This window comes from Vulpes lagopus, chromosome 3 (assembly GCF_018345385.1).
Source record: "Vulpes lagopus strain Blue_001 chromosome 3, ASM1834538v1, whole genome shotgun sequence".
In the NCBI taxonomy this organism is placed as follows: domain Eukaryota; kingdom Metazoa; phylum Chordata; class Mammalia; order Carnivora; family Canidae; genus Vulpes; species Vulpes lagopus.
This window is the reverse complement of record NC_054826.1, coordinates 139,589,220-139,661,308: the sequence shown is the minus strand read 5'-3', so window position 1 is coordinate 139,661,308 and position 72,089 is coordinate 139,589,220. Positions and strand designations below refer to the sequence as shown.

Sequence of the window (72,089 nt, the reverse complement as noted above, 5' to 3'; positions counted from 1 at the left end):
AATTGCAGAATATCAAAAGTAAAGAAAAAAAAAGTATAGAAAGTTCCTATATACTTCCTGCTTTTCCCCCACCACCACCCCAGCTTCCTCCCCTATCAACATCTGGCACCAGAGTGGAACATTTGTTACAATTGATGAATATACATTGACACATAATCAATATGTGTCCAATAATCAATATGTGTCCACAATAATCCTCTGAAAAATCAGAGGAAAAATACCTTACCTATCAAAGAACAAAAATAAAAATTACACCTGACACCTCTTCAGAAACCATGCAGGCAAAAAAAGAGTGGTGTGTAAGTTTTCAAGTGTTGGGGGCGGGAATGCCACCAATCTAAAATTCTGTATCCTGTAAAATTATCTTTCAAGAATTAAGGAGAAACAAAAATTTTGTAAGACAGAAAAAAATGAAGGAGTTGGAAATGTGACTTTCAAGTTGTGTTGGTGCCATAAGAATCACTGAGTCAGGGGGTACTGTGCTCAATTGATCCTGTTTTCTGTTATCTGAGGCTCTTTAAGATCTGAGTCTAGAGCCCACCTGTGAGCGGTTAATTCTGAATGGGCAGATCTGTTTGGCATAATGGATGTGTTGTGACTGTGTTCATGCCAGACATAATTTCTAATTTTTAAAGAAGCCCCTCTAGATTTTGCAAGTTCTGAAAACAAAACCAGACAACTGAGGCTCCTTTTCCAGAAGAAAAAGAATGTTAAACTAATAAAATGATATTCATGCTGAATAATGATAAAAGCAGAGATTCTTTTTCATTCCACGTACTGCTTCATTTCTTGACTTCTCCAGCAACTGCTTTGCTATGACAGTATGAGAAGCCCTATCTTTTATGTTTGTGAGATCATCTGATCTGAAAGCACATTTCAGGAATGGACTGGTTCCTCAGAAAACCAAATTTCGTTCAAACCAGAACTTTTGTCCAAAAAATCTGAAAGCAGATGATACTCAATCTAATTTCTGTAAATTTTAAGATAAATTTTAAAAGTCTAGCCAGATTTTGTAGGCAGTGAAACTATTCTACATGATACTAAAAATGGCAGATACATGGGATTATAAATTTGTCTGAAGGCATAGAATATACAACAGTAAGAGTGAACCCTAATGTAAGTTGTGGACTTTGGGGGTAATTATGTGTCAATGTATATTCATCAATTGTAACAAATGTTCCACTCTGGTGCCAGATGTTGATAGGGGAGGAAGCTGGGGTGGTGGTGGGGGAAAAGCAGGAAGTATATAGGAACTTTCTATACTTTCTGCTCGATTTTGCTGTGAACCTACATCTGCTCCAAAAATAAAATTTATTTTTCCAGGTGCCTGGGTGGCTCAGTCAGTGTAGCATCAGACTCTTGATTTTGGCTCAGGTCATGACCTTAGTGTTGTGGGTTCAGCCCCTCATCAGGCTTCACGCTCAGCAGAGAGTCTGCTTGAGATTCTTTCCCTCTGCTCCACCCCCCACCCCCTGCTTTCTTTCTGTCTCAAAATAAATAATCTTAAAAACTGAAGCTTATCTTTTTAAAAGCCTGGTCATGGCTGCTTCTTTGTTTATTTTCCAGCAAAGAAATTATTTTCATTAATTGAACAAATATTTAGAGTACCAAGTATAAGTAGGACTTTAAGATCCATGAAGGTAGGAGCCAATTCTGCCAACATTATTTCTCTGTGTTAAGAACAGTGTCAGATACAGTGAGAGTATGAATGTATTTAATTGAAAGATGAATAAATAAATGAATGCATGCATGTGTGAATGAATACAGTCAGTGTGATAAGCATTTAGGATACAATGGTGAATGAGATCAACAAGGTCTCTGTCCATATTCTCTGTAGAACAGATGGGGGCAAGAACATTTTGTATTGTGACCAATAACTTGAATGGGATTAGATAGTGTGCGTGTGTTTGTGTGTGTCTGTGTGCACACGCAGACATTTGGTTGCATTTTGGTTGCATTTGGTTGACAGATAATCATACCTGAGGCGAGTTCCTAATTTTCTAAGAGACATCACAAATACAAGGATGAGATATCATGAATTAAGGAGGCCTGGTTATAGTTCAAAATATCTAGAAGAGATTGCCGAGATGAAGTGTAGAGCTCTTATCTCTGTGTGCTGGGACTACTTATATTGCTGTTCTGAAACGAGTAATCTCTAATGGTGCCAAAGGGAAAACTGTATCTGAATTAGTGCTAGTGACCATAAAACTGTCAGACTCTGTCGTATCCACGTGACAGATTCCCAGGAGGCGGGTTTCAGAGATACTGAATTCCATTCAAGCAGGGTACAGGTACGTGTATAGTTCCATTTTTAACAACTGTATTTGCTTATGCTTCAGCTTAAGATTTCATTTAAATGTAATTCTAATTCTTTTTAAGTTTGAAAACACTAGGTTAGTTGTTTTTGTTAGGATTGTTGGGATTCCAGCTCTAATAGATTTTCTAGCTATAGTAGATATTAGAAAAAACCCTATTTTTTTTAATTTGTTGTTTCATACAAGCAAAATATTCTAGAATGTACTGACCTAACTTGTACTTTACTAACAAGTTCGAGCTCCAAACATTACCTCAATATTCTCCACGATTTTTTTCTGACAGTGATATTATTAGCTTTATTTTTCAGCTGGGGAAACTAAGACGAAGATTGACTCAGCTGGAAACAGACCAAGTGTCATACCCAGAAAGAGACCCAATTTGTACTAATGTTAGAACTGACAGACTCTTTGAAGGCACGAAATATGTCATTTTCTTTGGAGAATCTCCACATTTCCTAGCACTGTGTTCTGAATTTAATTGACGTGAGCCAAACACCAGATAACACCATATTCTTGGAATGGAGTAAATAACATTGACCTGAACACTCATGATAAATGATGACAAATGAATTGCTTAGCTGAATTTCTGTAAATGCCATATATACCAGCCAAACAATAACTATAACTTTAAAAATAATTTAAACTGTGCATGCTATTCTAATTTAACACAAAGCTCAAGAAAATTTATCAAGCTAGTGGTACAAATATAAAACGTAAAATTCTGGAAAAAATATAATTTAGATATGAAACCACAAAGACATGTTTATGAGGATTCCAAGTTCACTGTCCAATCAATGTTTGATCATTCAGTTATTTAATCATTTGATCATTTAAAAATGTTTAAAAAGTGTTTATCAAGTGTTTTTGTCACTAATTATGCAGTCACTCACTAATGCACAAACATTTTAGAGTTTGTCATGTGTTAGGTTTATGCTTCTCTCCAAGACTTTATGTTTGAGTCTAGTCCCAATAAAACAATTTGTTGAAATAGTAGGAAAGAGTCTGAGATTCTATAAAATGCTTTTCTTCACTCACTTGACACCCAACTCTGAACTGTGTGGTTTATTCCTTCATTTAATGGCACTTGACTAGGCACTGATAATATAGGCTATGAATGAATAGTTGAGAGAGAGAGAGAGAGAGAGTCAGTCTCTGTTAGAGTCTCTGTCTCCCTCATGAATTTCACATTCCCATGAGGAGAAAGTTAAAGAAATCAATAAATCAATAAAATTGTCTAATATCAGACTATAATAAGGATTATTATAAAGTAGCATAGAGATAAAGGAATGGTAAATGTAGTCATTCAGAAAGATTGGTGAGACAAGTCCTTTCTGTGGCGATGGTGTTGGAAGAGGAATCTAAATTAAGTGAGTGGATGAGTTATGTGAGTATCTGAAAAAGGAATCCTCAAGTCAGAGAGAACAGCAAATGCAAATACCCTGAGCTAGAGTTTGGTGAGGAAAGGAACAGCAAAAAATCCCATGTGGCAAGATGGGAAGTAGTAGGAAATGAAGTCAGAGAGGTAGTCATGGGTAAAATAATGTAAAGCTTATTAAACCATGTGAAGATTCTGGATTTTTTCCCCTAAGTTATTCTGAGATGCCACTGAAGAAATGCTTGGAAGGTAGCCTGTATATGTGGGAGTCAGGAGTAGGAGAGGAATTGAGGACAGTTATATGGCTGTTAAATCACCCGGGGAGAAATGATGGCAATAATGTCAGAATAGAAATGGGAGACTTGGTTGGATTTAGAATATATTTTTGTCATCATGGGAAACTATGCCAAAATGGTTATGGTATCCATGTTTCCAAAGCTGAATTTTCTCCTTTAAGTTCAGACTTTTATAGTGACTCCTCTTGCCAAAAGGTACAAAACTTATCAGCCCTATTGCTTCAGGATAGCAGAAGCCACGGTGTATAACATATAGAGAGAGCTAATAGTGAGGAGTAAATTTCAACAGAGACAGTTCTTGATGTTTACCAAGTAGCAAAGCATCTACAGAGCAAAGTCAAAGGAGGCAAAACTCACCTCGTTTCACCACCAATACTTTTCATAAATCTGTTATAAAGTGATCTTAGCTGTAAATATGAGAAGCCAATTCTAATTCATTTAAGCAGAAAAAGTATTCATTGAAAGTATATTGGATTTTTTGTAGAATTTCTGGTAATAGGCTGGGGAAATAGGCTTGAAGAATGTGTAGAAACAAAGGAAACTAAGCAGCAGCAGAAACTCCTGCCAGGATCACATCACAGAGCACTGTTGCCGCCACCACCGACCACGAGGTGCTGGAGCATGCATTACAGATGCCACTGTACCCAAGCCCAGCACTGGACGCTGTCACTAGAACTACTGCCATAGCCACTCTTGGAAATATACAACTGCTTCTATCGTTATCATCATCACAAACCTCATATCATCTGCCTCTATTGATCACTAACTCCTGTTTGAATGTCTATAGTTTGATTTGTTGAACCTAGATGAACTGCACACAGCCATGCCCCAAGAATTTGGGATAATGAGCATCTAGCCATTTAGTCTTCTAAAATGGGAAGCAGGCTCCACCTACCACCCAGACCAGACTCATTTACACAGCAGAGAGAATTCACAGAGCATAGAAAAGGAGGTCAGACACTAGGAAAACAAAAATTTGAGGGGAAAAAATTATTGTAGAAAAAGCAAATAAGTTAGCTAAGACGAAAAATTGCAAAAAGTAATAAGATATTCTTTGTAAGAACATTTTATTCCACTGCAAACCTACATAGGGAAATAATGTCAGGGGCTAAATGTCTTTTTTACAAGGAAAAAGAGAACCTAAAAGGAAAGAAATTTATACTGAAGATAATTCCCTTAACTAAGGATTTTCAATTCCCAAAAAGGAAGAATCAGAAAATTGTATCCAAATCTCTTCATTTTTTAAAATCTGGTCCAGGATCGGCAAATGCACAGTATGTGAACCTTCCCTTCACCTGCTGGGCCAGTACAGACGTTGCTAATCAAGAATCTTGCTCTTTGGAGTATGATGCTAAATGAAATAAGTCAGTCAGAGAAAGACAAATACCACATGATTTCACTCCTGTGTGGAGTTTAAGAAACAAAACAAATGAGCAAAAGGAACTAAAGAGAGAGAGAGAGAGAAATCAAGAAACAGACTCTTAACTATAGAGAACAAACATGGTTACCAGAGGGGAGGTGGGTGAGGGGATGGGTGAAATAGGTGATGAGGATGAAGGAGTGCACTTATGTGATGAGCACTGGGTGACATATGGAAATGTTGGATCAGTCTCTTGTACACCCGAAACTAATATAACGCTGTATGTTAACTATCTGGATTAAAATAAAAATTTTAAAGAAATCTTGCTTGGAGTGCCTGGGTGGCTCAGTGGGTTAAGCATCCAATTCTTGATTTTGGCTTAGGTCATGATCTCAGGATCCTGAGATAGAGCCTCACATTAGGCTCCCTGCTTAGTGGGGAGTCTGCTTCTCCCTCTCTCTCTGCCTCTCCCCCTGCAGTCTCTCTCTCTCATTCTCTCTTTAAATAAATAAATAAATAAATAAATAAATAAATAAATAAATAAATATCTTTAAAAAATCTTGCTCTTTCATGTTAAACCCAATCTTGACTTTAATTTCTTGTTACCACAATGCTCCAGACAGCCACTACCAAGAGATTGATAGTGAGTTGGTTGAAATTCACTTTCCTTTTTTTTTATAAATTTATTTTTTATTGGTGTTCAATTTGCCAACATATAGAATAACACCCAGTGCTCATCCCGTCAAGTGCCCACCTCAGTGCCTGTCACCCAGTCACCGCCACCCCCCCTTCCACCACCCCTAGTTCGTTTCCCAGACTAGGACTCTTTCACGTTCTGTCTCCCTTTCTGATATTTCCCACTCATTTTTTTTCTTCTTTCCCCTTTATTCCCTTTCACTATTTTTTATATTCCCCAAATGAATGAGACCATATAATGTTTGTCCTTCTCCAAATGACTTATTTCACTCAGCATAATACCTCCTCTTTCCTTTTTATGTAAAAGTACTTGATTGGTAAAATGCATATTTTTCTCCAAGGGAGTAGGTTTGATGTCATATACATTTGAGTGATCCCTACAAATCAATACAGTCAAGAATCATTGCTTTCAGTAGAGTACAGAGAAACTAAATAGCACACTTCAGACAATTTTGTTTAATAGATTTATTTCTCTCCTTGTTAAAGAAGTTGTGATATCTTTTACACTAGCAAATGCCTCATTGTATTTTATTAATTATTAAAAATCATAATATCTACTCAAATACAAAACAAGGAGGTCTTAAATTTCTTAAAGTTTGTGGGGAAGAAGCTAGCTCTGTGTTCTATGCCAGGTCCTGCATTTATTTGTATCTTTATAGACAGATATACTCTATACACACTCACTTGTATTATGTGTATGTGTGTTTGTATTTTTAAGAAGTTCTACATTTTACATTTTTATTTATCAACTATCATCCTTTCTTTTGCTCTATCCTTTAGATAGCTGCTTTATTGCAAGAGATAGGTGCTGAGGCTTGAGGGGAAATTTTTTTCTCTGCAGATAACTTTTTATAAGCACTATACCTCAGGATAACATGGGATGAATCTCTGAGTAATAGCCCCAAAAGCCAAATACATTGACAGGTTGATAGAGCAAAACATCTGTATTATCCACAAAAGGCAGAGTCTGAACATGTTGATAAAATATTACAGTAGATGTAACAATCACTATGAAAAGTTGCAGAGGAATCCAAAGGGGGACCCTTTATAATCGTTCACTAAAATTGTCATGGTACCAATATGAAAGCAAGTTCTTTGTTAACAAGTACACGTTTCTGAGGCAGTTTATTGACTTGAAAAACAATTCTCTTAATTCATAAATTGAGTAATAAAACTGTCAGCATTTTTTCAAAGTCATTGATTGAAAATACAAGAACTCTAAAATAAAGCATTCTGCCAATATGAACAAAATACAGAACAATTCTGACACCCCCAAGATCTCCAGCTTGCTGGCGCTTTGTAGTAGTCAGACCCTCCCACTCCTGAAATTCTGGTAATCACTGATCTGTTTTCTGACCCAATAGTTTGCCTTTACTCGGAATGCCATATAAATGGAATCCTAATGTATGTAATCATATTTATGCCTTTTTTGAGGCATCATACTGTATGTAATCTGCTGAGACTGGCTTCCTCACTTAGCATAATGTCTTTGAGATTTATCTGTGTTATTGTATATATCAATAGTTTCTATGGCTGGGCAGTATGCTATTGTATAGATACATGAAAGTTATTCGATTAATGATCTGAAACAAACTATCTTCCATATTCAGGGCTGTGTTTATTGTACCAAACTGAGTACCATGTATTTCCTACAAAAGTTTTTAAATGGAAAATGAAAAGGAGATGGACAACACTTTATTTCTCCATTCACCACATTCATAAAATTAAAATTTTAATTTGAGTTTTAAAAAAGAAAAAGGAAGTTTTGCCTCTAATATCTAATATATAAATATATAACCTTATCAATAAATGGCATATTAATAAAATGTATTTTGCCTTTATCCAATCAGTTGGTTATTTTGATCAATTTTTTAAGTTGAAGTATGATTAACATACAGTATTACATCAACTTCAGGTGGACACTATAATAATTCAACAATATGTTACTCAGTGCTCAAGATAAGTGTACTCTTGATCCCCTTTATTTATTTCACCCTTTTCATATTCCCTCAAAAACCATACGTGTGTGCTCTGTGTTTAAGAGTCTCTTTCTTTCTTTCTTTCTTTCTTTCTTTCTTTCTTTCTTTCTTTCTTTCTTCCTTGGTTTGTTTTGCTTCTTAAATTCCACTCATTATGAGTGAAATCATATTCATCTTTCTCTGACCAACATATTTCATTTAGTACTATACCCTCTAGGTTCATATTGTTGCAAATGACAAGATTTCATTCTTTTCTATGGCTAAGTAATATTCTATACTAACATATATAAAATATACAAATATTCCATATATATATATATAAATAAATATATATATATATATAAATCCATTTACCTCTCCAGGGACACTTGGATTGTCCATAATTTGTCTACAGTAAGTAATCTTCAATAAACTTAGAGGTACATATATCTTTTTGAATTAGAGTTTTCATTTTCTTAAGTAAATATCCAGTAGTGGAATTACTGGATCATACGGTAATTGTATTTTTAATATTTTAAGTAAACTCCATACTGTTTTCCACACTGGCTGCATTAGTTTGCATTCCCACCAACAGTGCACTAGGGTTCTTTTGTCTCCACATCTTCCAACTACTTGTTCTCATTTGCCTTTTTGATTTTTGCCATTCTGATAGATGTGAAGTGATATCTCATTGTGCTTTTGACTTGCACTTCCATAACCATTTTTAATTGCGATGAAGTTCAGTTTACTTTCTAGAAACTTTGTGCTTTTTGTGTCTTGTAAGAATCTTTTGCCAAACCCGAGATTGCTGAGATTTTCCATTTTCCTATAGAAGTCTAGTTTTAGTTTATACATGAGCTCGAGCCTTGCATCAGGTTCCTTGGTCAGCAGGGAACCTGCTTCTCCCTCTCCTGCTCCCCCTGCTTGTGTGCTCTCTTTCTCTCATTCTCTGTCAAATAAGTAAATAAATAAAATCTTAACAAAAATTCAAAATTCTCCAAAGCTGAAGTAAGCTCTTTGTTTTTCTGCTTAAAAATGAACCTTGTGAGAAAACAAGCATTCCTGAGAATATCTACCTACAAGCTACTAATACAAAGCTTGACAGGTTGCCTTTCCTTGGTGAAACAGATTTCATAAGATAGACTGTTATGCTTTTCATCAGTATGAAGAAAAGTGTTTGTTTAGAAGCTATTTTTTAATAGTTGTTTTTCATTGGACAATTCTTATGGAGACTTGAAAGGCCAAATACCTTAAACATTTCTGCTCTAAATAGTCCTGTGGAAAGTTGGCAATGGCAGTCATCACATTGTCTTGCAACACATATAAGAATCACAGCAGGCCGTTGCTGAGTCCAGGCCGTTGTGATCGGATGGAAGGCCTGGGTCTGAAAGTTCTCTCAGCACAAGGCTCTATGGGAATGAAAAAGCAATCAACCTGCTGGGGAAGATGCCTTTGTGGCGTCTGACTGCTACCTGAAGGGAGTGAATGTAAATTGCCAGGCTACCAACATAATTGAGATTGTCTGATGGAAAGAATATTGTATACAGCAATAGCACTGCTTTGTTCCTTTAGGAGTAGCTTTTGAAAAAATGTGCGTCTCAAAAGATAAAAAGAAACATGAGAGGGAGAGGTGAAGAGTCAGCAGGATCCACAAAAAATTTTTAGAGCTGAGTTTAAATGTGTCAGATGGAGTGTGAATTAGACAAATGTCCTATTGTTCTATAGTAAATTCTAATACAAAAACCTTATCTACTTTTCATGGTGAATTTTTGAGACAGTATACATTCTCTTTACCTGGTAAATTGTGTAACAATAAGAGAAATTCAAATGCATGAAAGTAGTCTGCTGGCAATGCTGTGGCATTTCCTCATTTATTTTACTTGTTTACACATTACTCCGTGCTGACAATTTTGAAGAATTAAGATATGTAAGGTTTTGCCGGTAGACATATGGAGACAATTTTAGTTAGAGTTTGGTTTTAAATAAAAGGTTGGGACTTAATATAAGTCATGAAATGAAATATTGACCTATGGCAGCATTTGCCATTTGGGACATATACTTTTCCTTCCAATCAATGATACTCTTTTACTTGCTGTGGAAAGGTCTTACGTCTCTCTGTATCCCTAGACCTAGTGCAGTGCCATGCATTAGTAGGTGTTCTGATCATGTTCATCATTGCTGGGGGGATGATTGTGGGGGTGATCATATACTAATTTATAGTCTTCCATGACATTTAGTTGCTTATTCCACCAGTATTAATTATGTGTGGGCTAATGAAACTTGGCCAAAAGACTTGTTGAGGAAAAAATATTGGTCCTGATACTGCTGGAGAGAGCAAGGAGGGCTTTATTTAAGGTGGGGGAGTATTGCAAGTGGGCAAGTGGAAACCGATGGCCAAGGAGCAAGGTGGAGGGTCAGTGGATGGAAAATTAGCCCTGAAACATCAGGGCTAATGGAGAGATTCCAGCTACATCTACCTAACAAGATGCTTGCTGAAAGGCCCGGATGATCAGACCCCACTTGAAGGATGTAGAAGGACGAGGAACCTATTTGGATATCAAACGTGATCAAATACAGAGGATGGGGACTCTTGTTAAACTCACTTAGTGTAGCTCTTGCTAAAACTGAACAATATAGAGATGAACACCAAAGTCCAGAAGTCAAACCATTAGGTTGTAAAAGAGCTCAAGGAAGGGCACCTGGGTGGCTCAGTGGTTGAATGTCCTTTGGCTCAGGTTGTGATCCCGGGGTCCTGGGATCAAGTTCTGCATCCAGCTCCCCACAGGGAGCCTGCTTCTCCCTATGCCTCTCTCTCTGTGTCTTTCATGAATAAATAAATAAAATCTTTAAAAAAAAAAAAAAAAGGAGCTCAAGGGATCCTCAGTAGAGTTTGGTCAATAAAAGAATAATCTGTACATTATTTACTCATTTTAGCCATGTTGAAAATTAGAGGGAAAAAAGATGGATTTTTAAAAATTATCAAATATAAAACTTATATAATAAGACAAACATTTCTCAATTGGGGAATTATCCTGCTTGATGAGACTATGCTATAATATTTAGATAACTGCAACATGTTGAATTTTAAATTCCAGGAAAAAAAAATAGAAATTGCATAGGCATTTCATTTGTAAGGACATACAAAGTGTGAGGTAATTAATTAAAAAGTTGTTTTGGAAATATGATGCTTTTCTGCAAGGAGCCAGAGCTTGGTTATAAAAATGAAGAAAATAGAGATAACACTAAATAGAGACGGAGTAAAATCTTTAAATTTTAAGAAGGAAACACTCAGGGCTTGTACCAAAAATATTTCTTAGCACAGAACATATTTACAGTTCCCTGGACTTGACCTTTAAAATTATCTTTAACTTTGCCATTCCCTCTCTACTGTACTTAATCATGTAGTGGGTATTGATGTTTTCCTTGGAAATATCTTAGATTCATCATTTCCTCTTCATACTCAGTGCCATTCAGGAGTTTAGAGTTTTGTCATCACAAAAGCCTAACTAATAAAATGTCCTCTAGTGTGGTGTCCTGTCTCAAACTTTCACTTAAAACAAAACACAAACACAAGCACAAACACACACACAAAAAGCCATTTGAAATACTACCCCTAGTTTAATTTTTAAAAAATGACTTCAACATTAAAAAAATGACTGACCATAAGGTTTCTTTCATCAAAGAAAAATCTCTATAATGGTTCCTGTTGTTGTTCAGACTGGAAATGAAGATTCACAAGGGCTGAAGCTGCATAACCTATCATATTTTAAGATCCACTTCTCCTCAACAGTAATTTTTAATAAGCCACTGGGATTGTGGTTTTTTAAGCCAGAATGATCTTTCTTCCTTTCTTTCCAAAATGGATACTATGTACCTTTAAGGAAAATCTTTTCATAAAAGCTTCACAGCCCATTTTCACACAACAATCTTTTCTTCCCTAGTTTCCACATTTATATGATCATATTTAAAGCATCATAATATAAATGACTTGTCCATTAAACAGTGCTTAGTGCAAGAAAGACAGTGACTTCTACATGTGTCAGGCTTCTCAAAATTCATTGTGCAAGGTTGGGTTGGGTTTGAGGAATACTTGTAAACAGACCAAGAGAAAGCAGAGGAGGGATTTACTTTTCTGGCTCGTCCTCAATGAAATACAGTTAGCTATAGCTATTTTTCACAGTTTTACTTATAATTATTTAAGTATTCATGACCATAATCAGTAATACTTGAATGAGAACATTTGAATAAATAGTCAAATAGTTTTACAATTATAAAAAGAACGCCTTTATAAGTTTTGAGATGAAACAAACAGATTTTTTCCTGTTTTATAAGGAAAATAAAAAGCAAGATATTTTATTGTAAATATTTCACACAGAAGGCAAAAAGTTCATTCTGTTTATTGATATTTTTATCTTTTAGACAATTTCTCTTTCTAAATGCCCCAAAACAGATTATCTGCTAAATCAAGAAAGCAGAAGGAAGGGAGATCTAAGGACTCCACATCATTTTTAGCTCTTGAGCTATTCTTTCATTTCTTATTTTAAAAAGTATTTGTTATAGGTACAGGCATAACTCATTTTATTGCATTGCACTTTGTTGTACTTTGTAGGGTTTTTTGTTTTGTTTTGTTTTTTTACACAGTTTTGTCGATGCTACATTAAGTCTACCCTCATCATTTTTCCAATAGCATTTGCTCACTTTGTATCTCCGTGTATGCTTCTTCATGTCTCTTTGAATTACATTTTGGTAATTATCACAATATTTCTAACATTTTTAGTACTACTACTTTGTTTTACTGATCTATGATCAGCAATCTTTGATGTTACTATTGTAATTATTTGGGGGTACCATCGACCACACCCCAATAAGACGCCATACGTAACAGATAAATGTGCACTGACCAGCCATTCACCTGTATTTCACATTTCCTGGGGCCTCTGTACTCCTGGAGAAAAAACAATATTGAAATTAGGCCAGTTAATAACCCTATAATGGTCTCTAAGTGTTCAAGTGAGAGGGAGAGTCACACGTCTCTCTTAAGGTAGGTACTTCTCTCTCTATCAAAAGATAAAAATGATTTAGTAAGAAAGGTAAGTCAAAGGCCAAGATAGGATGAAAGCTAGGCCTTTTGAGCCAGACAGTTCACCAAGTCATGAATGCAAAGGAAAAGTTCTTGGAGGAAATTAAAAGTGCCAATCCAGTGATCATATGCATGATAAAAAAGCAAAATAACCCTACTGCTGATATGGAGAAAGTTTCAGTGGCCTGCATAAGCAGAAACCTAATCTCAAGGAAAACCCTAGCTCTCCTCTTTCTCAGAAGGCCAAGAGACGTACGGAAACTACAGAAGAAAAGTTTGAAGTTAGCAGAGGTTTGTTCGAGAGGCTTAGGGAAAGAAGCCATTTTCATGCCATAAAAGTGCAAGGTGAAGCAGCAAGTACTGATATAGAAGCTGCAGGAAAAAAAAAAAAAAGAAAAGCTGCAGAAAACTAGCTAATTAATGAAGGTACTTCTAGTAAACAACAGATTTGAATGTAGATGAAACAGGCTTATATGGGAAGAAGTTGCCATCTAGGACTTTCACAGCTAGAAAAGGAGAAGTCAATGCTTGGCTCAAAGCTTCAAAGGACAGCTGATTCTCTTGTTAGGGGTTAATGCAGCTGGTGATTTGCAGTTGAAGCCAGTGCTCATTTACGATTCTGAAAATGCTGGGGTCCATAAGAATTATGCTAAATCTGCTCTGCCTGTGTTCTCTAAATGGAACAGCAAAGCCTGGATGACAGCACATCTGTTTGTAACACAGTTTACTAAATATTTTAAGCCCACAGTTGAGACCTTCTGCTGAGAAAAAAAAAAAATTCCTTTCAGAATTACTGCTCCTTGACAATGCTACCTAGTCACCCAAAAGCTCTGATGGAGATCGACAACAAGATTCATGTTATTTTCATGTCTCCTAGCACAACAGCAGCATCCATTCTGTAGCCCATGGACCAAGACTTAATTTCAACTTTCAAATCTTCTTATTTAACAGATATATTTCATAAGGCTATAGTTGCCATAGATAGTGGTTCCTCTGGTGGATCTGGGCAAAGTAAACTGAACACTTTCTGAAACAGTCACCATTCTAGATGCCATTAAGAATACTCATGATTCATGGGAAGAGCTCAAAATATCAACATGAACAGGAGTTTGGAAGAAGCTAATTCCCATCCTCATGGATGAGCTGGAGGGGTTCAGGACTTCAGTGAAGACAGTAATTGCAGATGTGGTGGAAACAGTGAGAGAACTAGAAGTAGGAGTCAAGCCTGAAGATAGGACTGAATGGCTGCAATCTCACAATCAAACTTTCACGGAAGAGGAGTTGCTTCTTATGGATGAGCAAAAAAAGTTTCTTGAGCTGGAAACTGCTCCTGGTGAAGATGCTGTGAAGACTGTTGAAATGACAATAAAGGATTGAGAATATCATCACATAAACTTAGTTGATAAAACAGCAGCAGACTTTGAAAGAATTGACTCCAATTTTGAAAGATGTTCTGCTGTGGGTAAAATGCTATCAAAACATCACATGCAAGCAGCCCGGGTGGCTCAGGGGTTTGGCACCTGCCTTCAGCCCAGGGCATGATCCTGGAGACCCAGGATCGAGTCCCACATCGGGTTCCCTGCATGGAGCCTGCTTCTCCCTCTGCCTGTGTCTCTGCCTCTCTGTGTGTGTGTGTGTGTGTGTGTGTGTCTCATGAATAAATAAATAAAACTTTTTTAAAAAATCACATGCTACAGAGAAATTGTTCATTAAAGGAAGATTCAATCAATGTGGAACTTCATTGTTGTCTTAATTTAAAAAATTGCCACAGCCACCCCAGCCTTCAGCAGCCACCACCCTGGTCAGTCAGCAGCCATCAGCATCGAGGTAAGACCCGCCCCCCCCCCACCACCAACAAAAAGATTACTACTCACTGACAACGCAGACGATGGTTAACATTTTTTTAGCAAGAAAATATTTTTTAATTAAGCTATGTACATTGTTTATTAAAACATGATGCTATCACACACCTAATAACCTACAATATATTGTAAACAATTTATATTTTATGCATTGGGAAGCCAAAACACTCGTTTGACTTATTTTATTGTGATATTTGCTTTATTGTGGTGGTCTGGAGCCAAACCAGCAATATCTCCAAGGTGTGCCTGTGCTCTGATTAATGTAAGAAGGTTCTACAATGTAGTAATGAAATAGAATAGGAGAGATGTGACCTCTAGTCTTTACTTGTTGGTTATGTATCGCACTGGGTGTTCGTGACTATAAGTTTAGTTCAACCACAGAGCCATTTATAATCAATAATCTTCAAATATTATTTATTTACTTGTGCCCTAACACAATTATCAGTAAGTCTGACTACTAAATGCAAAATTTCCAAAATATTTTGTGTCTTTTTAAATATGTGATGGATATTCAAATATCACTACTAGGGAAAATATTAAAGAAAGGCTAAAAATGCACTCAAATAAAAAACACTAAGAGAATGCAGCGGCATTTTAGGAAGCAGAAGAAAACTTCAAAGAAACCATTCTTTAAAAAGAAAACATAGAAAAAGAGACAAAAAAGTATGAGTAAGCGAGTTTAGATTTTATAAATTAAGAATTTTACAGCTTTTTTTTTTATTTTTTTTTTTTTATGATAGTCACAGAGAGAGAGAGAGAGAGAGAGAGGCAGAGACACAGGACACAGAAGCAGGCTCCACGCACCGGGAGCCCGACGTGGGATTCGATCCCGGGTCTCCAGGATCGCGCCCTGGGCCAAAGGCAGGCGCCAAACCGCTGCGCCACCCAGGGATCCCTTTTACAGCTTTTTTTTTCTTTACAAATTCAGTGAGAATGTTGGAAGATAAAATTGAAGGAATCTTCCAGAAAATAAGATAAAAGAGTAAACAGAAGGACAAAAGAGAAATTAAACATATATAATAGATGTTTAATATATTTATATTAATGAATACATTTATTTTAAATTTTATATTCTTTAATGGAAGTGTAACTCCTTTTTTTTCTCCTTTTATGTACTTGTGTGGGTGATGTCTTCTCCATCTCATTATATGATATGCAGGAAGCTCAATATCTGAATTATAGGAAGTCCAGATAAAGAAAATAAGAAATAGTGCAGAGGACCATAAGGGAAGAGAGGGAAAACTGAATGGAAAAAATCAGAAAGGGAGAGAAGCTATGAGAGACTCTGGGAAACAAATTGAGGGTTGCTGGAGGGGAGGTGGAGGTGATGGACATCAAGGAGGGCATGTGATGTGATGAGAACTAGGTATTTTGCAACTGATGAATTATTGAAAACTACATCTGAAACTAATGACGTTCTATATGTTAGCTAATTGAATTTAAATAAATAAAAAAGAGAAGTGCCTGAGTGGCTCAGTAGTTGAGCGTCTGCCTTTAGCTTGGGTCATGATCCTGGGTCCTGGGAAGCCTGCTTCTCCCTCTGCCTATGTCTCTGCCTCTCTAAGTGCTTCTCTGTGTGTCTTATGAATAAATAAAATCTTTAAAAAGAAAATATAAAGAAAATGGAAAAATTGATGATGAGGAATACAATAATTTCAAGTAATTGGAAAAAAAGTAGACCTGAAAGATATGTCTCTAAAGTAAAAGAACTCTGCCCAAGAACTCTGCCCAAGTGCCCAGAATAGTAAATAAAGTATATAAAAACTAAGATACATGACTGCATGATTTTGTGGTACCAGTTATAATAAGTTCCTTAAGGCTTTTTGAAATTAAGAATTTCATCTGAATTAAAGAGAAATCTGCAAGCTATGAGAGAATGAAGTAATGTTTTATAAATTATGAGTGGAATCATTTTAAACTTGGCATTCTTTTTCCATCCAATCTATTGATCAGAGGTCCATGTACAGCAAAGACTTTAAGATGTGTTTTCCATGCATCATGAGGTGGACAGGATAATAAATTCCATAAAGATGTCCGTGTCCTATTCCATGGAGCCTGGGAATACGTTACCTTATGTGGCAAAAGGAAAATAAAGTTGTAGGTGAAATATGTTTACTAATTAGGTCATCTTAAAATAGGGAGATTATCCAGATGAGTCTGATATAGTCACAATGGTTCTTAAGTAGGCAGAGGAGAAGGTCAGATCAATGCAGTGTGAGGACTCAACGCACCACTGCTGGCTTTGACGATGGTGCGAGTCACAAGCCTAGAAATGCAGGCAGCCTCTAGAAACTGGAACAAAGTTTCACCCTTAGACTCTTAGGAAGGAATGCAGCCCCTGCCCCTACCTTGATTTTAGCCTGTGACCTGACTCAGACCTCTAATCTACATAACTGCAAGATGATAAGTGCATGGTATTTTCAGCCATGAAAGTGGTAGTGAGTTGGTACATTAGCAATAGAAAGTAAACACGTAATACTCTTTGGAGAACATACTGCATAACATATTTTCCACTAAAACAGAAGAATAAACCAAGAACAGGAGACTTGGGATACAGCAAATGGGCACTGCTACAATGCCGGAGAGAGGAAGGAAAGATAATACCCAAGATTGTGGCAAAGGAAATCTTAAGACACCTGCTGTGGACCAGGCCCAAAGAATGAATAGAGCACTTTGAAATAAGAGAAAGACACCTGGGGGGATTCAGAGGGAAAAAAAAGTAATAGATTATATGATACCCTTGGTCATGTCGTAAATTATAGTAAGACTTTTTTCTAAGGAAATTGTTTTTATTTCTTGTATCAAAATATTCATTGATTTTAGGGGTACCTGGATGGCTCAGTCTGTTAAGTGTTGGACTCTTAGTTTCAGCTTAGGTCATGGTCTCAGGGTCTTGAGATTGAGCCCCACTTCGGGCTCTGTACTTAGTTTAGAGTCTGCTAGAAAGATTCTGTCCCTCTCTCTTTACTCATGTGTGCCCCCCGCTAAAATGAATAAATAAATCTTTTAAAAAATTCATTAATTTTGACATTTGTTATGTGTTCTTTTTTAAAATTTTAATTCCAGTGTAGTTAACTTACAGTGTTATATTACTTTGAGGTGTACAATATAGTGATTCAACAGATCTATACATTATTCAGTGCTCATCATGAGTGTATTCTTAATCCCCATCACCTATTTCACCCATCCTCCACCCACCTCCCCGCTAGTAACCGTCAGTATCTTCTCTATAGTTAAGAGTAGGTTTCTTGGTTTGTCCCTTTTTCCTTTGTTCATTTGTTTTGTTCCTTAGTTTCCACATATGAATGAAATCATAGGGTATTTGTCTTTCTCTGACTGATTTATGTCATTAGCGTTATACTCTTGAGATCCATCCATGTTGTTGCAAATTCCAAGATCTCATTTTTTATGACTGAATAATAGTCCATTCTTTGTGTATACCCCAGTTTCTGTATCCATTCTTCTGTCAATGGACATTTGGGTTGCTTCAGAAAAAATGCAAATCAAAACCACAATGAAATATCACCTCATCCCTGTCAGAATGGCTAAAATAAAATAATAATAATAATAATAGTAATAATAATAACAGAAAAAAACAATGTTGGCAAGGATATGGAGAAAAAGTAATCCTCATGCACTGTTGGTGAGAATGCAAACTAGTGCAGCCACTGTGGAAACAGTATGGAGGGTCCTCAAAAAATTAAAAATAGAATTATCATATTCCAGTAATTCCACTACTTGGTATTTACCTGGCATAAGACATTTTTAACAGAACTATTACATTGTGTGCCAAGATTTAAATAAAACTACACAAATAAGATAATGAAGTCATTATTAACTTCAAAAAAAAAGCAAAAAGTTGTGAAAGAAAGGAAATGAACGAATAGTACATTACTTGAATAGAATCTACATAACCACAATAATAATGGAAATATTGTGAATAGATTTTGCTAACAACTGTGACACATCTACTGTGGGAGAATTTAAGGTGAAAGAAAAGAGTAGACAATGTAAAAACTAAAGTCTTCAGTCCCTTAAGAGGCAGTCAATGGATGATATCTAAAATTTATGAATCAAGACACAGCAGTATACAAATTATTTGGAGAAACAGGTAAAAAATTACTTCACAGCAGGGGGACAATTAGTAGACAGACATTTTTTGTTATAACCTTTTAACACCTTTTAACCTTTTAAATTATGTGCTTGTATTTATAGACAAAAAATGAATTAAAAAGAGGAAGTTTTAAAAAAAGAGAAAGTTTATGGTAGGTAATATGCTAAAATATTAAGATATTGTCTGTGAAAGACAATAATCATAAGCTAAATTACGTGGTTGCCTGCTTTCAGCCGACCCCATCCTCATTCCCTACTTTCATCGTCCCCATAGCACTTACCTACAATTGATACTCTAAATATTCTTCTCATTTCTGTGCTAGTTGTTGTCCCAGCTTATTAGAATGTAACACCCAGGAGGAAGGAAATTTTATCTATTTTCATCACCTCTGTATCCCCAGAACCTAAAACCATGTCTGCCACATAGAAGAAATGGAACAATGAAATTTCAGAACTTTGAAAAAGTACCTGTATTTGAAATATAATGTGCATTTATTACTTTAAATTCAGAAAAAAAAAGATGAAAGTCATTTCCATTTTAAAGAGAAGTAAAAACTGCTGTCTAGGAAGAAAATCAGTGAGTGAAGTAAAGTCACGCAGGGAGAGGTGGTTTTGTCTTGCTGCTTTGAGAGATCAAAGGAGCTGAAGCAAAGTATGGGGGGGCATAAAAACTGTATTAAAGCTTCTGAAAGCACAGGCATTGAGCTATCAAAGGGTCAAGGAACCAAGATCAGAGAATCATTTTCAATTCTAACCTATCTAATTTAGTATAGGGTGAAGGGAGCTGATGAAATTATGGGAAAGGAGGCACCTGCCTGGCTTTTTCTGCCTGAACTATGCAAACTTAATTAGTGGATGCAATGCAAATTTTTTTCTAGTTTGTAGTTGACTCCACTGAAGCACCAGTTAATGTCACCCCAAGTATATTGATAGACTAACAATCTCTGTTCATATATCAACATCAGTTAAAATACTATTTTCTGTTCATTTAAAACATCTAGTCACTTGCCATTCATGCCTCAACTCTTTGCTATCTGCTTCACTGTCTGCTTTCCTAGATTTATTCCACAGATTTACAATGGCAAATATTCCTGACTCACCCTAAAGCATTTTTTTCAGTCGTTAGAATCGTTGTAAATAATATCCATTTCTTGGGATCCCTGGGTGGCGCAGCGGTTTGGCGCCTGCCTTTGGCCCAGGGCGTGATCCTTGAGACCCGGGATCGAATCCCACGTCGGGCTCCCGGTGCATGGAGCTTGCTTCTCCCTTTGCCTATGTCTCTGCCTCTCTCTCTCTCTCTCTCTCTCTCTCTATCTATCTATCTATCTGTGACTATCATAGATAAATAAAGATTTTTAAAAAAAGAAAGAAAGAAAAAAAAAAGAATATCCATTTCTCCCCAAACGACAAAATTTTTGCAGTTTAAAGAATGATGTGATTGGGCTTCAGAGCCTGTCATTTACCCTGGCAGGCTCCAGTTCTCTTGCATTGTATAATCTTGAGAACTTTAGTGAAAAACTCAATCTGTGCTTCCCATCACCAGCCCTATTTAGTTACCTTGGTTGGAGCTTCTACTTGTTTTACTTGTAGTCTGATTGAGTTTTAAAATTGGTCCTACTGCCATCGTGATATTTCTTTTCCAGATCATGAAAGAAAAATCACTGGAAATAACAGGTTGTATATCTCTCACTCAACTATAAAGGAAGCATTGTCTCTAGTTCATCATTTGTTGGCTTATTTATCTTTATATAAACTTCTTTCTTGCTTAAAGTTCTTTGCCATAAATACTAACCATAGTTCATTTCAGCATACTTATATATATATATATATATATATATATATATATATATATATATATATTTCAAAACCTGTCTCTTAAAGGAGCTTAACCTGTTGTAGTTCTAAAGCTTTATTTATTTTTTGTTCTAAAGCCTTAAAGCATATTTTTAAATGATGGAAACATCTAAAGATTGATAACCCATTTGCCAGGTTATTCCATCATTCTCTCTCCCCTAATATCCGGATAACCTTGCCTCCCACTACATGGAATTGCACAGAATCATTTATAGAAGAACACTAGGAAACTTTTTACTGCAGTCATTAAAAAAGGAGGCTGACTCCAAGAAAGCAATTGCAATGTCTAGGCACTAAGCCATAATCTTGTTAAAGCCATCACTGAAGAAGCTATTACCAAATTAGTATTTCAGGCTTAATTAACATATTAATTTTATTCATTATAATGTGGAAATTATATACATGATAAAGATGAGGTCACTGTGAAATATATTTGTGATATTTATAATAGTGTATATACACTTAATAAAAAAAATTAAATATAGAGCAGTAGTTTGGGCTGGCCACACAGGTTCCTACTGGGAGTCCCTTTTCCACTGTTGATGCACTATGGGTAAGTTGTTTACGTATACACAATTCAGAATGGCCAATATGAGTAATGGTTTATCCATTCTCTTTTGTGGGAGCACATGATTATCTTGTACGACATGAAAATCTTGGCAATGTACCTTAACTTCCCAATAGCTCAACTTCCTCACAATCCTTGATAGACTTAAGGAGTCTGAATGAAGAGCATGTGAGAGCTCAGAGGTCTTGTCAAGGTAGACAGGGGAAACAGGTGATAGAAGAAGGTGAGGGAACCAAAATAAGTGAGCAGTGCTGATTCCAGAAGAGGGGCAAAAGATCATGAACTTCTTGACATTAACCTTAGGGCTTGTTGGCTAATATAAGGACAGACTAAAACTATATTAACCAATCGAGTAAAGTCAACACCATGGAGTTTTGGAACAGGGTGAGAGGTCCTAGAATAAGAAAAACCTGTGGGGAGTGGGGTGGAAGTTGGAAAATGAGGGCAGAGAGAAGATGCATCAGTGAGGTAATGAAACTCTAACTTTGTAACTCTAATGATCTAGAAAGGCATTTGCTCATGACACAAATATGACACCCATGTTGGTAATCTCCATGACCATGAAACATTTCAGATGAAAAGAAGCCAATGGTATTACAGATTTCTATAGTTAGTTTCAACCTGTATATAGGAGGATACATGGGGTAAGTTTTGAAGAGAGCATATATTTTTTAAAATAATATATATTCATTGAGGTGAATTTCTAGAATTTTCTTACCTCTACAAAGAAGAAGCAGGGAAAAATTGTGTAGCTCCTAAACTCTTGGCTTTGATGATTTGGAAACATGTTTTCCTGTTGGGATATGGGGAAATGATACAATAATTTTGAAATCAGTTTGTACATAGTATATGTTCTGTGGAAACTATAAATTCTCATTATAAAACTAATTTTGTCTTTACCAGGAACTGACATTTTTTGCATCATGAGTTATTCTTTAAAATGTTAGAAACATCAATATCTTTTACTTGTATTGCACCTGGCATCTACAAGGATTCTTCTTTTTAAATTCTACCTCTGGCTTGGGATATTATCAAACATTTCCACTTCCACAATTAGATATTCAACACAATTAGATATTCAACATCTGACTCTATCCATTAGAGATAGGCATTATGACCATGAAAATAGTGCCTTAAAGTTCAAGGGCACCATAGCCACACACCTTTGCTGCAGCTCCGTGCCTGTCCCTCCACAATCCTGCCACAATATTAAACATTTCTGTAGATGACCTTTTGTCAATAACCTAATAAAATGCTCCTAACCCCAGGAAAATGGTGAAGGAGGAAGACGTCCTGAACTCTGATCTGCAGAAGGGGCTCAAATTCTGAAAATATTCCACATTATCCCCACCACCTAGCTTGGAAAATTTATAAAATAACATGTTTGCAATGTGAAAACTACCTTATTACGTATACATGAGTCAAATAGTGTGAATGTTTATGGAAAATTATTAATATATTGTGATTGTGATCCTTATGAAAAAAATAATAGCTGAACCTCCTTTAGATGGTTAAGAAGGCAAAAGCTTACAGAGTTTATGGAATCTTACAGATCTTATAGAATAAAAATGAAATGTTTATTTGGAATTACTGGGAGAGAATAATAAATATGCATAATCAACTCATGGGACAGGAGAAATATCTAAATTACTAAATTACTACATTCCTCTGTAGATAAAGCTGAAGTGGTGGAGAAGTGTGATTTTTTTCCTGGGTTGCAGCATCATGAGCAAACCCCAAAGTTGATATGTCCCATATTCTAAGTTAAATCAATATAAGCAGTGGGGCCTATGTCCCTACTGAGGGGACCAAAGCCAGCCCAATTACCTCTACTCTCTCCCCATAGTTCAGTAGTTTTCGGGAGGTATTTGGAAATTGTATACAGGAATTGAGTTGTCAGAATGGGTTGGACCCTAAATTGGCATTTGGGAATCAGGACCAGAGATACTACTACAGGTTTGCAGTGCATAGGACAGCTCTTCACACAATGAAGAATTTTTCCTACATCCAGCTCCACTTTTTAATGTCCCATTGGCTTACACCCACTTTAAATATGTCCATTGCAGTTTAGTTGAAACAATAAAAAAGTATAAGTTATGTGAAAATTCTTGTGACTTCAGAAAAGGTTATTATAGACAAGGAAGCTTACATAGAATAAAGACATTGTTTCTCCATTATAAAATTTTTTCTTACACAGAGCATTTAATTTAAGAAGTTTTCATTGTATGGGTTAAGTTGGTAGAGATTTAAGACATGCAGTGATCTCACTGACCTTCGCATGATGATTCAAAAAAACCATGGGATGAAAATTATATATTCAAATTATTTATTTATTTTGGGGGGTGCACATGATTTTCAATTTTATTCTAACATGTTTGGTCTTGCAAAGAAACGGTAAGACTTAGGATAGGGGTAGCAGTGAAGTAGTTCACTCTTCCACTCTTTGATGAGGAAGAAATGAGAGAAAAAGGTGGCAGGGCTTAAGATGTTCTTGCCAGGACCACGCTTGAGAAAGCCACTTGATCAGGCTCGGAAATCCAAGCAGCAAGAGGGAGGAACCTAGTGGGGGCTGATGGCATGTGGTGGAAGGAGGAGGTTCTGAGCTTCTTGCTAAGAACCTGCACAGGAGCCCTGGGAGAAAATCACAGCAGACTGTGAATCAGTTCTGCTGCAAAAGACCAATCCTAACTGATAATGACACCCCCCAAGAAAATGAAATGAGATCTGCCAAACTTAAGAGGAGAATGAAAGGAAGAGAGAAGCCACTGGCTGACTGTTAGGACTATGGCTTCCATGGTGAGTCGTTTGGCCTTACTCACCAGCACACTAAAGGCATGACCAGCCAGAGGGGGTTACCCAGGGCAGCCATTCCCATACTAATCTCCCTCCCTGCTCCAAATAAAACATAAGGTAACCCTTTATGAAGTTTAAAATAGACAGCAAATGAGTGATGTAAAAGGAAATGTGATCTTTATTAAACTAGAAGGAAAATAATCACTAATACTACAATGGCATATTGCAAACATCATTAAAAACATTTTCCAATCTTGGGGTGAGTTGCCAGAGACTTTCTTTCAAAATGAAGATATTATTCTTCAGTTCTTGGTGCTCTCCCTTGGACACCAGGAGTGAAGATAAAGAGGGGCATTGGACAAATTTATGTCACATGTGAATTTGTCATATTCATCATAAAACTAATAAATTTCTGCTGTTTTTTTAAAAATTTCATTGAAATTATCCATTATTTGGGATTTAAAAAAATCAGAAGCTGAGTAGAACTATAATATGTCAGTTACAGGTGAGCTAACCATAAAAGAATGGCCTATGTTGTATCATGTATATCATGCTTTAGAATAAAAATATCTTGATGTTTTAAATAAGCCAAGGCAATTTTCTGCTGGCGTGTTCCATTCTGTAAACTATTTTGCAGAAGTGTTTAATGCTTATTTAACCTCCTTCATGGATTCCATCATATACGGACAAGGCTAAGGCCTAAAAATTCCCATGCTGGAACTTCAATGACTATCAGAAAGCCATAGACTCTTCGTTTGAGTGCTTCTTGGCACTATATATATAGTGTGGTAGTTGTAAAACTTGTCCACAAATTCTTTGATGCTCCTCCTCTCAAGAGGTAGAAACTAATTTCTCTTCTTGGACTTAGTAGCTCACTCTGCCTAGTGAGTAGAATATAATGGAAGGGATGGTTTGTGACTTCAGAGAGTAGGTGATAAAAAACACTGTGACCTCCTGTTACTCATAGATGCTGGGTCTGGAGCAAGTTGGCTGCCATGCTGTGACGAGAAGCCCATGTAGCAAAAACTTTGGCCACTTGCCAAAAGCCAATTAAGAACTGAGGCCTTCTGCCAATAACCAAGTGAGTAAGGTTTCTTGGAAATGGATCTTCCATCCACAACCAACCTTTGTATAACAGTAGCTCCCACTAAGTCCCATCAACTACAAAATGAGACATCCTAAGCCAGAACCACCCAGCTAAACCACTCCCAGATTTCTGGCCCCCCAAAATCTGTGAGATGATAATTCTGTATTATCTTAAGCAAACAAATCTTGGGGTAATTTTTTACACAGTAAAAGATAAGTACTACAAGCATTAACAGATTTATTTGCATATTAGATAATGGTCATTATAAAGAGTTTTGGTTGTTGTTGTTTGGTTAGTTGGCTTTGCTTTTTTTGTTTTTTGTTTGCCTTTTTTGTTTTTGTAAAGAAGAATTATCTGTCCTAAGGAAGGGAATACTTAACTGTAAATGTCAACTCATTATTAACTTCTTCATGGAACAGAAAAATAAGAAGTCAATATTTGAGGTGATTCTTTTGTTTCAGGAATTTGGTTAGCTAACTAATTCCATGCACGTGATTTAGTCTGATGATTCTGTTTGTGACCTGACTTTGTCAATCACCGTGTAATCTTATACAAGTCAATGAGCCCTCATGATCTCAATTTTCTCATCTATTTCATGGGTATAATAACAATGCTTACCACAAAGTTTGCTTTGAGGATTAAATGAAATATTGTACAAAGAGAAGAGTGCTATTTACTCCAAATAGACTGTGGGTATGGGACTCCAGTCCTCAGAACCCAACCAAATGGACCAGTTGTACCCTTCCATCTATTGAAACAATTTTTGGGATCTTTGTGATAAGAAAAAGAGGAAATTATATTTTCTAGGTGTTAGGAGCTGAGGACTGTCTCCCAAAATCCGTATGTTGAAGTCTTACCATCCTGTAACTCAGAATGTGACTGTACTTGGAGATAGGTAAATAAATTAAAATGAGATCATTAGGGTAGCCCCTAATCCAATGATTTATGTTCTTGTTAGAAAAGATTAGGAAAATCATAATTTTCTCAGTTACACAGAGAAAAGATAATGTGTGAAGATACAGAGGGAAGATGGACATCAAGCTGAGAAGAGAGGCCTTGAAAGAAACCAACCTTTCCAATACCTTGATCTCAGACTTTTAGCCTCTGGAACTGTGAGAAAATAAATTCTTGTTCTTTAAGCTACCCTGCCCTAGCAAGCTAATTCACTAGATAATAGCCACCAAGGTGTTAGAATGAGATCTCATATGCTATTTCAGATTCAATCATCATTTAGCTATACAGATTTAGGACTGGCTGGTATCTGTGTAGCAGTTTTGTAGTAAGAAAAGATTGTTAGATTTTTTGAGGGGGTTCTTAAGGACTATTACCAGTTGTATAATCTTGGGAAAATATCTATATTGCTCTAAAATAGTTTGAAGAGTTGAAAGAATTATTCATATGTAAGTTATTTTGAAAGTTTTTTTTCCCCACTTGGGACATTTTAAAATTTTTCACAAAGAAAGTAATATACACAGAAAAAAATCTACTTAATTTGAATATGGCTTAACTGTGGCAAATTTAAATTCTAGAGTGATTTTCTTTGTGGATGCAAATGGAATGCTAATTAGTGTTAATATTAGTCTCACAGAAACATAATTAGGAAGGTAAATCTGTTACATTTTCTCTCAAACCAAATAATGCATCCCATTAGAGATGATTTAAGGGCAATCAGAAATTCGGGTTTCACTTTGCTGCATCCACTCATCATTAGTGCAAAAAATTGAGAAAGGACTAGACATTATTGCTACTTTTGTAATATCGTGTTCTTAAAGTATGTGAATATTAGTGGAAAAATTCACATATTTTCAAAGCAAAATTAATATAATTGTGTGTGCCAATGTATTTTATTATTGCCGGAGATAGCTACAATGTTATTCTACATTTTATTACCATTTATATATTGTTTTAATACCTTATTTCATATTAATTGATTTATATTATTTTCCCATTGTGCCTCAAGCAGTGCATAAATACAAACTTGCCCTCCATAAGATAATAACTGCATTGACTATTGATTGCAGCTTCTATTGAAAAATTTCACAAAAAGATATTAAAATCTTCCATAACACAATAACCTTGTGTGCCCTAGGGTGCTGTCCTAAAGGATTGTGTTCAATTTCAGGGAATATTTGGGTAAATTGTCTTTTCACAAGCTCACAGTAACTTAACTGGTAGTTTATATGCTGCATTTTCTTAAAGAGAAAGAGAGAGAGAGAGAGAACATAAATATAAAAAGTCTCTTTTTGTCAAGCTCTAATCCTGATTTTTAAATAATGAGATTTATGAGATTTTAAAATAATGAGTGACTGTGCTAGCTTCCTGGCACGGGAGGGAGCAGCATGTGAAATGTGCTTTTGAATATGTCTTAAATATGTGTTTAAATGGACCATCCCAGGAAAAGACAATTTCCTTGTTACTCCATCAATTTTAAAAACAAAAGTGCATTATTTAGCATAATTTTCAGAAGCTGTAATAGTCCAGGTAAATATTGTCTGGGGCTGAGAAGACAGCTGCATGGTGTGGATGATCCAGGCACCTGCTACCAAGTGGCTCCTCCATCCAGACGTGTCCCTAGTCTCTGCCATCCTGAATGGCCCATTTTCACCATGTCTGCTTTCTAAGAAACAGGAAGGAGGAAAGGACTGGAACAGAAATGTGAAGATCGCTATTATATTGGCCTGAACATAATTAAAAAGCCATAGTTAGCTTCATGAGTGGCTGGAATATGTGCCCTATGAAACTTCCATTTATATATGGATGCAGTTGAGGGATCAGTAATCTCCACTACCTGAATGAATAAATGGATATTTCTTTTTTCCTTCGCAGACCTAATTCAGAAACTATGACCCTGGGAATTCACAAAATACCATGTCAGAAACTCAACCCAGGTCTTTAGGCTTTGTGTAAAATTCAATATCCCAGCCTAAAAAGCAGAATAGTAAGGCTGATATCCAACAGTATCTTTGGGTGCTTTTCAGTGAATCAGAGAATCTCACTGCACATTTTTTTAAAGATTTTATTTTTTTTAAGTAATCTCAATGCTCAACATGGAGCTGGAACTCACAACCCCAAGATCAAGAGCCACATGCTCTGGCAACTGAGCCAGCCATGTGTCCCTCACTGCACATGTTAGAGCTGTGATTATATTAGTGCTGTCAGCTTTTTTTCTCAATAAGAACAAAAATCGTGAGATAAACTTGGGCTACATAACTTTTTAAAGATTAAAAAAGTGTAGTTTGTTACTGATAATTTCAGCTTTCCTTTGGTCTAAGTTGGACTAGTCTTAGTTTTCACTATATTAAGGAGTTTGGTCATCTTGGTAGTCCACATTTATAGAGCATAGTTTTGCCATTATTAATACAGTTCTAATTTCTATTTTATCAATTGAAAAAAAGCTGCTTTATTTTTTTTCTGAATATAAAAGTATTTCATTCTCTTTGTAAAGTCAAAACAGAAAGTACAAATAATTCATGACCTTACCATCTGAAAATAACTCCTCTCAGTATTTTGTCGTATATTCTTCTAGATTTCTTTACTGCATATAGACTATGAATCAATATGTTTATTACACATTACTGTAAGTATACATTTTTGGCAACTATGGTACTATACTATTGTGAAGGGAAACTTAAAAATTCCTTGGGATTCTCAGAACTTGGAGATGCTCTAGCTTTCTTGGTCTTCTTATGTACTCCATTGTGGTCTCTCCTCTAACCATACCATGGTGGTATGTCATGTTGGTTTGAATTGCTTAAAACTTTTATGACTTTGCTAATATATTTATGATGAGTTCCATGCATAAAGTTTGTGAAAAGATTTGCTTTCCACCAATATTTTGATTTATACTTAACTGGTAAAGGATCATGTGAAGCAGTAAACTGTCTTTCTCCCTTTTGTCCTGAGTGTGTGCTGGGGTGTTCACCTCTGGCTGAGATGCCATTCATATATTGTCTATGTAGCTACACACTCTCTCTGGCAAGTAGATGAGGGGATTTTGTTTGCTCCTTTTAACAGGAAAGTCAATTCTTCATTAGGAACTTAGCTGAAAAAAAAAAAAATCTCCTTACAGCTAATACTTAACTAAGTAAGGTGTTGGTCAGAGAAATTTTATGTCTACTTTTACTTTATGCCTACTTAAATTTCATTTTCCTAATATTCTAAAAGTTTTTCAATGAAGCATGTCTCCTGTCTTTTCTCATCAGTGCTGCTGTTGAAAAACAAGTGTAACTCCATTTCTCACTTCTCTGTAGGTAGTTGATTTTATTCCCTTCTCTTTTAGTAAGTTCTCAGAATCTGTTCTTTATTCTGATTTGACAAAAATTAGGACTATGTGCCTAACTGCGGTTTTCTTTTCTTTTCTTTTCTTTTTTTTTTTTTACTTATATTGCTTGGCATTTTTAATCTTAAGATTTGTATTTTTCCTTATCTCGTAAATATTCTCATATTATTTCTTTAATTAATGTCTCCTTTGTCCCTCAAAATGCTTTTTAATATATAGTTGGCCTCCTTATCTGATTTTCTGTGTCTCGTCGCTCTCCTTTGTATTTTTTATACTTCATGCTCTACATTCTTGGAGATTTTCTTCTATCTCATTCAGCATCTTTGTATTGTAGAAATATCATATTGTAACAAGGAGATGTATAAGTTATTATACCCTTTTTGTCCACATAGACACTGAAAATTAGATATTGTAACTTTCATGAGTAACGTCAATTTTTCATCACTAAATTTTAAGTGACTGCTTGCCACAAGTACATAATCTCACAATTAGAATTGGCCAAGATCCAATATCAGAGTAGTAAGATAATTTAAAATTTCATGAATGATTGCTAAGCACATGTAAGTAGGCTAATTTAAAATGTTAGTAAACTTAAGATGAAATATGGACAATTTAAATTCACAATTGAGGTCATAAATAGCAGAATGGAAGCTATAGAAAGGCAGCTCAGTGATTGAGAGAAAAATTTGATGCTCTTCTAGAATACAGAAATTTAAAAGATTAGAGATACAATAAATATATGGAATAGAAAATGGGGATCTTCAATACATATCATTGTAGATTTTTTTTCAAAGGAGAAACAGATTGAAGTCAAAGCCCCAGATGTTGTTTTCAGATATAAATCTTCCCAAGTAGCTGGCCCTACCACTACTTCTTGGAAGAAGGTCCAGCCAGCCATCACTCTCTATGCTTCCTTCCCTAGTCAACTTACAGGATGTTTTCCCAAAGTCACAAATGACCAAATGAGGTGGGCTCTGGGGCCACTGTGGTTACCTAGTAAAGGCAACCCTGGGGAAAGCCTTAGCTCACCCCAGACATCAGGGTCAACATTTTTTTTCTTTTCTGTCTGATGGGTATGTTCCAGATTGCTTTTTCCTTGCTGTTGGGGTGATAAGATGCAAGATTTGAGGAGGGCAGAGGAGGTCATTGAGTAGTTGGGGCTCTACACTATCATGTAGCTTCTTGAAGAGCCAGAACCACACAGGAATTAGGAGCCTAAATTTAAAAGAGAAGTAAAGTATTTTAAAGTATTTTTTTGCAAATTTTGTTCCCCATGAATACTCTCTCTCTCCTTGTGAAGCTCATAAGGGTATATTCATTGTTTGTTTTAGGATCATGGTTCCTTTAAGAACTTTTTCTCTCTTAATTGCTATCTATCATTTCCTTCTTCTGTGCTGGTTAAATATAGAGTGAATAAAGCAGGCCATATTGACATGAACAGGGCTTGATATTCGATTGGTAAATGTTCATGCAAGAGATCAAGATTATCTGGAAGTAGCGCAAACTTTTCAGAGACTTTTCATTAAAACGGTAGATCAAATTTTATAGGTATGGAGTGTGGGGCTTTTGAATTTGTGATTACTTCACTTGGTTTTTCCTTCGACTTTGTTTAAGAAGAAACCACATGCCTTAGGTGCAAGTTTTGTTCTTCTTTATCTGCTCATTTGGAAATTCATAAATGCTACCCCTCCTTCCCTCTGGATCCCTAACATGCACAGCCACCGGCAGGCAGTATTTAATACCCACCAAAGACCCTAAATTGGGAAATAAGCCAGAATGTCATCTCAGAGGTCCTTCATCCAAGCCTCACAGATCATAAGACACTGGGCCCTTTGCTCTTACAAATTCCATAGGTCGGGGCTCACCAAATATTTAAACCAGAGTCAATTTGAGAGCATAAGGAAGGTATGCATCAGAGAGATGATGAATACTCCTGAGAGTATGACTATGACACCCTGTTGGGCCCCAAAGAAGGCTTAGAAATTGATGAACTTATGTGGAAGGAAACAGAATCAAGATAAAGAGGAAGAAATCTAAGGCAGCCAGTCTAGTGCCATCTTCTTCTGCTTGGCATTAACTCCATTCCCCTGATGGCCAAAATGTGGAAGGGAAGTCTTATTATCAATCTCATTTTATAAGGAAAGGGAATGAATTGTAGAGTAACTTGCCTAATGTCACACAGGTTAATATTGGAGTTGGTATTATTAATAACAAGGCCCACGCATTCTTTACTATAACATCACATCTCCCGATTAAAATGCAGTGTGAGAGATGCCTGAGTGTTTCTGTCAGTTGAGCGTCTGAATCTGGTGCTCAGGTCATGATCTTAGGGTGTTGAGGTCAGGCCACATGGGGCTCTGGGATCATCAGGGAGTCTGGGGATTCTTTCCCTTGGCACTTCCCCCCTCTTCCTCGCAAATGATCAAATAAATCTTCAAAAACCTTAAAAAATAGCGTGACTGGGTGATGGGCACTGAGGAGGGCACTTGACAGGATGAGCACTGGGTGTTATGCTATATGTTGGCAAATCAAACTCCAATAAAAAAATATACAAAAATAATTAATTAATTAATTAATTAAATGCAATGTGATAAGTGTTGGGATTCAGGTAAGCTTAGGGGAGTAGGGTTTCAAATCAACTGAGGAGGGTAAGTTATGAAATAGCTCCCAAAGTCAGTAACACATAAATAAACACTGAAGGTGTATTTGTGCTTCCTAGAATAGGGATTGCCTCAGATACACTAGCTAGAAGCAATATGTGTGATTAAAAGAGTCTTTGTGGTGCGATATTCAGCAAAGAAAATCATACAACCAAGAGACTCTTAACTCCCAGTTTAAGAGAGTTACACGGAGAAACAGACTTCTGATGGAATGTTTCCTTCCATGGAGACACAGGAAATGAAGGAGGAGGGAAAGGATATAAAGTGGCTGCAGTGCAGGATGACACAGCATAACTCTCAGGCGTGAAAAAAAAGTGCCTTTCGGATAAATAAAGTATCTGGCCTGTATATACACTTTAAGGTTTGTTCAATTTTTTTTTAATCAAATGCTCCCAGATTGAGCAGGAAATTGTGGAGGGGATGATGAGAGCCCAGCTGCTGCCTCTGGAGATTGTCACCTACAGCTGGGAAGCTCCTGTGAAAGCTGATGGAGGAGGATCACAAATGGATAAATTCTGTCCTGTTCCCACTCCCACAGGATTTCAATTCATTGAGCTTTTCGTTTGTTACTGACCCAAATAAAATGTGCGAGACTCTCTTCTTCTTTTTTCCTTTAATTTTTTTGTTTCCCAGTCCTTCTTCGGTCTCTGTGAATCCTGGATTCACAATGAAGGTGGATGATATGAAAGTCACACACCCCAAAATGGAATTATTTCAATCCACAACAACCTAATACCTTCCCATTGGGGTCACCATCTGGCTCTCCTGGTGAGAGAAAAGCAGTTTGAACAAAAAGATTCTTTTTGGTCCAAGCAGACATACACCATCCAGAGAGAGCAGGCCGGATTAGATGTAACTGGCAATGCAGCCTCTCTGCACTATCTTGCCCCCACTTCTCAGGAAGCTAATTCATCCATTCAGGTGTGGGTCCTTGATGTGAATCCTAACACTCGTTTATAGCTCTTTTCTAATCCACAAAAAGAAGGTGTTTATAAATTCATTTCCTTCCTTGAGACATAAACACTGTCAGCGATTGTCTGCTCTTCTGGATTGTGGACAGTTTTCCTCTTCTTTTAATTTTTACCCGTTGTGTTTATTTTGCTCCTCAGTTTAGTTTTCTTTTTAGCATATTTTTGTTATGTTTCCACAACTCCCACTTCATCGCCCATTTCCTTTTGAGTGAACATCTAAGTGAAAAGAACCATCTTTGTGTCTGTACAGTATGGTAGACACATTTTGAGGATTTAAAAAAAGAGAGAGAGAGAGAGGAGCACAAGAGCTCTGCTTTGGAAATGTCTTTAGGAATAATCCCTACCTGGGCACCTGGGTGGCTCAGTGGTTGAGATTCTGCCTTTGGCTCAGGTTGTGATCCCAGGACTCTGAGATGAAGTCCCACATTGGGCTTCTCACAGGGAGCCTGCTTCTCCCTCTGCCTATGTTTCTGCTCTCTGTGTCTCTCATGAATAAATAAATAAAATCTTAAAAAAAAAAAAGAAGAAGAAGAATCCCTACCAAAATAAATGGTAAATATGGGTTGAAAGAAATTAATGAAGCAGACAAACACTCAGTTGTTATTCCTTTCCATCAATCTGTCCTTTTTGTCTTCAAAATTTAACCCCTTCCAAATACCATTCATGCAAAACCTGCACAGCTGTTCCTTTCTTTCTTTACTTGGCATCCCTCAGTATCCCAACTTGATGGAGAAAGGACATTAGTATTTGCCAAGCACCTATCAAAGTCAGACACCACACTAAGTAATTTTTTACATGTTGTGTGTCAATCTTCACAAGATTTTCCTTTCCAAAGATGACCATATAGTGACTGAGAATAGTTAAGGTAAAATTTCTTCACTCAAAATGTAGAAAAACCATGAGCTTATTGTTCCAAACAGAACAACTAAAAGGATGAGTTACAAAACTTACATAATTTTATTATACCTATAAGGGAGACAAGGTGCACAAAACTTTTATGGAACTCATGGAATTTCATGAGCTCCTCCTAAGAAAGAATAAATTGCCTGTTATGTTCATGTCTGGAAACACAGTGGGAGGAGATGTGAGTCCAACAAAGACGTGAGATTTGTGGGATATAGAGAAATTAGCCAAACTTTTTGTTTGTCTGTTTTTAAAGATTTTATTTATTTGTTCATAGAGACACAGAAAGAGAGAGACGCAAAGTCATAGGCAGAACGAGAAGCAGGCTCCATGCCGAGAGCCTGACGCAGGACTCGATCCAGGGTTTCCAGGATCACGCCCTGGGCTGCAGGCGGCGCTAAACCGCTGCGCCACCGGGGCTGCCCTAGCCAAACTTTTGAAGGCCATATATAGGTTGGCATGGCAGATTAGAATATTCAGGAGCTCCAGGTGCAGAGTGAGTCTGTACCCATCTGTCAATTCTTCCCCGTGGGATTTTCACCAGTCCACAGGGCAAAGACTGGGAAAATAACAGAAGGGTCTAAAGAAATCCCAAAATTTCATTGAGACTTCGCGGAGAGCACAGCAGAGCTCAATAAAGGCTTAGAAGCAGAAAAAGGACAGAGAGATCTCTGGAATGACAAAAGGGGAGCTAGAGTGCAGAGAAAGCTTTTTGGTGACCTAAAAACAGTACTATCAAGCCCTGAGACATCTCACGATTTTTGTTGGTGCTTAAATCCCAAGTCCTGCTTGAGGGAGAAATTCTAATTGGATCTTCAAAGTATTTGGAACGAGTGGTGTCCTGAAATTTACCCAAACTGTAACCTCTCCCAGAACTCACTTTAATCAAGGATTATAGGAAGGAGCATATCCTTCAATGGGAATAAATATCACTTTTTAGTCTCTACTATTCTTTTTGTGTGTGTGTGTGCCAATATCTAGAGTATAAATTACAAGGCATGCAAAGAAAACACAGAAATGTGACCTATTCTCAAAAGAAAAAATGGTCAATAGAAGTGGATTCAAAGATATCCCAGAGATTAGAAGCAACAGACAGGAACTTTAAAATAACTACTATAAATATGTTAATGTGTTTAGCCAAAAAGGTGAACACTAAGCATGAATAGAGAATTTTAGCAAAAAAGTTAACAGGGCAAAATGATTAGATGAAAGTTCTAGAACTGAAAAGTGGAATATTAAAAATGAAAATCATTTCATGCACTTAACAGCAGAAATGACAATTCAAAAGAAAAGACCAGTGAACTACAAGATCATAATTGTTAACACCCATCAGAAAGTTAAGGTACAAAAAAATTAAGTGAACTAAATTTCAGCCCTCCATATATTCTTCCTGGGAGAGAAGGAATGTTCTACTATTCTCAGGCCTCGGTAGGCCAATAGTAAAACAGTATGGTTAAGTAAGTGTTTCCCAGAGGTTAGAATTATTAAATAGAAACTCTGGGATTTTTATTTAGGTCATCCTGACACCAAAGCCTGAGCCTTTTCAAGTTTGTATCTCAAATTATACTTGCATTTCTTATTATAGTGCCTTTATTCAGTTGCTGCCTACCAGATGTCTCCTAATCCAGATCACAAAACGCCTGTGTGTCCTCTAAATCAGTTCCATTTTCTGTAATCCCAAATTGATGTATCTGCATGCAAAGATTGCTATAACTGTCAAAACTAAATGAGGTCTACATTGAAGTCCAATTTAGATGGAGAGGTTAATAGATTGATATATACATAGATACAGACATAGACGTTATTTAGAGCCTTTACACGATACTCGAGCTGGATTTTCAACTAGGGTTTTTGATCCGAAGCCCTTTTATTTTCCCTCCTGGACTCCAACATTTACTATTCTCGGGGACCTCTTTGATGTGATACAACAGGAGTCTCAAAATCAAATGTCTTCTGTGGCCAGGGAGATGAACTAACTGTACTAAGCAAAATCATCTGGATAATTAGGTGGCAGAGAGAATGAAAAATGCAAAAATGCAAAGAGCTATAAAATGAAACCATGCCAAAATGTATTCAAATTCAAATATATTTTTAACAGTCTCCTGATGAAGATTTCAGCCAGATCTGTTCCTTACACTAACAGTTTGTTTTACAGAACAGAGCACGGTGGTTAGACTCTACTGTGACAGTCAAAACAGATTTCAAGCTCTAGCTCTGCCACTTGCTGACTTTGGTAACACAGGCTTTGTCAGGGACCAACATTAGCCTTAGATCCCTTGTGGATCAGAGGCTGATGTAATAGTACTTACATCACAAGTCATAATAAAGATCAAATAATGAGGTAACATGTGGAAATTGACTTGAACACTGCTGATGCAGAGTGAATTCTCAATAAATATTAGCTATTTTTAGTATCAATGAAATCTTAGCCAAGTTTTCCAAACAGGCCTTACAATTTAGTTTTCAAACTTATTCTTAATAGGATCCGGAGAGGTTTACTTCAAATTAAATGCTTGCTGGGATATTACAATTAGGATCTATGCTTGCAGTTAATCATACAAAGATAATATATATAATCATATATTGGGTACAATATATAATGTATTAATAGTAACTTCCTGATGACTCATGGTTAGTCCATTATTTAATAATGGCATCTGTATCTTTTCTGTCTTCTTCACAGAAAACCTGTAATTTCTATATTCTCAGAATTATTTTCTCTTCAAAGCATGCTGCTCTGGAAACATTTCCCTGGAATGTCATTTTAAAAATTCTTGATGACTCTGCAGACCCCTCTTTATTAAAAACAACTATAAATATTCAAGTGTAAATATAAATAAACATTTAAATGCAATGATGGCAAAGTTTCTTCTGGAAGTGACCATTGAAATGAAAATGATGCAGGATTATGGTTCATTTTATATGTTATTTTATCTATTTGCCATGTTAATAAATTTCTGTTGACAGGGTAAACCTGTGGGCTGCTGTGTCTATTGCTAATAGCCTATTTATATGCACCATATAAATGTTTTATGGGTAGATTTCCCATCATATTTTGACTTAGAGCAAAATAAAGATACTACGTTGCTGAAGGACATCTCCTCCTGTGGCCATAGTCACTTGATGACTTTTAAAAGAAGGAATTTATATCCTCAAAACATCATAAAATGGTATTTCTTTTCCTGAAAGATCTGTTGATCACTTGTATAGCAATTTCTCTATGCAAACCTTTCATATGAATATTTTATATAGTCTCATCATAATAGTAATATAATATTATTAATTTATAATAATATTAACTTATTCAATAAATATTTATTAACCAGCTACTCTGTGCCAGACCCTCAGGATATAGTGGTAAACAAGACTGTCATCGTCTCTGACTGAAGTTTGCTATTTAACGGGAAAGACGTTCATTAAAAAAAAAGAAAAAAAGAATTATGCAAAAAAGATTTAATTACTTTCAGTTATGATAAATATTACAAATTAAAAGCAGTTTTCATTCTTGCATTTATTCATTTACCAAACACATATTGAAAATCATGTTATATTATCAGGAAATACGCAGAGTGAAAAAAAAAAGATAAATATCACAGTCCCACTATCAAGAAGCCTAACTTGATATGACTAGAAGAGATGAATCTATACACAGCAAAAGATGTTAAGGAACAGAATAGAGATATATAGGTAGTAACACAAAGACATAGAGGAAAGACCAAGACTAACTGGCTAGTGTAAGTATAGGCTTTTCATAGGACATTGTTTTAGGTGGATTTGGAAGCATGAACAAAATTTGGCAACAGATAAGGTGTCTAGGTAAGCACTGATGTAGGACACCTCGGTGCTAAATTGGTTAAGCATTAGACTCTTGACTTAGGTTAATGTCATGATCTCAGAGCCCTGGGATCCAGCCCCACATCAGGCTCCAGGCTGGGAAGAAAGTCGGCTGGAAGATTCTCTCCCTCTCCCTCTGCCCCCCACGCCACCCACCGCAACACATGCGTGCACTCCCTCTCTTTTTCTCTCTGTCTTTAATGCAAATAAATAAATCTTTTTTTTAAAAGCACTGATGAAAAAAGAATAATATATTTGCAAAAAAGCTTATTGCTCCCATCGCTTAATATATCCAAGAACTGCTGTATGAAATGCAGAGATGAAAAAGAAGTGTTCTTTGCTCTTTTGGATCTCCAAACCTAGAAAAAAATGCAAGTAAGTGGTATAGGACATTTGTGTATTGTATTAGAATTCTATGCCAAATCTACAATGTGATCCCAAACAAGATACCACAAAATGATTTATTTTTTAAATCTGGGGAAATTAATATATTAAAAACCATTCAAACAATGTGAGGAAAAGAGTAAGAGGTGAGAATGACCTAGTTAAATAATTAAAAATACAATACTTAACACTTCTGTAATTTACCTAACTTGGAATTGGTGAATGAATAGACAATTAGAGGCCCATGAATAAATGTAAAGTCAGCAATGCAAGAAACAGTGCTTCCAGTCAGTGGGAGGAAGTGTTTTGTTTTGTCTTTTCACAAAAGATGCTAGGAAGAAAATAAATAACTTTGGACCTTCCACTGAGAGATCCATACAACTTCTTCCCTTCCTTTTGAATTTTCCTAAGTATTCCGTGCTCACAATACCTCCTCTCTGTCACCCATGGATTGGGCAGCAGGACCAGGGTTTAGCTGTGCTCACCTCGCTCTCTCCTTTTCCCCTGGGATTGGCTTGTCTGCAGAGAGCATGTCTCTGGTCTACTCTCAACATGCAGGGAACTTGTACTAAATACTACGTCCCTCTAGGAGGCATCCACTGTCTGGTGATGCTTTCTGGAATGGGGTGGGGAGACCTTCCAATTTGAAGCCGTGCGGGGTGGAGGTGGTGAGTGGTAGAAAACCAACGTTAGTCTCATAAATAAGCAGTGTTTACTACATGAGCCAAAATCTTTGATGGATCAACAAGGTCTGGCATTTAGCTTTAAAAAAAAAAAATGCAGGGCACCTAAGTGGCTCAGTTCGTGGAGTGTCTGGCTTCAGCTCAGGTCCTGACGCCAGGGTTCTGGGATCAAGTACCACGTTGGGCTCCTTGCTCGGTGGGGAGCCTGCTTCTCTCTCTCCCTCTTCCTGCCACTCCCCCTGCTTGTGCATTCTCTCTCTCTCTCTTTCTCTGTAGAATAAGTAAATAAAATCTTTTTTTAAAAATACGGTCTTCTAGTCTAGTTAGAGTGGGTGTCTTCAGGCTTTGCTGTTGCTTGACTAAGTGTATACCATGTGGGTTTTTGACCCTAGTAGGTGGTGCTGGTGTACCTCACACTATATTTGTACAGGTGTACCCATGGCTATTAATGGCTGCAGCCTGAGCCAATAGCTTTAAGCCACGGACATGAAGCAGCTGAGCCTTGTAGGCTTCCGATCTTGATGCCTCTGGAGGCTACACCAAGTTTGCCTAGAGATAAGTGGCTTTAACCAAACAGTAGGCAGGCCTCACAGGCCCCCGGCTGTTGCAGCTTGATTCTGAGCTACCTGGAGACAGCTTGTCTGGCATTGCAGGGCAGGCTGACGTGGGACTCAATCATTTTCATGCACTGATAGGCAACACAATATTTGCTACTTTTAATTGCAAGCTGGTGGATGCCCCTATAAACCCGTGCATTTCTGGCTATAATTGCTAGTGTTGGACCCAGAGAGGCAGTGTTAGAAAACTGCTCAGTTCCCATTCCACATCTGTGGCCCTAAGTAGGGACAACAAATCTTGGGTTTGTGGAGCTGGTGTAGAGGCTCCAGAGTCATGTCTTGCTTTGTGGCCTCTAGTTGGTCTGGGTTCTTTAATTCTGTAAGCTCTCACGGTGGCTTTAGGTTTCTCAAATCCAATTTGTAGACAATCTAGCGGAGCCTGGGGCAGAGGTATTGGCCCTTCTCAGCCCTCAGGGGTACAAGCTTCAGAAGCTTTCACAGAAGCTACAATTTCAGAATCTGTGGAGGCGATTTCTCCATTTGAACAAATGCAGGAATGAAGAGAAAGCTTTCCTAAGGGAAAATTTTATCATTAAAATTTATTTTTTTTTTTTTACCCATTCATGAGAGACAGAGAGAGGCAGAGACATAGGTAGGGAGAGAAGCAGGCTCCCTATGGAGAGCCCGATGTGGGACTTGATCCCAGGACCCCCAGGGACCACGACCCAGGCTGTAGGAAGACTCTCAACCACTGAGCCACCTAGGTGCCCCATAATTTTATCAGTTTAAGCAAGTCCATGGCAAAAAGCAGGGGCAACAGCCACAGGGATATAGGACAGCAAATGCTCATGAGAGACAACCTAGCATCACCATCCAGGCATCTTGATGGTACCAAAAACTCAGTGTTCAAAGGCAAAATGGAAATTAAAGGATTTTCCACAAAGGAGACTCTTTTTTTTAAAAGATGGGAGAATTGCCCAAATGAATCTCTTTCTAGATGTTTCCCAAACAAATTTTAGATCACAGGTCATAGACTTGGGCTAAAATAAAGATTTTTCTTCATTCACCGCCCTTTGCCCAGATACCACTGAGCCTGTGCTAGTGTTGTGACCACCCTGGGACAAGCAAGGACACGGGGTCACAGCACTGCCTAGGAGAGCTCCTTCAGCGACTCTTAGAGTCACCACTCACTTTTAAATCTTGAGTGGAGGAGCACAAAACTCATGCATCCTTTTAAATCTTTGGGCTTCTTTAGGCTAATGTTAGTGACTATAGAGTTACTTCTGAGGCCCTGAAATAATCACCCATTCCATTAAGGGACAGTGCAGGATTCAGCTGCTGGGGAAACCCCACTCCATCCAAGGGGGAAAACTTCCCCAGCTGAGCCTGAGCAAAATAGGACATTTTAGAGAATGGATTTGAGACTTTTATTTCTTTGAATATTTTATTCATTTGACAAGAGATTTTTATATCAGACTTGGATTTATTTTAGACTTTAACTTTATACATAAAAAGATTCCAACTTTAGAGGTAATTTCTCCCCAGGAATTTGGTAATATGGCAAGGTTTATAGTAGAAATTTTGCAATATCTCTGGGATGTTTCTGTTTGTTATTGGAATATTATTTTAAAGGTCTTATTTATTTATTTATGAGAGACAGAGAGAGAGAGGCAGAAACATAGGCAGAGTGAGAAGCAGGCTCCTTATGAGGAGCCCGATGGGGAACTCGATCCCAGGGCCCTGGGATCATGCCCTGCGTCGAAGGCAGACGCTCAACCACTGGGCCACCCAGGGCCCTATTATTGGAATATCTTAATGTCAATACCACGTTGGATCACTGGGATAGTTATAATCTGAAATACGACTGGCAGACAAGCTTTGGCTTTGAGCACACCGTTACCTTGAGTTTGGTGGAATTAATGTACAGTAATGACTCATCTTAGAATCTTCCCAGGCAAAATCTCTACTGTCCATTGGAAAGATCCAGGGAAGGGCAGTGGTTACAAGCAGGAAAATGGCTATATGAAGATGGAAGGATGGAGAAGTATCTTTTTCCTCTACCCTTCTAAGGACTTGGCTAGGCCCCTGTACTAAAGGACAGATTAACAAGAGAAAAACATACATATTTATTTATATAAGTTTTATGCAACAGGAGACACTTCCTAAGGAAATGAAGCCCTGAGTAAACCTGACCCTTTTTACTCTGGTTTGATGAAGAGTGGAGAGTCACGAAAAAATGTGACAGGATGAAACGTGGTCTGAGCCAAAGTATAGTAAACTGGGGAAACAGCAAGCCCCGTCCCTTCCTCTTCATGGCCCTCCACCGTCAGATTTTGTCCAAGTACAAGGAGGGCATCTCTCACATTAGGGGCTCATGACTTGCTTTAGGAGAAGGTCAGAAAAATCCTTCCTGCACCTGCCATTTCCAAAATTCCTTCAGTTCGAAGTATTCAATATGCTAATGTGCCATATTTTGGAGTAGTGTGTCCTGAACCCCGCTAAAAGCAAGACAGACTGATAAATCACTGACTTCCATCTCCAAGGTACATAGCCACACCCTGCCCTGCCATAGACTTAATAGTTAGTCCAATGCATTAAGGACACAAAAGGAGTGTGCATGTATGTGTGCGTGTGTGTGTGTGTGTGTGTGTGTGTGCTGTGTACCTTTCATCTCTAATTTTCTAGTTTCCAGGAAGAAGGATGGTCCCTAAACACTAATAGCCACTTGCCTCACCCCTTTCATTCCTCCCCAGAGAGGGTAACCTGATTTTTTACCCAGTGTTTTTTCTCAATTCAGTGGCTTTAAATTACTTCAAATTCTAAACTGGGAACATTTGGGTCCCATTTACCTCTTGCTCCCCAACAGGAAAAGTGATCTGGACACTAATGTTCTGCTCTGGAGACTCAAAATTTCCCTCTGGTGGACAGAAACTAGATTTGGGAGAAGGAGTCAGCAGGCCCACTTGGGTCTCATCTTCTCCAAAAGTTTTCTCAGTAAGTGGTAGTATCACTAGGTATAATAATCAGCTGTTGCCATGGTAATACAGCCCAGCAAATACCCTACAAATCTGTAACATGTAATCACAGCCACTTAGTCTCATGCTTACAAGTAGCAAATAGGCCGGGAAGGTGCTGGACTTGCATGTGTCACATTCTGGGCCTGTAAAGGAAGTGCAGCAAATACCTGGGCATATATTTCTCATATTAAAGATCAGAAACTCCCAGGAAAGCCAGCGGAAGAACTGTTGTCTCTTAAGGACTAGGTTTGGGACTGGAACATTCTCACTCCCACTTGGATGGAACAAGTACCATGGCCAGAGCAACATTTGAGGGTTAAGGAAATGTTCTCCCCATAGAGGTCTTGGGCATACCAGGGGGTGAATATTTATTGAACAGTAATATATACCACATGGAAATATTGAGATAAATTATTGCTTCCGATGCAGTTAATGTGAAGAATAATTCATCAGAAGGCTTGCCTTTTATCTTTCCTATTCTGTCCACAATAGAAAGATAAATGGATCCCTTTTTTTAAGTGCCTTAGTTTAAGAAGGCTTAATTTAACTGAAATATGCTAGAAAGAACTAAAAAAAATTGTGTACAAATTGTACAATCAAATTCAGAAGACAATGTATAAAGTTTTCATCCTTCTTTCTGATAATTGTGTACTTCCTTTCTTAAGGTCATTTGTTGCTTTTTTAAAGGTAATAACAAATAGACAAAATATTTGTATTAAGTACTTTGGTGGTTTCAAAAGGCTTTCTCACCTATAATCCATTTGATTCTTACATTAATTCTGTGAGCTATATGTATATATTTATATATATTAAATATATATACTGATATGGTGTTAAATTTATATATGTTTAAAAATAAAAATAAAGGACCAAGAGCCAATGAACACTTAAATGATTGATTAAAGTCATACAATTAGGCTTAAACTTGTATTTTTTTGCCTTAATCCTATGTTCTTTTTCTAACCAGAAATCTTTAGGACAAGTTATATGCACAATATATGCATGGGCTATACACATGAAGACAATTTACCATAATATTGGCCTTTGTTACTCATAAACCCTTCCAAAGAACAGAAAGTTTATTCAGTATTTCCAGTTGTGTTTTTCATCCATTTTTGGGTGCTTCGTTTATTGGAAAATGGATTCTTTTTCTGTAGGAAATACAGAAACAGAAGTTTACATACCTAGACCAACTCTTCTACTGATCTGTATCTCTATCTTGATTCCTATTCTTGTTCCCCTACCCTCTGTCCCCACTCCCACATGTATGCCTATATTCTATGATAGTGTTTATTGGAAAAATTATGGAGTGCTGGAGTAGTAACTGTCTATTCAAAAAAAATGACTCAACAACCAGTAGAACTTGAAATGGAATATTTGTAGCTCCAATTTTCATTAAAAGGGAGATTGTAGAGAAATGAGAGCAGTTTGGCAACAAAGTCAGAAAACTCAGGCGGTAACTGAGTCATTTTAGTGAGATTTGGGAAATGGCAAGTTTTTGGAAGTGTGGTTTCCTGTAACATAGAAGTCTCAGTGGCAAATATTGTATGATGAGGTGGCAAGATGAATGCCGATGAGTGCTGAGTAGCTATGGAAAATAACTTCTAAAATCATCACCAGCCTCTTTTAAAATGAAGGGCAAATAAGGTGACAATTTTGTAACAACAGAACTACTTGCGGTTTTTTAAACTGTGTCCAAAATAATATTCTTCACTATGGCTTTCCCTGAACCTAGAACGTTAGAAGATCATAGGTTTAGGCATATGTGGTGTCTAAGCCAGCCCTGGATCAAAGCTTTTGTACTAAATCGGATCTATGTTAAGGAAAGAAAAAGAAACAACTGAAGAATCCTTTCCTTGTTCACCTTTGCAAAACATTTAACAGTAAAATAAGTATTTAGAGACAAGGAAACAGAGCAACCTTTATAAAAGTTGTCATATTTTGAAAATTGAATAACTACACAAAACAACCTCAACACAACAGCTTATGGCTTCCATATACTTATGATTGTGTTGTCACCAACCCATTAAAACCAAATAGTGCAAATACTAATATGCTATTTAAAAATTATCTTGCTATGTTTTTCTCAAGCTGATAATGTATTCATAAAGTTTATAATGAATGGTTCTTTAACTCAGCTTTTTTCCCCCTAGCTTTCCAAGGTCATGGCTCTTCTAAGCAAGATGCTTCTCGGTACAGATGCATGCATAAAAGGAATCTGGCCCAGGAGAAATTATGTTTCTTTATTTGCTTCTATCCAACAAAGAAAACTCTACTTGTGAAACAAACAAGCAAAATTTAAAATACCTCCTTGTGGTTTCTAACATTACAGCCATTTTCAAGCACTAACAACTATGCAAAAGTTAGGGTTTTTTTTTTGTTTTTGGTTAAAAAGATTTCTACTTATTTATTCATGAGAGGCACAGACAGGGAGAGGCAGAGACACAGGCAGCAGAGAGAGAAGCAGGCTCCATGCTGGGAGCCCAATATGGGACTCGATCCTGTGACTCTGGGCATCACGCCCTGAGCCAAAGTCAGGCGCTCAACCACTGAGCCATCCAGGCGTCCCTAAAAAGTTAGTTTTAATGGGAATTGTATTCTATGGGCCAATTCTCACTTCTCCTTTTCCTAGACCTAAGAAGTAGGGGAAAATGCTCAAAGCTAAACTGGGTTTCTTGGGGTACAATGGAGAAAAAAGAAAATATAACGATAATGTTTCATATTACAGATGGCAAATTATTGCAGTAAACTTCCAACTGATCCCCCTGCTTCTTCTACCCATACTATCTGTTTTCCATAGAATAGCCCACATAGTTTTTTTAAAATATGTTTTTTTGTGTCACTTCTTTGCTCAAAATCTTTCAATGGTTTCCAATAACTCTCATGTTAAGATCTAAGGTCCTGAGGACACCTGTGTGGCTCACACCTGGGTGGCTCAGCCATTGAGCATCTGCCTTTGGCTTAAGGCATGATCCTGGAGTCCAGGGATCAAGTCCCATTTTGGGCTCCCTGCATGGAGTCTGCTTCTCCCTCTGCCTGTGTCTCTGCCTCTCTCTCTCTCTCTCTCTCTCTCTCTTTCTCTCTCTCTCTCTGTCTCTCATGAATAAATAAATAAAATCTTTTAAAAAAATCTAAGGTCCTCGCCACAACCCATAAGACCCTCCCGCATCTGTCCCCCATCCCCAGATCAACTTCCTCTCTGATAACCATTTTCAACCTTTGGTGATTCTGCATCAACCACTCTGGCTTCCTTACTGTTCTTAGGTTATGCCAAAAGTGCTCCCACTTCAGGGATTTTCTATCTGCCACTCCCTTTGCTGGAAACATTCTTTCTCTAGAAAACTGCATGGCTTGGTGCATGATTTCTCTGAAGTCTTTGCTTCAATGCCATCCTTTCAGAGACCATCTCAGATCATAGCCTCTTCCACTGTTCTGCCCAAGTAAACCACCTTCACTCTCCTTTATTTGATAACTCTTACCACCAATTAGCACGGTATACATTTACTTGTTTATTTTTTTCATTGCCTCCATTATCTTCTGGGTATAAGCTTTATAATGGAAGCCCTATAAACCAAGTGTTATTATAAGATCTCTTTTGCAAATTAGCAAAGTAAGGATTATAAGAGTAAATAATTTGTCAAATATCCCAGTCATTGCATAACACAACCATAATTAAACCCTGGTTTTCTGACTCCAGGCCCAACTTACTTTTCTTCCCCATTAACCCTAGGTATTGTTCTTGAAAAGGAAAAGCATTAATAAAATGCCAAAGGTGGGAGAATGTGACTAGGGGATCTTGTAGGAAAGTTTTTTCTATCTCTACCTCTCTATACCTGCTTGATTAATTTTCATTCATATTCTTCCTTTGCTTTGACTTGTGTCTCCCCTTCTTGCCACCTATTAATTCCTGTGCTTTTCAAGGTCTATCTCAATTTCTTTCCCAATCATGAAAACTTCTGCAACTCTCCTCTTGCTTAGGATCTTGACTATTTTTAGAAACAGAGTCTTTTCTTCAAGCTAAGCCTGAAGCTGAAACCAATAAGGAAAACAAACAAAACCAGAGCTCTGTTGTTGAAGCAAGTTTACAGGATCCAGTGCTTCATCCTTTGTTTCCTGCCATGACTTAGACACCATCCAGGCTTCTAAGAGGTAAAAAGGAAACTGTACGGACCTTTCTCGAAATCTTGAGGTAAAGAAACAAGAAAGATGTTCTAAGCTTGCAGATCACCCTGCCTGGCTCATCTGGGTAGGACTAATGCAGAAGAAATTACCACTTTTCACCAGAGATCAAAGTGATAAGAATATGATCAGCATTTCATTTATGAATCATATTTTTCAATCCAGAAATACAGTGTCTGCAACTTTACATCAGTATTCTTTTATTATTTTGTAATATCTAAAATATATAACTGTAATTACATAAAAAGCATAGCTATAATGCATTGAAAAATTTCATTACAGTTTTGTATCTCTGATCAAATTGGTAATTGTATAAGGTAGCTTTGAAGCTATTTGGTTGTGGTTTTCCTTGTCTGATAATTTAAGTTACTTAACTGCAAAATGTGGTTTTCCTGACTTTCTAATGTCGCATCCTTTTTAAAAGAATATATTTTTCAATTGCACATGAAACAAACATTAATATCTTCATAATAGAAACCTCTTGAGCAATTTATCCCACTGACATTATTGTCCCTTTTCTGCAAGACTCCTGCACTGGTGGAATATTCCACCAAAGTCATGGCTGTTCTTGTCCCTCTAATCCTTACTGTACTTGATCAATCCACTGGCAGACACCTGACCCAAGACAGGCAAGTCAGATTCTCCCTTAGGAGTTTGACATTTAGAAAGGAGAGATGCAGAGCCTAAAAGTCCTTGGATTTAAGTGATAGGACTCCCCGGCTTTTTGAAAAATACTGGAGATGCCTAGTATCCTGTCAATAAATTTCCTCCCTAATTTTTTCAAAAGTGACAAAGTAGTTGTTTGCAACTAGAAGAAATTCTCTTTCTGCTCATCTCTATCATCTATCTATCATCTCTCTCTCTCTCTTCTCTCTCTCTCTCTCTCTCTGTCTATCTCCATCCATCTATTTATCTGAGAAAGATGTACTCCAGTCCTCGTACTTTGAAATGCACTCTTCTTGGAAACAGCATTTAAATTTTATTCAGGATATAGATTATTCCAATTAAACCATTGAAATTGTCCCATTAGACAATTAGATTCTTTTTTTCCTGGTATACCCATCATGCTCATAGCAGACTACCAGACAGATTCAATCCATTGGACCTTTTCTATTGCATAGACTTGGGCAATAAAGCTCCAACACCCTGATTCACAAATGGCTTCTGGTTGAGATAGTGCATGACTTGGAAACATTGCCTAGAACCTAGGCCTCAGTTTCTCCACCTGTGAAATAAGAGGGATTCTGAATTTAAACTTACTACTGACTGAATTTAAACTGACTACTCAGAGTAAATTTACTAAAATTTATTCCCTGCTTGTAAGGACCATGTTTTATATTCTTTTTTATCTTTCCAATCTCTAGTATAAAGAAGACATCAGTTAATATTTGTTAAATGAATCTGAATACTTAAAAATTGAGAGATTTAAATTTGTGTATTCAATTAGAATTTGCAGATTAGATCTGAATGTTAATTTTATGCTGGTGAAATTTTCAAATTTTATAGAGCAAAATTTTCATATTATTAAATGTTAAGTATATTCTGAGGAAATTTTTTTTTTCAATTAAAAGTGAGTGTTAGAAAAAAAGTGTTACATAGATCAATGGAACAGAATAGAGAATCCAGAAATGGACCCTCAACTCTATGATCAACTAATCTTTGACAAAGCAGGAAAGAATATCCAATGGAAAGAAGACAGTCTCTTTCATAAATAGTGTTGAGAAAATTGGACAGCCACATGCAGAAGAATGAAACTTGATCATTCTCTTATATCATACACAAAGATAAAATTGATGAAAGATCTAAATGTGAAACAGGAACCCAACAAAATCCTAGAGGATAACACAGACAGCAACCTTTTTTATCTTGGCCACAGCAACTTCTTGCAAGACACGTCTATAAAGGCACAGGAGACAAGAGCAATAATGAACTATTGGGAATTCATCAAGATAAAAAGCTTCTGTATAGTAAAGGAAACAGTCAGTAAAACTAAAAGGCAACCTACAGAATGGGAGAAGATATTTGTAAATGCCAAATTAGATAAAGGGCTAGTATCCAAGATCTATAAAGAACTTACCAAATTCAACACCCCAAAAATAAACAGTCCAGTCAAGAAATGGGCAGAAGACATGACAGACATTTCTCCAAAGAATATCTACACATGTCCAACAGACACATGAAAAAATATTCCATATCACTTGTCATTAGGGAAATACAAATCAAAACCACAATGAGATATCACTATATACCAGTGAGAATGGCTAAAATTAACAAGACAGGAAACAACAAATGTTGGAAAGGATGTGGAGAAAGGGAACTCTCTTGCACTGGTTGGTTGGAATGCAAGTTGGTGCAGCCACTCTGGAAAACAGTGTGGAGGTTCCTCAAGAAGTTGAAAACAGAGCCACCCTATGACCCAGCAATTGTACTACTGAGTATTTACCCCAAAGTTACAGATGTGGTGAAATGATGGGAACGTTCATAGCAGCAATATCCACAATAGCCAAACTGTAGAAGAAGCCAAGATGTCCTCCAACAAATGAATGGATAATGATGTGATTTATATATACAATGGAATACTACTCAGCCATCAGAAAAAAATGAATACCTACCATTTACATTGATGTGAATGGAAATGAAGGGTATTATGCTGAGTGAAATAAGTCAAGCAGAGAAAGACAATTATTATATGGTTTCACTTATATGTGGAATATAAGAAATAGTGAAAGGGGCCATAAGGGAATGGGGGAAAACTTAGTGGAGAAAAAAATAGAGAGGAAAATAAGCCACAAGAGTCTCCTAATACTGGGAAACAAACAAATAGTTTTGGAAGGAAAGGTGGGTAGGGGGATAGGGTAACTGGTTGACAGGCATTAAGGAGGGCATATGATATGATGAGCACTGTGTGTTATACTATATGTTGGCAAGTTGAATGTAAATTAGAAAAAGTGAGTGCTAATATGAACAACTGAAGTAACATGCTTTTGACATAAAGCAGATTAGTGACTGCCAGGGGCTCGGAGAAGAAATGGAGCGTCACTGCTTAATGTCTATGGGGCTTTTGGGGGGGGGTGATGAAAATATTTCAGAAATCAAGAGAGGTAATGTTCGTACAACACTGTGAGTGTACTAAATGCCACTGTGAATATTACCTAAAGGGAAGACATCCTATCAGGAAATAATATGAAAGCGTGAGATGGGAAGAAAGAATCTCCACATCCCTAAAGTATCATTACCTGGAGATTAATGTATAAAAGTGGGAAATGTGTGCCACTCATTGAATGAAATTCCCCCTTTGGACCTCAAGGATACGGATAGCTTGCAGAGTGAGAAGCTGGAGGTTAGATTTGAGGCAAAAACCCCTTAGTCCTCATCAATTATAATTATTAGATATGAAGAAGGTTTTCCTGGTAAGAAGGTATTGATAAATATGCTTTTGTGGGGAAAATTAACAAGGTTAACTTGCTAGATATATAAAATAAGTATGTAAAAGCAGTCAAGTATTAAAAAGAGTTTCCATTTATAGAGAATGTATCTGGCTTCAATGCAAAAACTGTATCTAAAACATAAAGTCCTTAAAAGTAAGCAATACCTATAATATAGTGCGGTCTTTGAACTTTCATTTGACTTTACAAGGTCACTGTGCAGAGGCTAGAACAACGTATTGTTTTAAAAACCAACACAATACTACACAGTGCCCTAACTTCGTGAAGGGCACCATCATCTTTTGATTCTACAAAGGTTGCTTTTAACCTATCTCTTCATCTATTCACTTCTGTAATCTTGAATCTACATGCTTCCCAGCCTCACTACCACCAGCATTCCAGTCCCGGCCAAACATTAGCCCTCTTTAGTTTCATGCATATATAAAATAACCATATAAATAGGGTACTATAAGAATCTCCAGAAAGAAAGAAAGAAAGAAAGAAAGAAAGAAAGAAAGAAAGAAAGAAAGAAAGAAAGAAAGAAAGAAAGAAACCTCCTACACTTATGAGCCTGCCCTACTTTCTCCCAAACCTATTGCAGGCATAAGAGCCAGAAGGATCTTTAAAACGTGAGAATCTGATCGTGCTGTTCCCAGTTTAGAATCTTTCAGTGATTTCCATTACTTTTAATATGGCTTATAAAGACCTATTAGGCTGACCTCTACCTGACTCTCCTTCTCTAGTGAGGTGCCTCTGCCCTCCAGTCACAATGGCTTTCTACCAATTTCTCAATGACACTAAGCCTCCATCAGTTCAGGGGCTTCATACATGTTTCTCTGCATGCAATGATTTTTCCCTCTACTCCTATCCCCATCATCTCTTCCTGCTCTTCATTTAGATTCAATGGAAATAATCTTTGAACCCAGAAGTTTCACCTGATAACACAGATTAAATCAGGCACCTCAAATGTTTGCATAGCACATTAGAGTATTTGTTTATAATAATCATTACAATTTTAAGTCATGGATTTTTGAGGCAATATTTTCATTTTATTCTCTACCAGACTGCAAGCTCCTTGAAGAGCAGAACTGTCTATTTTTCTCACTCACTATTGCGTTTCAATGACAAAGAATGAATGCATTTACATTTGACAGTAATTAAGCTAGAAAAGAATATCTATGACTGAGGATATATGAGCTGTCTCTGTGATACCTTACATGATGAAAAACATGTATTGATACACAATAAATCCTTCTTGCTTAATTGACATCTTTCATTTTGTTTAGATGCTAAAATTACATTTTAGCCATGTTTCCCCAGGACACCAGCCTCACTTAATGTCTACATATAGATATTTATATATACATCAAACATACTAGCACTCTGCTTAAAATTCTATGATGCCTTCCCATCAGAACCTAAACTGTTCACTGTAAACTAAAGCTCTTACGTGGTGTGGCGCTTGCCCACCTTTGTACCCTCATCTAAAAACTTGCTGCCCCTTGCCTTCCTTGCTCTAGTCACACTGCCTTTTGAAATTCAAACCTGTCAAGCTTTAGACTTCTTACATGTTTCCATTTGCCTAGAATGCACTCCTCCTGTCACTCACCTGACTGAATCCATCTGTGTCATTTTTGTTCTCAGCCTAAGTGTCACCCACATGGAGAGGTTTTACATGGACTGTCCACTTCAAGGATGTAATTTTCGGTCTCTGTTGATGAATAGAATTGAGACCCAGTACAGGAATTGATTTATGGGGCTGGAGAGGGGTGGGTATTTTCTAGTCAAGGTTCAAGAAAGGCTTCTCTGAAGATGTCATGTTGAAGAGAGACCAAAACTAATTAAGAAAACAAGCTATTTAGATATCCAAAGGACAGAACTTCAAGGTAAGGGAAACAGCCACACACAAGTCCTCAGACAGGAGTTGGTGTATCTGAGGAATAGTAAGGAGGCCATGGTGGCTGGAACTGGCTGAGCTCAGAGAATGTAGGTGATAAAGCCAGACAGTCAGTAACAGGTCAGATCATGCAGCAATGCTGGAGGCCAGTGTAAAAATTTTGGAATTCACACTAAGAAAGATAGCCCTTAAAGGGTTGCGAGGAGAGGAATTATAGAATCAAGTATATATATATATATATATATATATATATATATATATATATATATTCATTTAAATTTTAAAAAATATTTTATTTATTTCTTTGAGAGAGAGAGAGAGAGAGCAGGAGCATGAGGGGAGGGCAGAGAGAGAGGGAGAAGCAGGCTCCCTGCTTAGTAGGAAGCCTGACGTGGGTCTCGATCACAGGACTCTGATATCATAACCAGAGCTGAAGGCAGCCATTTAACCGACTGAGCCATCCAGGTGCCCCCATATATAACATATTAAAACCTGAATAAATAATTGAAAGAAAAATGAAAAAGAAATTAGTCTTGAAACACAGGACTCTATGCCTCTCATTTAGTCATCATCCATCTCACAAAATAGAGAGGAACGTGAGAATGAGATAATGTTAAACTGATTCTTGAAATGCAACTTACCACCCTATTTAGAGAAACCCTTCCTAATACGGTCCATGAGCCTTTACTGCTTTACTTATTTTCCCATAACACGTATTACCTAATATCTATATACTTAATTTTCTTCCCCATTTATTTGTGTCTTCTTCCACCAGAATAACAGCTTCTTGAGGACAGACAATTTTATCTGTCATGTTCAGTGCTTTGTCTTGAGTACCTAAGAAGGAGCCTGGAACAATGCAGGTGTTAATACATAGTTGCTGTAAGAGTGAATAGAAATTTACAGGTAGAATTTAACTGTCCATTGCTTGCCTTGCGTGTGATGCCATTTCCTTCCTTGGACCACCCAGTGCCCCCACACTGTGGCCTGGAGACCTGCAACACTCGCTGCATCCTCTCTCCATAAAGTTCCGATGCCTATTCTCCAGGATTTACAGTCTGAATTTTCCCTTTGGAACAAAAAAAAAAAAAAAAAAAAAAGATTTCTCCCCCATTTGTAGTCTAAGAAGGCATATTGGAAAAAGTCTCCAGTGTTGAAAGAGAGATACTATTATGAGAAATAAAAATTACTGTGTACTTTGAAATTCAGAAGAACAACGTATATACATCTCATGATTACCTTTGCCAAACCCTTGAAATAATGACAGCTTGGACAATTTTGTAAGTAGCTTACACAATATATTTTCCATATATGAATTTTTTTAGGTCACAACATATGGCTAAGATTTATCTTATTGAGTAGATTGTCTGCTTTTAAATGAAATACATGATACCAACAAGCAATTTCCTGCTGTGACAACAGTAGAAAGATTAGAAAATGCTTATCCCTCAAAAGCACACCCATAATTATTGTCCAAGGTTACTTTGAGTGAAGAGATAAAATGCGATGAAAAAAAATCTCTCTTCTGGGGAAGAAAAAATATATGTATACTTATATTTATTTAGATATAATGGACACATTTAAAGCATATTCTCAGAATCTGAGACATATAATTCTAGTTTGCACTACGTTCAAAGTCATTCATAAGCTGTGAAATCATAGTTGTCGATAGAGATTGTAGATGTCATAGGGAGTAACACATTGACATAGTGAAACAAATTGTTCCAGTGTTTTCATTTCTATATAATGCTTTGCACAGTAAAATCTTTTTTAAAAAGGGCTATTGGCAACAGGAGCAAATAGTCCAGAGTTAGCAATGAAATATAGCTTGAAACAATTAGAAGTAAAATAGAGGCATACCTCTTCTTATTGCACTTCCTTTATTGCACTTGCAGATATTGATTTTTTTAAATTAATTAATTATTTATTTATTTACAAACTGAAGGTTTGTGGCAACTCTATGTCAGGCAAGTCCATCAGCACCATTTTTCCTACAGCAGCTGCTCATTGCGTGTTCCCTTGTGTCACATTTTGGTAATTCTTGCAACATTTCAAAATTTGTCCTCACTATTATAGTTGCTATGGTGATCTGTGAGCAGTGATTTTTGATGCAACTATTGTATTGGTTCTGGGGAGCCACAAACTGCATCCGTAGAAGATGGCGAACTTAACAGACAAATGCCTTGTGTGTTCTGACTGTTCCACTAACTGATGTTACCTTGTGTCTCTTTTTGAGCCTTCTTATTTCCTGAGACACAACAATATTGAAATTGGACTAATTAGTAACCTACAGCGGCTTTCAAGTGCTCAAGGGAGAGGAAGAGGGGCACATCTCTCACTGGAAGCCTTGCTTCCAAATTCCTTACAGACTGTCCTCTACCTCCATTAACTAAAAAGTATATAATTACTTATTCCTCATATTCCCAGTACAGCTCTTTATGCCCAGAGGTCCTATCCCCTTTCCATAATAAAAATATCTTTTTTGCACTGAGAAAATCAAACATTCTATCTATCAATCAAAAGCTAGAAATTATTTAGCTTCGTGAGGAAAGCATGTCTAAAACAGATACAGGCCAAAAGCTAGGTTTCCTGTGCCAAACGGTTAGCTAAGTTTGAACTAAAAAAAAAAAAAAAATTCTTTAAAGAAATTAAAAATGCTATTCCAGTGAACATACAAATGACAAGAAAATGAATCAGACTTATTGCTTATCTGGAGAAAGTTGTAGTCATCTGGTTAGAAAATCAAATCAGCCACAACATTCCCTGAAGCCAAAGCCTAATCCAGAGCCAGGCCCTAACTCTCTTTAATTCTACTAAGGCTGAGAGAAGTGAGGAAGCAGCAGAAGAAAAGTTTGAAGCTAGCAGAGGTTGTTTCATGAGATTTAAGTAAGATGCTGTCTCCACAATAGACAAGTGCAAGATGAAGCTGCAAGTGCTGATGGAAAAGCTGCAGCAAGTTATCTAGAAGGTGTAGCTCAGATAATTAATAAAGGTGGCTATGATAATCAATAGATTTTCAATGTAGAACAGGAAAAAAAACAGCTTTCTGTGGGAAGAAGATGCCATCTAGTATTCGTAGTAGAAAGGGAAAAGTCAAAAAAAATTAAAAAGAGAGAGAGAGAGAGAAGAAAGGGAAAAGTCCATGTCATACTTCAAAGCTTCAAATGACTGGCTGACTTGTTAGGAGCTAATGCAACCGGTGACTTAAAGTTGAAGCCAGTGCTCCCTGACCACTCCCAAACTCCTGGGGCCCTTAAGAATAATGTTGAATCTACTCTGCTTGTGCTCTATAAATGGAACAAATGCCTGAATGACAGCACATCTGTCTATAGCATGGTTTACTGAATATTTTAAGCTCACTGTTGAGACCTCCTGCTCAGAAAAAGAAAGGATTTCTTTCAGAATATTACTTCTCATTGACAATGCAGCTGGTCACCCTAGAGCTGTGATGGACATAGACCACAAGATTAATGTTATTTTCATGACTGCTAGCACAGCACCTATTCTGCAGCCCATGGATCAAGAAGTAATCTTGACTTTCAAGTTTTATTTAATGAATACATTATGAAAGACAATAGCTGCCATAGATAGTGATTCCTCTGATGGATCTAGGCAAAGTCAATTTAAAACCTTCTGGAAATGATTCACCATTCTAGGTGCCATTAAGAGCATTCATGATTTAGGGCAGCCCAGGTGGCTCAGCGGTTTAGCGCTGCCTTCAGCCCAGGGTGTGATCTTGGAGACCTGGAATCAAGTCCCACATCGGGCTCCCTGCATGGAACCTGCTTCTGTCTCTGTCTCTGTCTCTCTCTGTGTGTCTGCCATGAATAAAAAATAAAATATTTAAAAAAAGAACATTCATGATTTATAAGGAAGAGGTCAAAATATCAACATGAAGAGGAGTTTGGAAGAAGTTAATTTCAACCTTCATGGATGACTTGGAGGGGCTCATGAGGAAGTCACTACAGATCTGATAGAAATAGCAAGAGAACTAACATTTGGGGCAGCCCAGGTGGCTCAGTGGTTTAGCACCACCTTCAGCCCAGGGCTGATCCTGGAGACCCGGGATCGAGTCCCACATTGGGCTCCCTGCATGGAGCCTGCTTCTCCCTCTGCCTGTGTCTCTGCCCTCTCTCTCTCTCTCTCTCTGTGTGTGTGTGTGTGTGTGTGTGTGTGTGTGTGTGTCTCATGAATGGATAAATAAAATCTTAAAAAAAAAAAAAAAGAACTAACATTTGAAGTGGAGCCTAAAGATGTGATATCTCATGATATCTCATAAAACTTCCATGGCTGAGTTGCTTCTATGGATGAGGAAAAACAGTGGTTTCTTGAGCTGGAATCTACTCCTGGTGAAGATGCTGTGAAGATTGTTGCAATGACAACAGAGGATTTAGAATATTACATATACTTAGTTGATAAAGCAGCACAGGGTTTGAGAGGACTGACTCCAATATTTTTTTTTCTGACTCCAATATTGAAAGAAGTTCTACTGTGGGTAAAATGCTAGCAAACAGCCTCACACACTACAGAGAAATCATTCGTGAAAGGAAGATTCAATTGAATCTTGAGCAATTGCCACAGCCACCTCAACCTTCAGCAGCCACCACCCTGGTCAGTCAGCTGCCGTCAGCGTCAAGCAAGACCCACCTCCAACAAAAAGATTACAACTCACTGAAAGCTCAGATGATGATTAGCATTTTCTATGAATAAAAGTCTTAAATTAATGTACGTACATTTTTTTAACTACGATGCTATTGCACACCTAATAGACTACACTATAGTGTAAACCCAACATCTACATGCGCTGGGAAACCAAAATTCATTTGACTTGATTTATTTTGATATTCACTTTCATGTGATGATCTGGAACTGAACCTGCAATGTTTCCAAGATATGCCTGTAGAGTTTCTTTTACAAATAAGAAAAATATACTACTTCTCATGATATTAACTTTTGTATTCTGGATGATTACAGTTGATTCTTGATAAAACTTGATATGATAGAAGATGAGAGGGAAACTTTCTATCAATCCTCATTTTCTATAATATATATTAATGTCTAATTTGGTGAAAGGATCAAGAAGAAAAGAGGTAGGCAGAGAGACACACTGAATTGAGTATCCTCTGTGACTCTGGGTGTTGTACAAAGAAAATGTCAAGTAGCAGATTAAACTGGGATTATCCCCGAAGGTAATCGTAAATTATTTGAAATTAATATTTAATCCTTAATGTTCTCAAGGATGTCATGGAGATTTTATGGAAATTCAAATTCCAATTCATTGGTTCTGGGGGATCTACTAGAACTCTGCATTCCGTAAAAGTCCCCAGGAAATGAAACAGCTGGATGGAGGACCATCCTTTATGAGTTCCCAAGTCTAGCCCCTTCTTCAGAAAACGCAATAAATTTTAATGTGACCCTATGTAAAAATGTGATTATTACAAAGGAAAACCTACTTCTAAAAATAGTATATAACTTTTCCCAAAACAAGATAAATGCTTCTATATCATTTACTGGTATGTATTATTCACACTAACATTTATTTCTTACTACGAAATCAGAGAAAAATCAAAGGATAATTACATTTTAACACAGAAACTTGGGCAGCCCTGGTAGCTCAGCGGTTTAGCACTGCCTTCAGCCCAGGGCGGGATCCTGGAGACCCGGGATCAAGTCCCATGTCAGGCTCCCTGCATGGAGCCTGCTTCTCCCTCTGCCTGTGTCTCTGCCTCTCTCTCTCTCTCTCTATGTCTCTCATGCATAAATAAATAAAATCTTTAAAAAAAAATAACACAGAAACTTTTCTATATCACATTTTATAATTTCTCTCTAGGCGCGAAATCATTTAGTAGATGAGATGTTGTTAAAATACTGCCCTTATAACCCATCCATAAACAAAATTATGGGATGACTAACATGTCTCAGAAAACTGTTTTGAAATTTTCTACTAATATAAATCTCTTTCTCTTAATGTCTATCTTTTAAAACTCTGGATAGTTCATTTTGATGTTTATTTAAATATAAATTCATACAGAAAAATGGAATTCAGGAGAGGAATTAAGAGATTATTCTAATAGTCCCAGAGAGAACCGATGGTGGCTTCACCTAGATACTGACAGTAATGAAAGGAGAAGAGGAGGGATTTGGGGAAAAGATCTAGAAAGCCAAATCTGTAGGCTTTAGGTATATGCTATTATAGACTATTTTCGTTCTATTACACTAGGTAGTTATCTCAGTGCTATTTATTGAATAATCTATCTGCCACTGATTTGAATGCCATTTTTATTATATACTTTAGGATAAAATTATCCCATAGAGACTAAGTCTTATCTCTTTTATCTGGTCCTTTCTATTGATTTGCCCATAATGGGCCAGTACCACACTGCTTTATTATTACATAGCACATTACTATTATATTTCAAAATTTCCTCATGATTGCTCTTCCAGAGAAACTTTAGAATCATTTTAATAGAGTTTCAAACATCCTGGTGGGATTGCATGGAATGTTTAGATTGACTTAAGTACAGCAACATCTTCTAAGTGTCTCAATGAATAAGAATATCTCTGTTTTTATTGAAATCTCCCTTTCTACCTATTAATAAAGTCTGTAGCTTATATATATATATTTATGCTTATTATCCATTTATTTAAAGTTTCTTGGAAATTTAACTTATTATTATTATCATAGCTAACCATCTTTTTTCTTTTATTTCCATTCTATCTGGCTGTTTTAGGAGGTTTTTAGAGCATTGTGCAGCTTATTTAGATTATTTGGCAATTTACGGAGCTCTCTCACTGCTTCTATTGTTTTTTTAGTTAAGTTCTTGGCCTTTCTAAGCCAAGATGATACAGTGATAACATTTACGGGCATTCATGTATTTTTATTCTCTCTTCCATTACTCACACATCTTATTTTCTTCTCTAAGTTCTTTGGCATTTGTACGACAATATTAAATTGTAGAGATGGCAGCAAGCATCTTTGTTTTTCTCAATCCTGACTTTAATAGAACACTTTTATACCTTTCTATAAAGCATTTTGCTAACTATGAGATGTATACCATCATTTAAATTTGACATTTATATAATGCTGGTTTTAAACATAATAAAATTTAGCATGTAAGGAAGTATCCTTCTATTCTTATTTTCTTCATGGCTTTTAAGAAAAGATAGGCACTGAATTTTAGCAAATACTTTTTAGTGTCTATTGATAAGATCATATGACTTGTAACTTATTGATACAATTAATCATATTAATAGATTTCCGATAATAAACTATCCCTTCATCCTAAGGATAATTCCACTTGCAAACACAAAATTTAAAATATTTTATTATAAAATTGTATAATATTTGGGGAATATGTCATATTTCTGCACTAATTTCATAGGCAATTTTTTAAAATTGTGTTATCTTTGTCAGATATTAGTGTATATTTAATCCTCACTGTACAAAATAATTGGAAAAATTTTCTTCTCTTTCTGAGTTCAGACACAATTTAAATAACAGAATTCTTCTATTTCTCTTGATGTTTTGAAAGAATCCACACTTGAAATTATTTGAATTTTAAATAGTGTTCAAGGATTTCTGTCAACAACTTTCCCAATTTATTTTGCAGTTATTTGACTCTACATATGCTTCTCTTCTTGGATCAAATGATACAATTTATATTTTACCAACAATGATATTTCATCCCGGATTTCAGATATTATTAATTAGTTGATAAAAGTATGAATATCTAATTTTTTTAAAAAAATTTCCTAATGTCTTTTATACCTTAACCTTCTTGTTGTTAATTTGGAGGATGTGTATGTTTTTTTTATTTTGTTCAAATTACCAATATCATTCTTGTCCATGCAACTATTATTGCTGCTGCTGCTGCTGTTTGCTGTTTTCCAAGAACCATGTCTGGGGAATTTGTGATTGATTCTGTTTTTCCCTGTTATTCCAAAATTCACTAATCTTTATTAAGTCATTCCTATTGCTTTCATCACATATATTTTAGTAATCTTTCCTGTTGACTTGACTTGGATATTTAACTGATTTTAATACTTTAATATTTTGTAATGAATCTCTTTAAGATCATATAAGCTCCTCTGTGTACATCTTTGATTTCATCTCCTTCTTTTTGGCTGTATTTGACTCATAGAATTACTCATACCTTAACTCTAGATGGAAGTGTCACTTCTTCCCTTGGCATGCATTGTAATTGTCTTCTTTTCTTTAATTGAGCCAATACCATTTTTTTTTTCTTTGCAGCTTTATGTTACTTTCTAATCAGTATCTTCTTAGGATTGTGTTTGGCTTTGTTTCCCACATCTATTCCATTCTTTTGCTTATTCTGTTTGTTTTTGTGCTTCCTTGCTGCTTCTTTTATATTCTATCATTTGTCATATCGTCTATGTGCCTTTCCTTAAATAATTTGGAAGTAATTCTTTATTTAGTTATATCAATGTATACCTAAAAGACCTCTTCATGCTAATCAATTAGCATATAATAGGAAGGCTATAATAGACATTACTAGTGTTCACCAATAAACAGTTTTTCCTCTTTTTCCCTGTATAAGAAACACTGGTCTTCCCTAAGACCTTGTAGTTACGTGGGCCCCTAGTAGTTAGGTGGTCTGTGCCAATGAAATGTGAGCAGGTGACTTGTGTTATTCCAGGCTAACACACTGAAAAGACTGTGCCATGCTACATTCTCTCTCTCCATCTTCTCTCTCTCTCCAGTCTTATGTGCCACTTCTAAGGTTCCATGTGGTGGAGTCTCTGGCACACTAGGACCTTTAGTGACCTTTGAAACAGAACTCATGTCATCAATCCAACAGTGCCTGTGAGTGATTGAGAAATAAACCTCAGTTATGTTAAGGCACGAATATTTCAGCGTTAAAACTGTTAGCAAATTTTAGTGTCTCCTGACTGATCCAAGTGGAGAAGAGATTATAAGCACTTGCAACGCAACCTAAAATTAACACTAAAATAGTTGGCACTGGCAGAAAATAAGCATCTAGCTTACAGGAAAGACAGTTTAGTGGTAAAAGCACAGGCTTTGAAATCAATCTTGGGGTTGATTCATGAATTGGATGAGTTTAGCTAGTGACTTAACTTCTGCATATTCAGTTTTCTTATTTGTAAAATAAGGTTAATAACTACCTTGGAGAATTTCTCTAAAAATTAAATAAAAATGTTTGTTTAAACATCTGGGGTCTAGTTCCAATGAAAGTAGACACAATAATTATTGAGTTTCTGTTATTTCTTCATATTACAAAACAAAGCATTATTAAAACATTTTGCTGATAAAAATCTTACTAATGTCAATGCAACTTGCCAAATAAAGTCAATGAAAGTACTGGTCCCATTCTCATTATGCAATGATCAATTCCATATACATAAAAAGAGTAAAAAACCTTGAGGTATTTTAAAAACAATATTCTCACATATGCAATTTGTTAGACTCTCTTTGTTAACAAAATTGGAATCTGATTTGATTAGTCAAATTACATATATTACAGAGTTTATGTTAAGGTATTTTCTCTCCAAATGAGTGCATATGTAAAAAATATAAAATGCAGGACTTATTTGAAAATATAGAATTAGACATTTGCATTCTTTCTCCATAATATAATATCAAATAACCTAGTGAATTAAAGAAAAAAAAATTCTTTGAACACTCCTGGCTTACGTGTTCAAATATTTTTATTATTTCCTTACTATTTTTAATCACTGAGAAATTTTTTTGTTGGTCAATTTCAGAGGCCACTGAAAATTTTTGAGTTAATTTTTATTTGTTTGGAAGTTAAGAGTGTATGTGTATGTATACATCAAGATTTTATTTTTCTAACATCATTGAGAGAGAAATGTCTAAAATATGATTATCTATAGCTATGGCTTATTTCTTCCCACAGACATTCCATTTTGAAGTTTGACAAAGAATAAGATTTAAACAAATTGTGAAGAACACATATTAACTCACATATGTATCCACAGTAGCGTTTGAGAAATTTAACTGTTGTTTATCTGGTGAAAATGGTAAAGTGAACTCAGTGTTTTAAAAGTTCCTTGGTGTGGAACCTACTTAAACAAACAAACAAACAAACAAGTTTCTTGGAACCCAAACTAAAGCCAGTGAATCTAGGCTTCACAAATATTTTTGATAAATCTTTTCATAGAAAATATTTGACTAATCAAATTATTTAAGGAGAATTTTCTATATCTTTAAATCTCTAATATCAGAAACAGCTGATGTTACCTTAGGAATTCCAATAAATAATTTGCTTCAGGGGTACAAATTTGATTTTATAAATGTGATTCAAAATACATTGACTTAATATTTAAAATCAAAACACGCTCAAAGGGTTTCTATTACTAATAATTAAAGGGAAAATATAAAGGTAATAAATATAACCTATTTATCATGGAAAACCAGATGCTATATCACATCAACTCAATTTTTTTTTCCATTTCTAAGATATGTCCCAGAAATAGGTCAAGTTGGAAAAAACACACATATGATAAAAAGGAGAAAAAAATGCAATTATGACTATGGTAACAGGACAGAAGTATTTTGCCAAGAAAATATTTTTTTACTCAGATAACACAAGTTTCAGAGAATGCACTCCAGATGGCAAATCCATGGTTTATGTGAGTGATCTTATCTGTACTACCCACAAGAATCTTGCAGGCTGCACTTCTGAAACTTACATCTGCTCTGAATGAAAATGGTTAGGATTTGAGATTATAACTCCCTTGCTTCCACTTTCTATCTGGTTGCCTATCTCATGTGGTGTCCCAAGGCGTTTGCGAGGGCTTTGCCATCTTGGAGTCAGTTACTTGCTCCATAATGGGTGGCAACAATAGATTTCTTAACTAAGAGAGAGTATTTCCCTGTCTTGGTGTTGAAAGTGATAGTTAAATCTGAACTTCTGTAATTCCTCATGATATCATTGGTAACGGATGTTTATAAGAAATAAGAGGCAAGAACGCACAAAAACAATCTGAAAAGAAACATCTCCTAGAGATAGGACATAGGTAGTTTGTTTATTTTAAAGTAGACACTGAAGACAGATTCCTGTGGTTGCTCTTGGCAGCTGTGGCCACACTTGTGGCAATTCCCATAGGCTGCACAGCTAAGGAAAAAGCTTTTGGGTTTTAGAACAAAACAGGTGAGAGGATGGACAATCGTCTCCAACACTTGTTAGCTCTGTGGCTGTGGGAGCTACTTGGCCTGTTCCAGTTGCAGAGTTCTTTTCTACCAAATGAAGATAATAATAATGAACTTGCAACACTGTTGTAAAGATCAAAGCAAATACACTTAAAGATATGGGCACCTAATAGATGCTCAATAGTGCGAGCAATATTGATATTTACTTCTGTAATTGCAAAGCTTCCCATGGACTATCTTGACTGGAAGCAGGACACTTGGCCTTTTGATGTGGTATATAAAAAATGGAGTTTTTCTTCCCTTTCCCTTCCTTTTTTCTTCTTTCTACCATCTTACCCTTCAGTTTAATAAATCCTCCTTAACATATATTTTGGCTGTATTTAGTCCTGTTGCTAGTAGTAAATTACACCGAATGATAAGATTTCTGAACCACCTTAACCAGGTCATCTTCCCGTTTATTTCTCTAGCTTTATCTCTTTTGACATAAAACAGGAAGAAGAACTATAGCTGTGAGGTTTTTTAGAAAACATACCATTTGTTTTACTCAGAGATTTATCCCTGGAACAAATTGAGCTTTCAAGCAATAAAACTGCCATGCACAAGCCTTCTTCAAAAGAGATTCTACTTGAAGATGCATTGGGAACTAGAATATTAGAAGAAAGTGACAGGCTTCTGAACACAAAAATAACTATTCCTTTCAAAAGAGAGAAATGCAGCAACATTCCCAAGCAAATTTCAATGTCATTACATTCAGAGCAGTAATTGAACTATATGCCTCTATGGTGTTTTCCTATGAGCATAATTAGGCACTTAGCCATGGTATCATATTTTGTAATTGAGAGCACTAGAAAGGGGCTTAGGAGGTTCCTGGGGTTTTTTCAGCAACACTGGTGGCCCAGAGGGTGGAATGAGCAAATCATTCAGCCTCCTTGAATTTCCACTTTTATATTACTGAGTAGTTGGGCTTAGGATTTTTCTTCCTCTGAGGAATAGAAAGTTTTTATGGTTTTTTTTTTCCCCCTTTCCATTAGGACTAAATCAAGTGAAGGGACCCAAGAATATGATGCTTGAGAACTTCTTAGGATGAGATCCAAGTTCTTTAACATGGTCACCAAAACTCTGCCTCTCCACCAGCCTCATTTCAAGCATTGCCTCTGAGTTACCTACCCCTGGCCCCAAGATTTTTCTACCATTAATTTTTCCATAAACTCTTACCTCTTTAAAGAACTTTCCCCTGCTATAATCCCAGCTGCTCATTTATTCATTACATGAGTAGTTATTGAGCATTTAATGTTCTTGCTATGGTGGAGGGGTGTGTGGGGAGGTAGAGATGTATTGATAGATAATGACAAAACCCTGCCTCTGTGTATTTTACATTCTAGTGGGAGGAGCTTAACAAAAACCAAGCTTACAAATAAACAGGAGACTGCAGTTGATGGTAAGTTGTGTGAAGCAAAAATAAACATGCCTCAACTGTCCACTGAAACATTACCACTCAATTCCCTACTCAAGGTATAAATTAGGACATTCTATATAGTCTTCGATCACACTTTTTGTGTTGTTTTTATTCTCGTTCACTTTTGTATCCCCAGCCCCTATCAAATCAGTGATACGTTTGTCCAGTCGATTAGTACATTTTTCTTAGATGATCTGGGGCAAATCAGAATTCTCAACTATTTGTTGCTAGATATGTATAGGAAGTCAGAAACATGTTTTTATGGTGGTGAGTGCTTAATTCATTCTTTTAATATATTGCTCCAAGGATATAATGTATAAGTAATCTTGAACAATGAAGAGGAATTCAAAGATGAACAAGAAACATTGGAGAGGATACAGGTAGAGAAAAAGTATGTTTAAAGGCACAGAGATCTGATTGGGAAACTAAAATTAACCTGGCAATGCCAGGGAAGGGTTTCAAGAGTGTAGTTCTCAATAAACTATTCACATTTTTAGTGAGTCACTCAAGTTTGCTGTTAACAAGAGAAAAAAAAGAGAGGGTAGAGAATTACTATTTTGATCTTCATCAAGCCTTTTACTAGGTGCAATTCATGTGCTAACCCATTTATTTCTCAAAATAACATCAGTATCATTATCCTCATTTTTGGATGAAAAAACTGGTTCTCTAAGAGACAATTTACTCAAGATTAGTAGTAACTATGTATTCCAATCATTCCTGGAACCCAGGTGGCTTAGTCTTTAAAGATCCTTTGATTATAGGATCCTTTGACTACTGCCATCCAGTTAATGTTTTATATTTTACTTGAAATTTCCCAAATTATAATATAAATAAATCTATTTAGCTTAGATGAGTCTTTTTCCAGTCTCAGATGTACATCTATTTGCTTTAGGACCCTGAGCAACTTAATTACTCTGATTGATGGTGTTTCCTTTTTGTGAAGGTTATAAGAGATAATGACCATAAAACATTAGTGCATTACCTGAGTAAACACGTAGATGCTCGATAAACGTCTTTGTTGGGAGACAATTCAATTAGAAGTTAACATTAAGCTCTTCCTGATAAGTTACATGGTTGAGGTTTAGAGATTACTTAAACAGCAAGCTTGTGTTTAGAGGATGCTTTGGCCGTGTGTATTTTTATTTGAAAAGGATTTTAAGTGCTTCATGTCATCTCTGGCTTCAGAGTGGAGGTGTACAAAAACACAAGAAAAATGCACAGGGCCAGGACTACTCATTGTGATTCAGGAGCACAAGTTAGAAAGTATAGCTGTCGCCTCACTTTGAGAGCCGATAACAGCATCATTTTTGTAAAAGAAAGCAGAGATAAAGTCACTCTGAAACACATTTCTGCAATAACAAACCAGAGAATGTTAGAGACACATAAATACTCACTGCCAAAGAAATATTTTCTCCTGTAAACGCATGCATTAGAGTCATCTAATAAGTAGAGTCATCAAATCGAGTCATCTAATAAGTGATTCATCCAGACACTAATATTTAATCAGTACATGCCTTTAATTGCTCTAAGAACCTTTTAAACACTGTAGTATATTTAAACATATTCAGGGTTATTCGGTGTTCAAGGTTAATTCCTTAGTCAAACTTATTTAAAAATGAATAAATGACACAAAAGGAACGCACACTATCACTTCATGCTAAATGCCATGGTGGTAATTATTTTCTTCAGATAGGTAGATTTTTTATCTACAATATTCCAAGAATTTTTCTGACAATTTAAAAGATTAATAGAAACTATTTGTGAAGTCATGGGAAGTTTGCTCTGCTGTGACTTATTAAATAAATAGAATTCAATTTTTCTATGGAATCGCTTTTTAATTTTTTACAGTGTGGCAATGTTTTACCTACTTAATTTCATAATATGAGTCATCAATAATGAAATACATTTGCTGCATTCAGTGAAATGAAATGTGATGCCAAATTAAAAAAATATTAATGAATTTTCTTTACATTTGGTATTTCTTTCCACCTATATGACAATCCTTACATAAATAAAAATGGTACCCTGAATTATTATACTTTTCCACAAGAGGGCTCTTGAAAGGCAAAAATACTGCCCATGATTAGTCATCTGCCTACATCTATTGGTAAAAACTAGAGAGAAACAAGATTTTTAAATCTTGAGAATTCACTAAATTCACTAAATTTTAAAAATTACTTTGAATTAAATTAATATTTTCGCTAATTAGAATTAGCTAACAGTAAAGATAGCTAAATTTTATCAAATGCCTCCTTTGTGCCAGACCATGTGTTAAGTGTTGGATATGTAACTATTATTAACTGCTCTTTATATAGACATTTATAATAAGCATGGACTTCTGGAATTGGAGTACCTGGATTTTTTATAATTCCTGTGACTTTGGGCAAGATATTCATTACTTAACTTTATCAGTCCTAGTTCCTCTTCTGTAAAATGAGGTTTTTATAAGCATTAAAAGAGTTAAAACAAATACAGCATGTATGTATGTATGTATGTATGTATTTATTTTAAAGATTTATTTATTTATTTGAGAGAAAGAGAGCACATGCGTCTATGCTTGCTCTTGACCACACAAGTTGGGGAAGGAACAGAGGGAGAGAATCCTCAAACAGATCCCAGCTGAGCACAGAGCCTGATCCCAGGACCCTGAGATCATGACCTGAGTTGAAACCAAGAGCTGGTCACTCAAAGACTGAGCCACCCAGGTGTCCTGACAAGTAAAGCATTTAGAAGAATGCCTGGAGCATGGAGCACAGTGAGTGCCTTATAAATTTTCACTACTACTATAATTATTACAGAAAACAAAACAGATACACAGATTAAATGGCATGCCCCAAATCGCATAGGTAGTGGCTCAACCAGTGTGCCAGAGTATGTACTAGGCAATATGCCTCTAACTGTAAAAGAAACTTGGCAATTCCACCCCCATCCCCCATTGCCAGCACTAGAGGACTTGCTCCCATGCTTACACACACTGCCAGCCTTACCTCTGCTCCTGAATTACCCTGTGCTCCTTATTGCTCCCTCCCTCTGTATGTACTGATACCAAGGGCTGTTAACCCTTGCTGTTACTGATTTATGTATTGAACCGTGCCATGAAGCTACTTGAGTTCCAGCACAATATCTTACTTATTTTTACTTTCCTAGCACACAGTATATACTTACCTTGGTTAGCAAGGATTAACAAAGGATGATTACAAAAAATAAGGATATGCTAATCTCTGCAATTGTCCTGTAAAACGGTTTTTGTTAATCTTGTCTTACAGATGGGTACTCTGAAATTCTTAGAAGCTACATCACCAAGTTCTCATAGCTTGGATATGCCAAACAATTCAAAACTAGACCTGACGCTAAAGCCTGTGTTCTTTTTGCTATAGTATTCCCTACACACCTCATGGTTGTTTGTACATTTACTGACTGAAGGGAGACTGTGAGAACCCCACTGAGAAACGTACTTGAATATTATGAAGATGGTAGATAGACAAGCATGGAGAGATGATTGATAGATAGATGATAGATAGATAGATAGATATAGATGATACATAGATAGGGTTTCTTTCGTCTTACAATAACTTAAGTATTCACATGAGGATTGATCCTTTCAACTAAATTTGTTCAGATTGTTCCCTTCTTTTGACAAGGTTAAAAATTCTCAAGTTGACTTTACAACTCTTTTTTTAGAATTATTTTTGTGGAACATTTCAAAACAATGTGACCATGGGATGGACCTGGAGGGCATTATGCTAAAAAAGATAAGTCAGACAGAGAAAGACAAACACTGTATATTACTATTATGTAGAATCACAAAAGCTGAATCTGTAAAAACAGAAAGTAGAACCACGGTTATCAGGTGCTGAGGCACAGGGGTAAGGGGGTAGGATTGAGAAAATGTTTTCTAAAGGTACAAACTTGAAACCAGGTAGTAAGTCCAGGAGATCTAATGCACAGCATAGTGGTTATAGACAATGCTGTTGTATTATAAACTTCAAAGCTCCTAAGAGACTAGATCTTTATTGTTTCCACCATCAAAAATAAATGAAAATTATATGATCTGATAGAGGTGTTAGCTCAGGCTATGGAAAGTAATCATATTGTGATAAATAAATGTATCAAATCAACACGTTGCACACCTTAAACTTATATAATATCAACACGTTACATTACACACCTTAAACTTATATAATACTACATGTCAATTATATTTCAATGAACATAAAAATTAAAATATAATCATGGGCAAATGTTTAATTACAATTAATGAGTAAGCCAGATATTCTTTTCATCACTAGAGATACCACAGTGAACCAAAGCAGGTGTGGTTACAATCTTTAAAACTTTCCATACTACTGGGAGAAGCAGACAGGAGTTAAATAGTTGCCCGGATAATATAAAATCACAACAGTGAAAAGCGCTAAGAATATATTATACAATGGGGGTGTATCAAAGAGAATCACCTGATCAGGGACTCAGGGATAGCGTCCTTCCAGAAGAGATTTCTGAACCAAGAGCTAAATGATGAGTAGCTGTCAAGCCCATGGGCAAAGGAAGGAGGGGAAACTATATGTGCCAAAGCCATGGAATGGGAGACACAATGGTGCTGAGGAGGAGCTAAAAGAAAGTCCAGGAGATGAAGAGAGGAAGGAGGAGCACGGTTCTGGAGGAAACTGACAGGTAGAAGCAGACAGCTGACTCAGTAAATAAATACTTATTGAGAACCTACTACATCCCCGCTAATGCCATAGGTACAGAGAAATCACAAAGTGGTAGAGCATTTGTCTCTCAAGGAACTACTTAATCTGGCATACGATGGACATACACACACCTGTAGATATAATCAGTAAGAACAAAGTATTTATGGGGGAGCAATTAATTTTGATTGAGGAGGAATGGAAAGGAAGGAATTGGCGATGAGTGATTGACAGTTGAGCTGAGCCTTAAACATATTCTAAGCAATTGCCCTGGGAGAGTCACGAGGTGTAAGCAGCAGCCGTAAATCTATTAAATATCGATTTCTTTGAAGAATCCATTTATGTAGGTAGCTACTCTCTCTTCTTTCTGCGGCTTAATAATCAACCTTAAAACGTTGACCATGTCATTCAGCATTTCTCAACTGCCGCCACTAGGTGGCAAACGTTTCCAAACTATGGCAGGAAACTGAGACCAGCAGAGGCTGGGGGACCTTTCCTGGGCTCTCCAGCAACCACAAACAGAATATTCTAAAACATTCTCCTTATTGTCATTTTGAGCACTCTTACTCTTCTTTATGAAAAAAAAAAGATAGCAACGTGAACAAAATCACATTTAAAAATGTAAACACGGGTTTAATTGGCAGAAGTTAAAATTCTGCTCTTTTAACAATAGAACCTTCCACTTCAGGCAGAACAGGGCCAGAGAAGTAGAGCAGCTCCATCACAGATTCCCATCTCCATGACAACCTCTTCAGTTGCATGCACAATTAAAGCTACAGTATCATTTTGTCAGCAAGAAAAAATATCGGAGTTTTGGCTGGTATTCATTTTTTAGGAGGGGTTAAATAAATTAAATTGATTCTAATTAGTGCAGCTGATTTATAGGGGGAGGAAGCGGATTTGAAAATGCTTCACATAAGCAGGCTCATCTCTCTCCTCCATTAGCAAACAAAAATATGTATTTTATGCAATTTAATACACTGACATTATCACTATCCTCTCTAGCTTTCTTTGACAACAGCTCTTTTGTGCCAGGCATTCTCAAAAACCCTGGCTTAATTCCCATTTAGGCTATATTTGTGGATGAAAAAAATCTGTTCATTCCATTAGCAATTAGATTTTGACCAGATGGTCTGGAAAGTGTTGGGACTCCCTCAGAATCCTGAAATAACCTTATCTCCAGGCCCTGTGCGCCTCTTCCTCTTCTGAAAACATTTCTGAGGTTTTTAGTCATCAGTGAGAAAATCTGTAGGGCTCGTGTTCCCTCTGACTTGAAGGAGATTGTTCAGAATTCCTGAATGGTTCAAAGAAAATATTTAAAGGGTTAAAAAGTGAAACGTATAAAGAAAGCTTAGCAGAACAGGAGCTTGGTAAAAGAAGAACAAATATTGATGAAGGATTTTATGACTTAATGACTTTTCAGGAGTATATATGGCATTTGAAATAGAGTGAAGACCAGTTCCTTTGCTCCTTAAAATAACTGTTAATATAGAATGAAGATACCAGTGGGACTTGAACTTTCATGTACTTTCATGAAACTAATAACATGAAAGAGTCGAATTCAAGGCATTTCTGAGTTTCTGGAGTATGAAGCCGAGGTGGTAATATATTATCAAGGGTTGTGATAGAATATTATTCCATGAAAACTATAAACATATATACTTTTTCTTCCCTTTAGAAATGTACAAATATAACCCTGCCTGAAATCAGAAGGATGGATTAGATGCCTCCTCATGGACTCTTTCAGTTCCAGGAACCCACACTTTTACAGGTACAAAATGCAGTCACTATGACACTGTTGCTTTATTCATTTTAACCATCATTAAAAATCCCAGGGAAAAATAAAATAAAATCCCATGAAAATAAATGGGAGAAATAGGCAACCACCCTAATCCAGCTCACTTGTTAGTAGACACTGTCATTGCTTGAAGAAGGTACTATTATAATCTCCTTTTCACATGGGTAAACTGAGACAAAAGTAGTTAAATGTCTTTCCCCGTACTAAATCCACAGTAAATGGCATGTGTTGCCCTCTACCTTTGGTTAACCACACTTACTTCATTCTTATGTAGGAGTGAATGTGGCAGCCCCATCCCTGGCCCAACAGCAGGAAGTGAGGTCTGAACAAGGAGACATTTCCATCTCCCAGCCCAGATGCTGCGTTCAGGAATGGACACGGGATCAAGAGACCCTGGTCTCTTAATGCTTTCTCACTTTCTTGTTCTCTTTCTGCACCACCTGTGGTCTCTTTCTTTTTGTTGGCCATATTTATTCTATCATCACAAACTAAATACTTCTAGATGGCAAATGTTGTTATATTTTACATTTGTATATGTCTACCATCAAAGGACTGAGTCTTTTTTTCAGTCCAGTTTGCAAGTTCTTAGATTTTGTTTTAGAAGATTCTGTTTGTCCAGATTTGGGTCCCTTTCCAAGAACTGGACCAATAACCTATTGTTATTGGGGTAAGAGAAGGTGAGGTCATGCCAACTCTCCCTGAAATAGCATTGGTAGAGGAAAGAGAGCACTTCTCAAAGAAGGAGACTTGTCATTTTAAGGGGTCTAGGAACATGGTGTGAGTAGGAAATAAGCATATAGAATAGCTGATGTGCACAGAGTTGAAGTCTCTACAATATGTCATCATTTG

At 36.6% G+C, this 72,089-nt stretch overlaps 2 pseudogenes; both read left to right on the top strand.

Annotated features, from left to right (window-relative positions):
• The first annotated feature begins 3,654 nt into the window (after positions 1-3,654).
• LOC121487140 lies at positions 3,655-14,976 on the top strand (annotated as a pseudogene).
• A 9,285-nt stretch (positions 14,977-24,261) lies between these two features.
• On the top strand, positions 24,262-56,840 carry LOC121487139 (annotated as a pseudogene).
• The last annotated feature ends 15,249 nt before the right edge of the window (positions 56,841-72,089 follow it).